The sequence below is a fragment of the Saccostrea cucullata genome, unplaced genomic scaffold, assembly GCF_032062105.1.
Source record: "Saccostrea cucullata isolate Sc308-1 unplaced genomic scaffold, CSIRO_AGI_Scuc_v1 ctg1443, whole genome shotgun sequence".
Taxonomy (NCBI): Eukaryota; Metazoa; Mollusca; class Bivalvia; order Ostreida; family Ostreidae; genus Saccostrea; species Saccostrea cuccullata.
Window position 1 is genome coordinate 115,453 of NW_026930741.1, and position 72,089 is coordinate 187,541.

A 72,089-nucleotide genomic window follows, 5' to 3' on the forward strand; every position below is an offset into this window, starting at 1 on the left:
TTTTTAAAGAAAATACGAGAAAATGCACAAGTTCATGACGTCACAATCAGCATTAAGGGGTCATATAAGACAAATGATTCGTAGATTTTTACTGCATGGAATTTAAGAAATTGGGAAAGATGAATTTTAATTTCTTACTTCACTTTCATATTTTATAAAAATAAAGGACAAAATTTGTATTGAATCTTTACTTTGTCCTTTTCTTTTAAATCATTTCCACATCTACCTCTAGGTATTTAGCAGATAAACTAGATGCATGGTTAAGATGAGCAAGGATGCCTCTCTCAGAATTGTAGAATTCATGGTTTATGTTCAGGGTTCCTAGGTGCTATTTAACATAAAGTGGTGATGCAGTATGTATCATTAAACATATAAAGATAACGAACAGTATTCAAAATCAAAAGTTCATAAATTAATACAAACAGGAGCGAAGCAAACACAGTGTATTAATAATGGACTAACAATTAGTATGAAAAATGTCATTCAGCATTTAACTCATATTTTGAAATATACTCTTCTTTATTATGGTGTATGGTAAAGATGAGCGAGAATCTCTTTCCAAAAAAAAATTATAAACCGGGGTCAGAGATTTTGGTAACACTAAGCTGAATATATGGTGGAAATGACTTTTTAAAAGATATATTCTTTAATGTGCATTTTTATTAAGGAAACACAAATACGTACATTGTTATGATGAGCAACAGTTCCTCTTCCAAAATTGTGAATATTTTTGTCTCTTGGTAGGACCTTTTGAATTAAGGTGGTGTTATATTGAATCTATAGTGAAAATCGATAATTTGTAGGTGTCAAACAGGATTCTTATAAAAAGTGCAGAGTTTCGACCAGATTTTGTAATTTAATTGATTTTGATCAATTTATTAGTTTCCAGTGAAAGAAGTTATTACCTTTGCTATATGATGGTAAATCACAGTACACCGCAGATGAATTTAACAGAATTAAACAAACGTTATGGTCAGGTAATATTTTTAATGATAGATAAATGAAAATGAAATAAGATTACCGTATCTTTGTACATTAAATAATCTTCACAGAGTAAGAAAAGCCAATGTGATGAACGACAAATTGTGGTAATGAATTATTTTAGGATTAAACTTTCTTTTTTCAGAATTTATCAATGTGTAAACTCTGCCTTTTTACTCACAAACTGAATAAAAGTGCTTCGCACTTTTATGTAAAGTTTGTGAGTAAAAAGGCAGAGTTTACACATCGATAAATTCTGGAAAAAAAGAACGTTTAATTCTTATAATTCAAATTACGAATTTTTTAAATTATTAGAATTATTTCTCATTGAGGCTGCCATACAATCCGTTATTTTGTACGGCGTAGGAATACCTTATGCCGCAAAGAAACGTATACAAGATGAATATCGATAAAATCCAACTTAAATTGTCAAAACAATCAATAAATAAATGTATAAAAACTCCTTGAATGTTGTTTAAGTCAACAAATATCGCAAATACGCGTATTCTCCAGAATAATTCGTCCTTGACCATGGTCATGTTGACATTAGCCTAATGACAACGTCATAGGGAAAGTTGCAGACCGACGTCGTCCTCGATTTGCTCTGTTTCGTTCAAAGATTTAGGGAGAAATGGGATATGTAGGATGTATATATGAATTTGATGCTGATAAGGCAAGTGTCTGAAGTACGTTTCTTTTCCCTATCAGCAAGATACCAACTGAGCTGTTATGGAACGTCGAGAAAAAATGACAGCATGATCAGCGATTTTTTAAAATTCACATTCGTGATCCGACAGTGACATAAACATAATATTCCCGTCTGTCAGTCCTGTTTATCTCCTTTTAATTCATTCATTCAATTTTTGATTTGAAGTTTCTTGTAATCATAGTTTAGCTAAAACGGACTAGAAGTATCTATTAAGTGTTTTCACAGTTTTTACAGCAGTGAAAAATTCATCGATGTGTAAACTTTTTCTTGAATTTGTTCTCGTCCAATCAAAATACAGGGAATCAATGAATAAAATTAAGATTGGAATTATATGGAGATAACGACCAGTATTCAAGCTCAAATTAACCTATGAAATATTAAACACACACTTAATAAAGCAAAAAGGATAATTTTCTCAAACTATAACACTATTTCTCGATATGATTGGGTCTTTGCTCTATTTTTTAAAAACTCAATCCTCATTTAGATAAATCGTCGAAGGATTGTCAATTAATAATGGTAATTTCCATTCCTACGTAGATACAATATATCCTGGTGAGCTTGAGATCAAAGATACCACAGAGTCTGACACTTCTGTTTCAAACTTGGATATTTTACTTGAAAGAGACACTAATGGTAATCTAACAACCAAGCTATATGGTAAACGTGATGACTAACTTTTCTATCGTCAACTTCCCTTACTTATGCAGCAATAAAATTTCATCACCTGCATACGGAGTATATATGTACCATTTGATTCGATACGCAAGAGCATGCTCTACGTATGAACAATTCTAAAACGAGGTAAATTATTGACAAGCAAGTTGATGAAACAAGAATATCAGCAGTCTCGTTTAAAGTCATCAAGTTCTATGGTCGATACAATGACCTTGTCAGCAAATACAATTTATCATTGAGTCAAATGCTGACTGACTTTTTTCATACCTATTGTTAGTGCATTATTTATACACTGAATTGACGACGGATTTTCCTATTATTTCATGATCCTGACAAGGAGCAAACGGCGGGTGTGACCGGTCGGCAGGGGATGCTCACTCCTCCATGGCACCTGATCCCACCTCTGATGTTTCGGGGTCCGTGTTTGCTCTGCTCTTATTTTGTATTGTTTTAAGGACTTTGAGATTGAATACTGTTCGTTATCTCCATATCCTTCCTCAATGTTTTCATGAAAATATATCTTTTTTTTTTACCAAAATTATAGAGCATAGACCAACTATAACTTTAAAAATATTTTAATGACATATCTTTTCAAGAAAAAGTTAAGTCAATTAAATTCAAATTCATTTCATAAGCAGGATTTAAATGCTGCTATTCAGCAGGGCTTTGTTATATCTCATGTTAAAACAATAACAAACAAGCATTCTGAGTCCCCTACAATGTACCTTCTTTTCTCTTTAAGATGTCATTTCATGGAATCCGGTATATGAAAAGTGCCCCCAAAATGTAGTCATTTCGGCAATTACTTTTTTATGAATGAAATGGAATTATGTCTGCCCTACAAAGAAAGACGTGTTTGAATGCAATTAGACATACATGCATGCTTTGTTCACCACAGCCCATTTTACATGGTCAAAACAATTTTACATATATATAAAATGCGATAATTCCGTCAAAATCAACGAATCTTGATTTTAAAAACTACACCTTGTATTTCCTACAAATATGCATCGACTTTTGCTCCTTACTTTTTAATTAACAGAAAAGTTTACAGGGCCTGGATATCGAATATATTAAAGCTATATATGGTTTGCGCACCCGAGCTAAAAAAAAAGAACACAAGATTAATTGTAGATTTAAATGATATTTGTTATTTATGTTCAAATTCATTTTTTCACCGATTTTTAAACTTAAATATTCCCACGTTTCTTCAGTTAAATTGACTTTAAACTGTGTCTGTTATTTAATTCCGAGTTGGAAATCGATTACTGTTATAAATCTGTGATATCTATGAAATGCAATTGATTTAAATTGTGAAATTTATGGAAATGTCCTATCTTTATATAAAGTAACAAAAATCAGATTAAATTTAGTAAGTGTGAACTTATCAAAAATACGCCACATACGACTTTACTAAAGGTTCTAAATATAAGGAACCTCGATCCTTCAAAAGGCCAAAGTATGGACCATAGTACTAACGAAATGATAGTCGTAAGGGCGGACGTTTATCCTTCCCCCTAACAACGGGGTCTATTGTGTTAGAGGACAATGTGGAGAACAATAGAATAAGCAATGTAGTGACCCTGAACTAGTTATGGTTATTGTGAATGAGCACGGATATTTAAATGTTGATGAAAATGTCACTAGGTCAGGGTCACTGCATTGTCTTTCTTATTGCTCTCTCCATTGTTCTCCAACACAATATACCACCGTTGTTGGGGTGGGAGGGGGGAAGATCAACGTCCGCTCTTACTACTAATGATGACTTACTCTTACAAAATTTATTATAGTAAATTATAGTTCACTTTAGTTTACTATAGTAAATCAAAGTTCCAAGGTTTTCACCATAGTAAATCAAAGGTTCCAAAGTTTTCACTATAGTACATCAAAGTTCCAAAGTTTTTACTTTAGTAAATCAAATTTCCAAAGTTAATCAAAGTAAATCAAAGTTTCAAAGTTTTAACTATAGTTAATCAAATTCCAAAATTTTCACTGTAGTAAATCAAAGTTCCAAAGTTTTAACGTTGGTACTATAGTTAACTGAAGTAAACTTTACTAAACTATTGTTTAATATAGTATTTTTGTTAGGGTTTAAAAGGGACTGCTGATATCCTTTTTTCAGGCAATTGCTTGTCAATCATTAACCTCGTTTTAAAAATTGTTCATACGTAGAGCATGCTTTTTTCGAACCAACTGAGAGATTTTAACACTGCACGTGTAAGGGAAGTCGACAATTTAAAAGTTAGAGACATCACTTTTATCATAGAGTTGGGCTGTTAGATAGCTATTGACGTCTTTTTCAATGTGAAACAGAAGTGTCAGATTTTGTGCTTCTTTTATTGGAAATAACCATTGTTAATTTACAATACGTCTTCGATATATATATGAATGTTGAGTTCAAGGCCACAACAAGTGGGTTTTTTCACGTTTAAGATTTTGAACAAATTTCGCTTCATATGAATACAAAAATACGTCTGCTTATAGCAGGGTGCAATTGGTACCCACAGGAATTCTAATAGAGTTAGAAGATCTGGTCCGGGGATAATGAAACATCTTAAGCTTAAGGATAAATAACACAAACAAACTTTTTTTCAGAAATCAGTATTATTTCTCACAGATTTACATTTAAATTGACAACCTGAATAATGTTTACCAAGTAGAGTGGGAGAATTATAAAAGATTTTGTCATAAAGTTCAAAAATTGTGCAAAATTTTGTATGGAATTATATAGAAGGCAAACGAAAATATCATATCTAAGCACCACGGAAAACCTACGATTTCTTTATATTTCAGGGATTTATTATTTATGTCATTTCAAATCAAAATCAGTCAAAAAATATATATCAACCCGCGCATCCATTTTTTGTTTGTGGTAAGTACCCTTAAGTCAAAATCTCTATTTGATAATGAAATGTTGTAAAAGTCAAGCAGACCAAAATAAAAATATTTTTTTTAAATTGTTTCCCAGAAGTGTTGTTATCTGCAAATTTCAAAATAAATTCCACAATTCATGAAAGTTTTATAGACAATGGAAGATTTGACTTAAGTCTAAGTTTGTTTCATGATCCTGAGGCTGCTCTCCAAAAAAATACATAGATATTGCCAATCAGAACTCAAGCATGTTTATAGTTTTATGTGCACAATCAGAAGCTTTTAAACAAAATAATTTTGCCAATGACCAATGACTATGTGAGTAAAGAATGGGTGGACTTAACTGGCCAGAAAAAATGCCGTAAATTTAAGTTTCACAAAATGTTTAATTTTTTCCATCATATAAACCCCCGATATTTTATCCGTGTATTCATGGTACGGATGTGAATTCAAAACGTTTTTTTTTTAGGTAAACTAAATAAATATCGAAGGCATTGTGCCTGGAGATATCTTGAATATCAATAGATAATCAAAGTCACGCGTTTTTCATCGTCCGAATACATAGTCAGCACATGTTTGTCGACTGTTCTTAAGAAAACTGTAGTTGTATATTGAACAAAATAATGTTATATTAAAAGGAAAAGAGCCGAGGAACATGTGCTCACACTTAATTTAACAAAAAACATGTTCGAAAGAAACTTCTCGCTTCCATTGCTATGTGTTCGATTGACCTGTTTAATATTACAATTCATCACGTGATGTCCACCTGCGAGTGTACTCGTGAAAACAGTTATATTGTATTCTTCACCCTGACCTTGATCTAAATCATGTCTTTGAGTGTGTTTGGTTGCCATTTTCAGAATTTAGCAAATTAAAAGTTGTTTTAATTTTGCGTGTCATCACTTTTTTAAATAATGACATCGCTGTAATATTCTAAACACGCATCTGAATTTCTGGAGAGAGAGAGAGAGGGAGAGAGAGAGAGATGTCAACAATGACGCCGATCGATAGCCCCGCCTCCTATAAATATTGATTGTGTGACATAAAAACCACTCCGGGTACATGTCAAATTCCGGAAGACGATACTTATGTGTCGTTGCTTCAATTTTGATACATGACAACAGGACATTGTTTTTGCACAAATGTTCCACCTAATATAACCAAGTATATGTAGCTCTTTCCATTTCTCTTAATATATTTTGGAATCACAACATTTACAGCTTGGTAGAGAAGTCGCAAAAAGATTCAAAATAGGGCGTTAAGTCCGCCTATTCTTTACAAGTTCCGTTTTGATTGAAAGGGCAGCTGTCATTGATATCAAAAAGCCGGGACTTTTATTTGTCGTTGGGAATTGTTGTATATCAACTTTGTTCATTTATAAAATATACAATCTGATGAAAACATTTTTCAGACTGTCGAGATTTTTGTTCCCTTCATTTTAAAATTTTGCAAGTCCAGGAGAGAAATGTAGGGTGATATGTTCTTTTCATTGATAAAAGATATGAAGATAATGAACAGTATTCAATATCAAAGTCCATAAAACAATACAAAATCGGAGCAGAGCAAACACAGACCTCCAAAACATCAGAAGTGGGATCAGGTGCCATGGAGAAATGAGCATCCCCCTGCCGACGGGTCACAGCAGTCGTGTGTTCCTTGTCATGATCATGAAATAACGGAAAAATCCGTCCTCAATTCAGTGTATAAGTACTAGCAAGTAGCATGAAGAACGTCAGTCAGCATTTGACTCAATGATGAATTGTATCTGCTGACAAAGTCATTGTATCGACCGTAGAACTTACAAAACGATGACTTTAAACGAGATTGATGATATTCTTGTTTCATCAACTTATTTGTCAATAATTTACCTCGTTTTAGAAATTGTTCATACGTAGAGCATGCTCTTGCGTATCATACTGGGATATGTTAACTCCGTATGCAGGTGATAAATGTATATTGCTGCATAAGTAAGAACAGTTTACAATAGAAAGGTTAAAGTCATCATGTTTATCATAGAGCTTGGTTGTTTATTACCATTAGGGTCTTTTTCAAGTAAAATATTCAAGTATGAAACAGATGTGTAAGACTCTGTGGTATCTTTTATCTCAAGCTCACCATTCCTATATCGTATCGACATAGGAATAGAAATGATCATTGTTAATTGACAATGTGTCGTCGATATATCTAAATGTTGAGATGAAGGGTACTGCAAGTGTTTCTTCTTTTCACGCAAAGAAAGTACTAAATGACGACTTTAAACGGGTTTATTGAAATACCTGTAACACCACCTTATCAGTGAGAAGCCAGCCTCGTTTTAAAATTTCCCATACTAAGAGGAATTGTGCTGAGGTTTCCCCTTTGCAGCAGTTAAGATTTTCTACAAAGTAAAGATAAGGGCTTTTTACGTGATTTGGTGGACCCAGCATGATAATCATTAATAAAATTGAACCTATTTTTGGCTTTATCTGCTAAGAATGTACGCTTTTTTATGCCTAATTGCTCCGATAAATTTGGAGGTTCGACTTTGATCTGCTCCTATTTTGTATTGCTTGAAGGACTTTTGATCTTATGTACTGTTCATTATCTCCATATCTTTCACTGCAGTAGTAAAAATACATTGCTGAATTAAACATAAGCGCTTTGCGCTGCGCTTAGCGCTTAAACAGAAGGCTGGCGCTGATGTACAAAAGTTATCACGTTCATCATAAAGTTTATTGTTTAGAAACCAGAAGGTCTCATTAAAGATCCAAACATGAAATACTGTAGCTGACTCTATCTGACATATCTTTTATATCAGCTTCAAAGAGAAATATTTAATCATCGAAGTAATGAAAATAAATGTTGTTTATTAATAAATCGACCTTGATCTATCTTAATTTTGAAATTCATGTCACAACAAGAGACTTCTTAAAATTTAGAAAGTGATGTTTAATCAATTCTAATCCATATGATTATAAAAATGTCTGTTTAAATGGCGCACCAATAAAGTGTTTGAAGACTTGATCTCAAAGAAAAACAACCTACAAAATTATTTTGCTTATGACCAATGACAAGGTAAATAAATCAATAAGTTTCATTTTTACTGAAAAAGCAGATGTTAATGATGTACATGTACAAAACGCTGAACGTGAATTTATTCGAGGTACGTATGTAAAATCGCACGTTCTGATGTAATTTTGTAAAGTTTGTGATTTAAAATTTTCTTAGAGTCTTTTTGAGTTTTGAAGTGAATTACTGTTGCTCCGTCTCATTTACCTCATCTCTTAAATATATGTTTGTACAGTATTCCTGAAGTTTCTCTTTCTGTTGATATTTTAGTGTGGAGAAAAGAAAGAAGCAAGGTAGAACATTTACTGAAATAGCAAACTTCCTCAAAATCATATTTCAAGTATTCAAATTACATGTATGAACAGGGTAAATACAAAAGTGGGTCAAGAATAAGGACTTTCTTCCAAGAAGTCAGACAGATGTTTGATTTTTCTCTTGATTGGGAAAAAAAGAAAATTCGGTCAACTTCTTGCAATATTACAGCTTAATAATTTGTATAAAAGACGTCAGTAATCAATTGAAGCAACAACAGAAAGTATTTTAGAAATTAACATATCGAGCATAATTTTTAAAAAATGATAACTTTTAACTAGATTCCTGACACATTGATCAATACATGTATCATTTAATCATTTATATTTTGCAAATGGCACTGATTGTTTGGAAAATATTTAAATATAGATCGTTTCCATGAATATAAAGTTTATTTGGAGACATATTATACTCAGTTTTTTTGGACTTTTGATCATGAATATTGTTTGTTATCTCCATATTATGTTTCATTCAGCATTCAGGTGAATTGCTACTTACGGACGGACTTAGTCGATAGAATATGAAGTTGTCATGTTTTTACAAGGATTTGTTTTCAGTTTGCTATCAATATCTTTCAATATATCGTATGTGTCTAAAGTTAAACATCTAAATGTTGAAGAAACACATGGTTTTAAAAAGCTTCCGTTATTAGGATGGGTATTAGGTATTTTTAATCCTACCATGCAATTTTCTTGGAAAAGAAAGCAAAATTTGGATCATTTTAGTATTGCCTGAAAAGAAAATTTATCTTGTAATATTACTTTTGGTTATTCATAAATTGTATTCAAAGAGGTATGTGAAAGTAAGCAGTCCATTTTCTATAAACAATTTTATTTTGTCAAGAAATTTTTATGATATTGACGTAAATGTAAACTCAAAGTGGAAATGCATTTTCTTTGTGTTTGTCTAGTTTACCTCTGGGCATTAAAGGTAAATGTAAATATTTAAGAAAAGTTAAAACATGGTGCATTCTGTATTATTTTATAATTAGTTTGCTCTGGGTTTGGTTAAATCAATTCTTAGAGTTAGTAAAAGAGTATATAATAATAACATTATTATGGTTGTTTGTTATGAATAAATGCATGATTAGTTTCCTTTTCATTATAGAAAAATATTTTTGAATATTTTTTTCTTATTTCCGGGAGGTAACATATAACACAAATCAAATTATTTTCATATCAGAAAAAGGATTATTCGAAGTCTACATATATTAATCACTACATTTAATTTCACAACGTGTGGTGTTTTTTATCTCTTTTATCTACAGATAAACACAAGAATTTTTTACCAGAAACAAATAATATATGTGTATTTAAATCAAATAAATGTGCTTTTCTGTGGCCATCATTCTTTGAAGTCCTGACAAAATGACAAGTTTTATCTGATTTGATCTTTGTCATTACCCAATACAAATATATGACCAGATGTAAACACCGCGGGTTCTTTTATACATGTACCACTTCAATTAATCAGTTGACGTTTTTATGATGTGGCATTCATTAAAAAAGAGATAACCAATTTTCTCTTCCTGATATTTAAATCAATATGTGACAAAATGCACGCGGTGGTCTTTGTAAGAAATATATAAATGTATCTACATACATCAAGAAATTGAAATGTTGTTTAATCTTATCTTAAAATGGACAACAAAAGATTAAAGGGTGGGAACCACCTGGATGGAGAAAAAAATTGCTTGAACCTGCTACCCTCGTACCCAAACTTACAAAGTAATATAAATTTAATATAATACAAATATAATGGGAAATGAAAACAATTTACAATATTTCATCATAAAGCATAAATGTTCTAGGTATAGTCTGTACATGAAGCTCATATTAATTTTGTTAAATTGTTTTGAACAGGGCTACTTGGAAGGTTTTTAATTCATTAGATGTTTCTCTGTCTGTTGGTCGATCTATCTGCCTAGCTGTTTGTCTGTCCAAATTGATTCTTTTTGTAATTTTATACTATATCTTTACAGATATTGCGCTGATTTTTGGTATGTGCCTGTACCATAATGAGTTACTGATCCAGTTTGCAATTCGTTACGCTTCAATGATTTTTGACGGAATTATATTATTTCAAAAATATATAATTCGGTTCACTATTGGGTTCGTACTTTTTTAAATATAAGTTCAAAAGGAGATTGTAATGTTAAAAGTTATTAATATGAAACTTGTTGAGTAGCTTTATATAACAAACCATCGATTGTTTAATTTTTATTAAAAAGTTTTACCGAAATTTCCACATTTTGGGAGCACTTTTTCATATACAGAGTGTCTTGAAATACCACCCTAAAGAGTAAAAAGAATGTATTGCTTTTACAATACTCTCAGAATGCTTGTTTAAAAATAATTTCCTGGGGATGATCTTTTTAAATGTGAATGAGGCACAGATAAGAAATGCGAAGTTGGTTAGGATTATTTAGTTATTTGTGAATTATAATTTGTATATCCACTATGCCATCTTAATAATATAACTAGACTTAAGATTTTCCTTATTTCAAGAATCAGTTGTTTAATTACAACGTCCTTTCATATAATTTTTAATGACAATGTAACATGGCAAGGTAAAATAAAATTTATGATAATCAATTGAAATAATCACCTTTATTTCTCTTTAATGAATATTTATATCATATTACTACTATTTTATAATATTGTAAGAGACGCTTATTAAGTCTTCAAACGTTCGAAATAATACATTGAACACTGTTAACAAGATTTGGATGTCTATGTCATGAGTGAGACTATATATTTTAAGTGCATATTTTTAGAGCTGGGCTTCAAGGATCTTATATCTGTTTGAATAAGTATTCCGAATAAAGGCTTCTTAAATTTTAGATAAAATTTATCCAATCCTATTTTACTTCCCTGTACATTCACGTAAGTAGTCGAAAGATAACCATTAAACATATCTGTCGTATGAACATTTAGGTGAAAATGCTTCAAGATATTGATAATACCCGCCCAAACAAGTATAAACCTGCCCTGTAGACATAAAGTATATATTTCACACATATATAGTAGTATATTAACACTATATAAACTCTCAAGAAAAGGAGAGAAAAACATATTAGTATATGTTGCTCTATGAACACCTGAGCAATACACTAGATTAAATAAAAAAGAAAAGTACATTTCATACATTACAATCTCTTTTACGCTTAAAGAGAGATAACTCTTTTGTTACTCAGAAGATAAGGTAAACAATGCTTTTTTGAGATGATGATAAAACAAATTCTAAATGATTCAATACAAAAATAAAGAAAAATGAAGGTAGCAAGGAAAGATAGAATTATATTTAATTTATTGTTATCTCAATTATAAAAATGAAAAAAAGTACATAAGATATTGCCTAAACGACTTGAAGATAGGAGATAATCAAATTATAAAAATGAAATATAATTTATTTTCCAAACATTCATAAAACTATAGAATGAAATAAAATGCTGAAGTTATTCTTCGGCAGAAAAATATACACATTGATAGAACCGAGTCAATCAAGTTTTCATTCACATAAGTGTCAAATTTCTATCAAATCAGGAGCAGATTGGAACTGGTCTCCAAAAAATTACATAGAAATTGCCAGTCAGAACTTAAGCATTTTTCTAATATCAGCTGCAGAGTTTAATATCCACAATCAGAATGTTTTAAACAAAATAATTTTGCCAATGACCAATGACTAGATGAGTAAATTTACAAGTTCCGTTTTGATTGAAAGGGCAGCTATCATTGAAATCAAAAAGCCGGGACTTCAATTTGTCGCGGGGAATTGTTGTATATAAACTTTGTTCTTTATAAAATATACAATCTGATGAAAACATTTTTCAGACTGTAGAGATTTGCTTTCATTTCCTGCATTTTAAAATATTGCAAGTCATCTTTCCTTGCACTCCTATTCCCTTCCTTCCTTATCTCTCTGCACCCTGTTCTTCTTTTTTGCATTGTTAATTTGTTTGTTGATCATCACGTGTATATAAATTTGTTTTTTTTTTGTCTGTGTTGGAGAGGACATTCTTAGTTGGAATAACTTGTGTCCAATCCCATTAATTATGTTTCAATAAAAAATGTTTAAATAAAAAAAAAGTGAAGTAAAATTTTCTTTTCATCGATAAACGATATGAAGATAACGAACAGTATTTAGTACCAATTTCCATAAAACAATACAAGAGAGGAGGAGAGCAAACACGGACCTCCAAAAATCAGTGGTGGTGGGATCAGGTGCCGTGGAGGAGTAAGCTTCCCCTGCCGACCGGTCACACTTGTCGTGAGTTCTTTGTTATGATCAGAAAATAACGGAAAATCCGTCGTCAATTCAGTGTATAAATACCAACAAGTAGTAGGAGAAACGTCAGTCAGCATTTGACTCAATGATAAATTGTATTTGCTGACAAAGTCATTGTATCGACCATAGAACTTCGAAACGATGACTTTAAAGATAGACCACGGTACTTTTACTCATCAACGTAATTCACTAAACCTGCTTCATAAAACATTTTGGCGAAAATCCGACTAAAATCAGTCCCGCCGTTTCAAAGATAATCAGTGTTGAACGTCTGCATTTGCACCTGTGAAAACGATCGATAATCCGTGACTATGTCACTTCCGGTTTAAATGCAATCAAGTTAAATGACGTCACAAGTGTGTCTCGCTTCCCTCAAGTGATAGACAGAAAACGCTAATTCTGATAGTCCATTAGAGGAAGAATCGTTAGAACTTTCTTGTGGATCGTCAAGTTTTGATGAGGATTCATTGCTGTGCAATAATACAGAAAATGTGGGAGTAGAACCTTCTCGTTTTGAGCCCTACGCTAGTGAACCGTCAGACGAAGAAGAATCGACCACAAACGATGCGGAACCTGAGGAAGCAAATTGTTTGCATACTATTGATTGGTATGTGAGTTAAACGATAGAAAATATTCACAAGTAGCATTTTAAATCATTATTTTAAAAAATATATTTAATAAAAACATAATTCGACACATTTCCTATTTACCCCCCCCCCCCTTTAAACTTTAACATATAAATGCCTAAACAGCTGATAGCATGAATAATGTTAGTCCCTACTGATTTTAATTTTGCCTTCGCTGCGTTCATTTTTTTCATTTGTTGTGGGAACCCACTCTTTTTTCTACACGTTTTCAGTTTTAGAATATTTTTTCATAGTTATTTTTTTATGTTTTGCAATGATTTTTTTTAACAAATGACCCCACCTCCGGATCCTCCAGTAAAACTGGATGCATGACTTTTTAAAATTAATTTAGAACAAAGGCACGTTATTTCGGTGCTTGCAGTTGTATAAATTAATTTTAAAAGATAAAATTTGTATGTTTTACAATTTTGTGAAAAGAAAAAAAACCGTTTTAATTCTCATGGTAAAATATTGAGGAATTTAATTTGTTCAACTATATAAAAAAATAAATAAATAAATTTAAAAAAAGAAAAAGGGTTAGGTATATATCTATGCTTGATGCAACACAATCAACTAAAAGTCAGATGTTAAATTCGAATTTTAGAGTTTAATGAGTTTACTAAAATTATTAGAATATAATTGATATTTATTTCTGTTTTTTATGTGTCACATTATTCACGTGTTTGTACGAAAGCCCATTGAGCTCATTTTGGTAGGTAAAAAAAAATAAGTTTTCGTTGAGAGTTCCGGTCTGTTTTCTTGTTCTTATCTGTCAATCATGATCAAGGTTCCTGGGTATCATTATTATATATGCATATTATTTTGCAAAATAACGCGAAAGTTTCGCGTTATAACGCGAAAGTTACGCGTTTATTCGCGAAAGTTTTGCGTTATAACATATCTTCAGAAGATGTACTGGAGAATTGATGCGAGAATAGAATAGATTAGTCATCAGAATATTTTCTTCTATTTTTAAACCTTACCAATTGATAAAATGATTTTTTCTTTTACATGTTTTTCAATTTTTAAATTCAAGAAATTCTTTAGACTGATTATTTTTTAAGAAAAATCTCCACTTGAAACTTTTTTCAGGCTGTTTTTTAATCAGTTACACCTTCTGCATGCACAACTGTACCACTAGTAAATTAAGCAATCAATCATTTTGGACTAAAAGTTTTACCCGAAAGAATCATAACTTAAAAGTTAATGAACAGTGTATCACTTCATGAGCTTGACGGTCCATATGATGCTATTTGAATAACAATTATAATTGTATGTTGTTTATTACAAATTTATCCGGAGGGGTTATAGAGAAATTCGTGGACTAGGGCCAAAAATTAAAACTATTAAGGTATATACAGCATAGTTTGTACACTTTGAATTAATTGTCGATATTTTTCCGATATCGTATTTCTATAAAGAATCTAACGGAGACAAATGAAAATCTACTATCCAATTTTCACAATTCTGAGATCTTGTTCTTTATAAAATAAGATTATTTCAAATTTCCTAGAGAGTGCATAAATAAAGACGCCGGAAAGGGTGATTTTCCCCCAAATTCATAATCTTTATATTTATAATAATAGGTATTGAAGTTTAACTCTTGGAAAACTCGCATAATCTTTGAATTCTTTGAACAGCGCTGAGAAAGACCACCCATGACGGTAAAGATGGATTCAATAGGAAGAAAACTTAAACTTGTAGCCTGAGAAAGTCCAAGTTTAAAATAGCTTTTAATTGCTTATCATTGTAATAAAAAAACTTGATCACAAAATCAAAAGAAAGTTGAGACTTAAGCAAATGTCTTGGTTTAACAGCAGAAGTTTCGCGTTATATCGCGAAAGTTTCGCGTTATAACGCGAAAGTTACGCGTTTATTTGCGAAAGTTTCGCGTTATAACGCGAAAGTTACGCGTTTATTCGCGAAAGTTTCGCGTTATATCGCGAAAGTTACGCGTGTATTCGCGAAAGTTTCGCATTATAACACGAAAAATTTTATTTTTTTTACCTACCAAAATGAGCTCAATGGGCTTTCGTATGTTTGTACGTTGTTTTATGCAATATGTATTAAATTCAATTTTGAACAAGTCAAGGGTACCGGATGATCGTTATTCTACCTTGTAGATGTCCAATCTAAACATTACTGTAATATAGAAGATGATACACAGTTACATTAATGTAAATTAAATAATCAATGAAATTCGTATTCAGTGTCAATGAGAACAAGAAAATTGATGTATAGAACTATATATGGTGTGAAATGGGCCTCATCCCTGAAAATCCAATCAATTTTCAATGTACAAGCCACACTGTTCTCGGTAGAAATTTCAAAGCGTGACTGTAAGCAAAAACTTCAATTATTTGTGATAGAAAGATCATTTTGGCATAATGTGCACAACCGGCAATCCTCGGCTTACTCCGCTACACTCCATTCAAACAGGTATACGAGCCATTCAAGGAGCTCCGAGTGATGTGCATACGCCATACCCCCCCCCCCCCCCATAGAATTAATAAAGCCACCAATTAATGATGATAGTAGGATTTTATTTTAAAAAAAACGTAGTTAAAATTAAAACAACATTCCTATTTAACATTTCATTCTTATAGTCAGGTTATGACAGGGTGGGTAAATCTTAAAATAAAAATGTCGAAATTTCTTTTATTCCTGATTGAAAAAATTGAAGAAAAAAAATTATAATTATATGCTTTTATGAAATGACTTTAAAAAGGTTATTTTACAGAGATAAAATATTTAACAGAGATAAAAAAAAGAAAGTCAACAGACAATACATGTATTATTAAGAGTTCACAAGCGTAAATAAGCAGTGATTAAATACAATCGCAGAGTAAATTGAGATAGGTATACGGCAACACTAAGAAAGGGATGAACAGCTTCCAAATGTCAAATCATTATGATCCTCTGAAAATGACATCTTTAGTTGAAAAAGAATACGGAAATGAGGTTTGAAAAGAAAATTCTACAACATGCACTTTACCGATGATGTTAACTTCAAAACAATGATCCGGCACTTCATTACAATTTAATTGATCAAATATATAAGCGATTTTTTTAAGAAGGGGGGATGCGGTGCTTGTACCAGCGTTTTCAAGGTTATGGTCGAACTTAAAAGGAAAATTTTAGTAAATTAAATGTGTAAAAACAAAAATGGAGAAGCAAAACTGATCGAAACGAAAAAAAAAATTACTTAAAAAAAAAAGGGAGAATAAAGAAAAAAAAAATCGGAATTATTCTTTGAAAGGCTTCCCTTTCCGTACTGATTAAAAAAACTTTCGCATCCAAAAAAAAAATGGTGTTGGGGTGGGGTGAGGGGGGTAATCAAACCATTTAATAACAATATTTTTACATGTAGTCCGAAAGTATATTGTTTTTGCCAGAAGTAAAATTAGTAATCCAAAAGAAAAAAAATGTTCTGCCTGCATGCGTTTGATTTTTAACAACACCTCGTTTCGTTTTAATGTAGACAATGAAAACAGGACATCAAATTAGTTTTGAAAATGACCACTGCTTATTATCTTCACATTTTATTGCGTCTGTCACAGAGCAATCACCCGATTTTTGTTAATTAATTGTGAATGAGAGAGTTTCTGATAGGTTGCAGGTGCGCAGCGCAGGCGTTGTAGCCCTGTATCCCAAGAGTGTGGTTTTAGCTTGTTAGAGAGAAAGAGAGTGAGTAAGGAAGGAAGAATTATAATTTGTTTATTTGTCATTTCTGTTATCGTTGTTTATTGTGCATGATAGAGTTCTGAGAGATGAAAGTAAGCATTAAGTTGATTTGTGTGAGAAAGTGGGGAAAAAGAGATTCGGTATGGCCATGCCCTGGGAACACGAGTGGGAGAGGGGAGAACAAGTCTGAAAGTCAATGAGTGTGGACGTGTCTTTTTATTGTGAACATTGTGATTTCTTATAAATATATCTTGTGTTGTAAATATGTAAATAAACGATGTAAATAAAAACAATCGTCATTATTAACCAGTGCCAATGACGGAGAGGAACCCCGTCACATATTATGGTGGCAGCGGTGGGATTGACTTACTATGTCAACAGATATTTCGGAAAATTAACTCTTTTTGAAATCCGTGAAGAAAATGACTCGGAAAAACAGGAGACATAAACTGTAAAGGACTATGCTGCACATATAACGAAACTCCATGGACATGCCTGGACGGCAAAAAGAAACCCTCACTAAGGAGCGTTTCGATCAAGGATTAAAACCTGAAATCAAGAGGTATGTTTTACTTTCCAATCCTAAAACATTCGAAGAAGGTTTCAGGCACGCAAGGAGGAATGAGTGCAACAATTTTCTAGTGGATGTCACTATGGTCAGGATAACAGTGGCAACTAGATGTACGTCGTGCGGCTCTATGAGAACAGGAGAGCTAGAAAAGTCCCTTGCACTTGCAGAACACACAGCAAAGGTGTCCGTGATGGCTACTAAGATCGGACGTTTAATCTCTAAGCAACAATACATTCCGCAAAACCTTCGAGGACGAGGCCATGGATTCCGCCAAAGACCGGACCGAAATCCCAGGATCATCGACAGGAAACCGATCTGTAACAACTGTCAGAAAGTAGGGCACCTCGCACTTCAGTGTACCGATGAGAAATACGCCGATTCCGAAAACTAAAGTTCGCATCCAGTACTCCTGAGGACAGCCGGTGACAGAAGATGGACGTTGAAGTTTCGTCGGTCTGTGAAAAATGTGTTGAAAATTTACCCTCAAGTTTTGTTCCGCCAAAACTGGAGGAGGTGATTGTCATTTAAATCCGCAATTTTGTTTCGCCAAAATTAAAGGAAGTGTAGAGAGTCAAACGGTATATCGAGTTGGTTGATAATGGATCCAGTGGGACGATATTGTCAGTAAAGAATTCGTGCGTCGAGACGCAACGAAAACGTCCTAGGGAGTGACCTTGTTTTTGATGGCAACGGGCGACCGTGTCGACAAAATTGGGAAAATGCGATTTTAGAATAAGAATTGGTAAGGAAAAAAAAACGGATATTGTGTATGGCAACGGGCGACCGTGTCGATATAAGTGGAAAAATGCGACTTTAGAATAAGAATTGGTGAAAAAAATCTGATGTTGTGTGTAATGCTTTTATTGCCCCGTATTTCCAGTATAATTGTATTTCTAACTTCTAACTTGATATTTTGAAAGACTTTGCATGATATATTGATTATACAAATAATTCTTTTAATATAAATGGTGAGTGTAATTCATTTAGTCCTGATGGAAAGAAGTTAGTGAGAGTGCGCAAGATGCATATGTAATTATGAGAAGATTTTATTCAGTCAAAGAAATAACTACTTGAAGTGTATATATTTTACATAGGTTGTGTTCATAATGTATATCAAATTCTAAAATTTGTTTTAAAAATGTAAAGATAAAATGCAAAAATCTAAGCCAAAAAAAGTAAAACATGAAATGTGTATGCATGTTAAACTATGTTGTTATTTCTATGTGTAGTAAGGTCTCTTTATCTATATAGGTGTGATTCTTGTATAGACAGCTAATTATGTAAACGATATCAAATTGTCATTATCAGTCTACTACATGTAATTATATTAGTGTGTCGGGACGCCACACTTAAGAGGGGAGGTATGTCACAGAGCAATCACCCGATTTTTGTTAATTAATTGTGAATGAGATAGTTACTGATAGGTTGCAGGTGCGCAGCGCAGGCGTTGTAGCCCTGTATCCCAAGAGTGTGGTTTTAGCTTGTTAGAGAGAAAGAGAGTGAGTAAGGAAGGAAGAATTATAATTTGTTTATTTGTCATTTCTGTTATCGTTGTTTATTGTGCATGATAGAGTTCTGAGAGATGAAAGTAAGCATTAAGTTGATTTGTGTGAGAAAGTGGGGAAAAAGAGATTCGGTATGGCCATGCCCTGGGAACACGAGTGAGAGAGGGGAGAACAAGTCTGAAAGTCAATGAGTGTGGACGTGTCTTTTTATTGTGAACATTGTGATTTCTTATAAATATATCTTGTGTTGTAAATATGTAAATAAACGATGTAAATAAAAACAATCGTCATTATTAACCAGTGCCAATGACGTGAGTGTTGCGCCAAAGGTGAGGGTGTTGATGATTAACTAATATATAATAATTCTGTAAGTCACACTTGTGACGTCACACACGTCACTTCCGGTATACAGCCAATTTCAGTGCGAGCTCTCAGGTGTAAACTAAGCTATTTTTAGTAATATCTCTAATCAGCCAGAGAGATAGTTGTTGATTTGTATATCATTTTACTCGTAATTATCATGACTATCGAACTATGTTTAAATGTAAAACCTACCAAGCCTTTCTTTAAACGAGATTGCTGATATTCTTGTTTCAACAATATGTTTGTCAATAATTTACCTCGTTTTAGAACTTGTTCATACGTAGAGCATGCTCTTGCGTATCGAATTAACTGAGATATATATGTATATGTATGCAGGTGATGAAGGTTTATTGCTGCGCAAGTAAGGAAAGTTTACAATAGAAAAGTTAAAGTCTTATTCAAGTAAAATATCCAAGTATGAAACAGATGTGTTATACTTGGTGGTATCTTTTATGAATGTAAATTATCATGTTTAATTGACAAATTTTCTTCGATATATCTAAAAGTTGAGTTGAAGGGCACTGCAAGAGTTTTTTTTTCTCTTTTCACGCAAGGGTAGTGTATAAAGTTGAAAAGCCGTTAGTTTTTAAGCTGTTGATTTTGATAAAATCTTGTGATTTCAAATTGGTCAAAAGTTCTTGGGAATTTTTGAGTATCCACATCTGATTCACACCACTTGTAGAATGTATAGTTGCGCAGTACTCTTAAACTTTTTCCTTCACTACTGTCAATATCGTATTGAGGAGTAAATAAATAGGCTTTGTTGAACATTTACTGGAACCCGTAATAAATCATTGTTTGTAAGGATTCTTATGAAGTTTCGGAATCTAATAAATATATGCTAGTTCAAATTCATGTTTGTTCTTCGTCAGTACTAGAAGAATTGTGCTATCAATAAATTCTGATTTCGACATTAACTTCGGTTCGTAAGTATTGAAAATCAACTCCAGTTGGCAACGGTGAAAAAGTAAGTATTTCCTGTTGACCATATATTGATCAGGTAGATAGAACATCCTGTAGTCGAAAGCAAATTTCTAACATTTAAATATGATACAAGTCAGCCTTAGTAAGATCAAATGTAAGGTCATATCTACCTTCAAGGTCATGATAATGACCATAGAATTTACGAAATGACGACTGTAAACGGGTTTATTGAAATCCCCGTAGCACCGACTTATCAGTGAGAAACCAGCCTCGTTTAAAACTGATCATACTCAAAGGAATTGGACCTAGCTTAAAAATCATTAAGAAAATCGAACATATTTTGGCTTTATCTGTTAAGAATGTATGTGTTTTTATGCCTAGGTGCTCCCACCTCTCATATTTTGAAGGTCAGAGTATGCTCTGCTCCTATTTTGTATTGCTTGATGGACTTTTGATCTTTTAGACTGTCGTTATCTCCATTCATTATACCTCTACTGCAGTTACTCTATATAAAATTAATGCCATAAAACTATTTCCCCAAGAAAACACTTTGCCCTCTTCTGATGATTACTCCCTGGAAAATCAGAGCTACTGCCCGGGACTACTCCCTCATGAATATCTATAAGCAATTTCAACCAATCAAAGTGTTCAGTGGGCGGAGCGTTCAAGGAAACTCGAGTCTGTGACGTTATGTTATTAGCAATGTAACTATGACGTCAAAATATTTCGACATGCGATGTCAAAATCATAATTGAATTCTAGCAAAATGAAGAAAATGATCATTCTTCGAAATGTCAGTGAAAATACTTTTTGAAAATAATTGAATTGTTTTAGGACGCGATGCATTACTTATCATACAATGTGTTAAACCGCATGCATTTGTAATTATGCCTCTACAGTGTTTTTTTTTTTTTTTTAATGTCGGAATATCTGGTAAAAAAAATTCAATCGTTTATGATTGTTTAGGTATAATAAAACAGTTATGGAAAGTGTACGAGGGAAATAGCAAATGTATGGTTCCCCTCGGAGGAAACTATTTCCCTCGGCGGCTTCCGCCTCGGGAAATAGTTTTCTACCTCGCGAAACCATAAATTTGCTATTTCCCTCGTACCTATTCCATAACTGTATAATGTTTCATTGCAGTGATAAAGACACAATGCTGAGTAAAAATAAGGAAAGCTGATGTAAAAAAGTTTTCACATTCATCCTAAAGTTTATAGTTAGGAATCCATAAGGTCTAATAAAAGACCCAAATATGAAACAGCTGCTCTATCTGACTTATATTTTATCTCAGCTTCAAAGAGAAATATTTAATCATCGCAGTAATGAAAATAAATGTTGTTTATTAAGAAATCGACCTCGATCTATCTTAATTTTGAAATTCAAAGCCACAACAATAGACTTCTTATATTGTTGTCATTAATGTTTAATCAATTCTACTTCATATGAATATAAAAATTTCTGTTTAATGAAATGGTGCACCAGTGACTCTAATGGGAATTCGAATAACGTGTTTGAAGACTTGATCTCCAAGAAAACATTCTAAAAATTAATTTTTCTTATGACCAATGAAAACGTAAATAAATCAGTAAGTTTCATTTTTACTAACAAAGCAGATGTCAATGGTGTACGTGTCCAAAACGATGGACTTGAATTTATTCGAGGTATGATGGTAAAATAGAATGCTTTGATGTAATTTTGTAAAGTTTGTGATTTTGAATTTTCCAAGAGTCTTTTTGTGTTTTGGAGTTAACTACTGTAGCTAAGTCTCATTTACATCACTTCATAAATATATATTTGTACAGTATACCTGAAGTTTCTCTCTACTACTGTTGATATTTTAGTGTGTAGAAAAGAAAGAAGCAGGATAGGTAGAACATTTACTAAAACAGTTAACTTCCTCAAACCTCCTCAAAATTATATTTCAAGTATTCAAATTATGAAGATATTAAAAAAAGACGGTCAGGAATTAGTATTTTCTTCCAAGCATATGTTTGCCTTTTGTCATGATCGGGAAAAAAAAAGAAATTTCGGTCATTTTTTTTTCTTTCTTTTTTTTTTCAAAATTAGAGCTTAATAATTTGTATAAAAGACGTCATTAATCATTTTAAGCAACAACAGAATGTGTTGTAAAAATTATTATATCGGCCATAATTTTGCAAAATGTTGACTTTTAACTACGAGATTACTGACACATTGATCAATTCATGTATCTTTTAATCATCTAAATTTTGCAAATTGCCCTCATGGATATCAAATCAATAAGGAGACATTATATTCAGTTTTATGGACTTTTGATCTTGAATACTGTTCGTTATTTCCATATTATTTTTCACTCAGCATTCAGGTGAATTGCTACTTACAGAAGTAGTCGATAGAATATGAAGTCGTCATTTTTTCATTAGGATTTGTTGTCAGTTTGCTATCAATATCTTTCAATATATAAATGTCTTAAGTTAAACATCTAAATGTTGAAGAAACACATTGAATGTTAAAAGCTTTAGTTATTAGGATGGGTGTTATGTTTTTTCATTGTTACCATGCAATTTTCTTGAAAAAGGAAAGAAAATCATTTTTTGTTCAGATTATAAAGTAATATTGCTTGTAAAGAAAATATATTTTGTAATATAACTTATTTATGCTTATTAATAAATTTTATTTAAAGAGAAATGTCAACGTAAGCAGTCCAATTTCAGTACCCAATTTTATTTTGTCAAGAAATAGTTATGATATTGACTAAAATGTTAACTCGATTTTAAAGGTGAATGAAAATATTAATGTGCAGTGTGTATTATTTTATCATTAGTTTCCTCTGGGTTTGGTTTGATAAATTCTTACTTAAAGTAAGTAATTAAGTATGTTATAATAACATTATTATGGTTGTTTCCTATGTATAGATGCATTATTAGTTTCTTTTTCACTATTCTGAAATAGTTTTAATATATATTTTTTTCTATTTTCCGGGAAGTATCTGTAACACAAATCAAATTATTTTCATATTAGAATAAGGATTATTCGACTTTTACATATGTAAATCTTTACATTCAATTTTACAACGTGTGGTCTTTTTAAAACTCTTTTATCTACAGGTATACAAAAGAATTTTTACCAGAAACAAATAATATATGTGTATTTAGATTAAATATATGCGTTTTTTCTGTGGACATCATTCTTTGAAGTCCTAATAAAATGGCAAGTTTTATCTGATATGTTCTTTGTCATTACCAAATGCAAATATATAACCACATGTAAATACCGCGAGTCCTGTAACGCATACACCATTTCAATTAATCAGTTGACGTTTTTATGAAATGGCATTCATAAAAAAATGACCATATTTCTCTTCCTGATATTTAAATCAATATGTGACAAAATGCAAGTGGTGGTCTTTTAAAGAAATATATAAATATATCTTCTTATGTCAAGAAACTGAAATGTTGTTTAATCTTATCTTAAAATGGACAACAAAAGATTAAAAGTAGGGAACCTCCTGGATGGAGAAAAAACTTGCATCAACCTGCTACCCTCGTACCTGACTCTTACAAAGTGATATAAGTTTAATATGATACAAATATAACTGATAATGAAAATAATTTACAATATTTCATCACAAAGCATAAAGAGGAAATCATGTCATATGAATGTTCTAGGTGGTCTGTAGCTCATTTTTGTTAAATTGTTTTAAACAGGGCTACTTGAAAGGTTTTCACTTCATCAGATGCGTGCATGTACGTGTGTGTGAGGGTGTTTTTGATTGTCAAAGGGGTTGTGAGTATGGAAGTAAAATATATGGAGATTACGAACAGTATTCAAGCTCAAACGTTAATTAAACAATACAAATATGGAGAAAAGCAAACACGGACATCTGAAACATTGAGGTGGGATCAGGTGGGATCATGTGCCATAGAGGTGTGTGCATCCCCTGACGATTGGTCACACCCGCCGTATGCTCCTTGTCATGATCGGGGTAAACCCTGTTAAAATACTGCTTACAAGTTTTATTTTTCGTTAAAAAAAACACAAACATTACTTGCAGTTCTTATTATTCTCCTATCGGTAAAATCGGAGATGACTTATGGTTTCCTATGAGTCTGTCCGTCCATATGTCTCTCCGTCCGTCTCTCTATCTGTCTTGCTATCTTGTTTCTTTTGGCAATTTTATTCTATATGTTTGCAGACAGATTGAGCTGATTTTTGGTATGTGCGTGTATCATGATGAGTTACAGATCCAGTTTGCAATTCGTTACGCTTCAATGATTTTTGACGGAATTATGGTATTCCAAAAATATATAATTCGGTTCACTACAAGGGTTGACAGCGTCCTTTCATATCATTTCTTATGACAATGTAACATGACAAGGTCAAATAAAAATTATGATTATCAATTGAAATAATCACCTTTATTTCTCTTTAATGAATGTTTATATCATATAACTACTATTCTATAATATTGTAAGAGATGCTTAAGTCCTCAATCGTTTGAAATATTACAATAACCAATAAAAAGATTTGGATGTCTATGTCATGAGTGATACAACCTATTTGGTTAAATTGCATATTTTTAGAGCTGGGCAACCAGGATCTTATATCTGTTTAAATAAGTATTCTGAATAAAGACTTTCTTCTTAAAGTTAAGATAAAACTTATCCAATCATATTTTACTTCCCCGTACATTCATGTTAATAGTCGAAAGATTACCATTAAACATACCTGTCTAATGAACATTGAGGTGAAAATGCTTCAACTTATTGATAATTCCAGCCCAAACAAGTAAAAACCTGTCCTGTGGGCATGAAGTACATATTTTACACATATATAGTAGTACATAAGCACTATATTTACTCTTCTCAAGATAAGCGATGAAAAACATTGTATATGTTGCTCTATGAACACTTGATTTAATAATAATAATAATCTAATAAATTTCTATATCGCCCTGTATAATAAAAGTATCACCCTAAGGCGCTTAACATAGAATGTACATAAAACACCACTGCATACATTACTTTAAAAAATCAGTACACTGAATTAAAAAAAAAAAATGAACGGTACATTTCGTACATTACAATCTTTTTACGCTTAACGAGAGATGACTCATTTGTTATTCAGAAGATAAGGTATATAATTTTTTTTTTCGGGATGATGATAAAACAAGTTTTAAATGTTTCAATACAAAAATAAAAAAAAATAAAGGTAGGAAAGATAAAATTATACTGAGTATTTAGTTTATTGTTAGCTCAATTATACAAATGAAAAAAGTACATAAGATATTGCCTAAACGACTTGAAGATTGGAGATAATCAAATTATAAAAATAAAATACCCTAACACCTTGAAAATAAGCCGCGGCTTGTTTTAAGTTTTGGTAAGAAAGTGGGGGCTTATTTTCAAAACCGTCTTATTTTCAAATCGCGGCTTATTATCAATACAACTTTTTATCAATAAAATAAATGGTAATCGATAGATTGAGAACTATTTTCTCGTTCTAAAAAAATATCCAGATAAACTTCCGTGAGAGTTAAATTAATAGTGTTCAAGTGTTGTAATTCTGTGCACCCGTTTTAAAAACGGTGAGCTTTTAGCAACGAAGACAGCTAAACGTACATTGTGAATTTATAGAAAATTTATGACCGGCTTATTTTCAAGTAATTTTCAGTGCAAGAAATAGATGGCTTATTTTTAAAACCTGTTTATTATCAAATCCGTCTTATTTTCAAGGTTTTAGGGTAATATTTTTTTCCAAATCAAATTTATTTAACTTACGTAAACTTTCATGAAATAATAGAATTAAATAAAATACTGAACTTATTCTTCGACAGAAAAACATAAACCTTGATAAAACGGAGTAAATCAAGTTTTAACAGAAATAAGTGTCAAATTTTTATCAAATCAGGAACAGTTTGGAACTGAAAGCAATCGATATATAACTTTATAAACGATTCCCCTTTACAGAATTAAATACCTTGGAAACATTACCGTGAGTGAAGCAGGTAAGTTGTCTATCCTACTTCTATGTTCATATGAAAGCTCAATTGTTTAAATCTTCTAAAACAAAGAATATGTAATAAAATTTGCTATTAATAAGATATACATACTTTATATTTCAGTGCGGATCATGTACGCATGCTTTTCATTTTGGGCTTTGTTTGCAGGTATCTACACTATTTCTCCCTTTATATTCGTTTTTTTTTCATTCAGTTTTTTTTTAAAAATGCATATACAATTAAACTTAAAACTTTGCCTTCTACAGTTTATCTATATCATGAAACTTTTATATACTCTACATTTGTATATAGAAATATTTATGGTCCTGAACTTTAAGTCTTAAATTTACCAAATATATTGTAGCTATTTGAAAAAGAAAGGATGTATTTTTATTTATTTTATTTGTTTCATTTTGATTTTGTGTTTTTCTCTTGATAACCGAATTCTACCTAGTCTATTTTCAAAGTGTTAAAGTCGCCGGCATGGCGCAGTGGTTAGAGCGCCTTCTCCAGAGTTGCAGTTCGAATCCCACTGTGGGACGTGTATACCGTATAAACCGAGGTCCCATGTCACATAACGTGCTGGCACGATGGCCCTGAGTGCCAAGTATAGAACAAAATTTGCAGCTCTCCACCGGCAGGTCGTGGCGTCTCCATATGAGTGAAAAATACTCGAGAGGGACGTTAAACAATATATAATCAATCAATCAATCAAAGTGTAAAAACTCTTTGATAATAATACACCATTTTTAAAAAAATTATTCTGGAAGAACTTTAAAGAAACCGAGAACAATGAAGCAATTTTCTTTCATGATATAATTGTTTTTTTTAATAAAAGAACTGCCGAAAAATTAATATCAGATAGTCACCAAATTAAACTTGTATGTATCTCACATTTACCGGTAATAATGTTTTTGTTATATTCAGACATGAAAAGTAAGTTTGAGTAGAATTTTTATCATTTTTAAATAGTTTTCTTTAAAAAAAAAATGCCCTCGAAAGAATGAAGTCGAATTTATTACTTTTTTTTCAATCATATTTTACAAAGTTGTTATTGATCAGTTTTCCATTTCTTTCAACTAGGATTTTGTTTCGGTTTAAATAAAGGACAGACTTTGAAGGTAGGTGTCTGTGATTTTATCTCAAGTAATGTCCAAACTCTTACAAATAAATTGTAGCTACGAAAACACTATTTTCTAACAATAAACACTTAATCGCAGAAGGTCCCTATATCTTCTTTTATTATAAAAAAGTTTTAAACAAAAATATCATAAATGTGAAATTATGCATACTGTTAAGCAATGAATGTGCAAATTTACGATAAGCGGATTTTGCTACTTTTTTCTCTGTCATTGACATTTTTTCTCGTAAACTATCCAAATCTCAAATTCTGTTGTATATCTTATCTTTAATTCATTAAATGAAATATATGGAGACAACAAACACCACCCAAGACCCAAAGTCCATAAAACAATACAAAATAGGAGCAGAGCAAACACGGACCTCCCAAAAATCAGAGGTGGGATCGGGTGCCGTGGAGAATTGAGCATCCCCAGTCGACTGCTCACACCCGCCCTGCTTGTCCTCTATATCATGATTGAGAAATAACAGAAGAATCCACAGGCAATTCATTGTGTAAATAATAGTCTAACAATGAGTTTGAGGAAACTGGCTGTGGTCTTCAACTCGACATTAAGATATATCGACGACGTACTTTCCATTAACAATAGTATTTTTCATTCCTATGTCGATACGATATGTCCTGGTGCGCTTGAAATAAAGATACCACAAAGTCTGAAACATCTGTATCATATTTGGATATTTTAACTTGAAAAAAGACGTTAGTGATAATCTAACAACCAAGCTCTATGATAAATGTGATGACTTTTCTATAGTCAATTCCCTTACTTGTGCAGTAATATACCTTCATCCCCTGCACGTGGAGTTTATATATCTCAGATGTTTCGATACGCAAGAGCATGCTCTACGTATGAACAATTCCTAAAACGAGGTAAATTACCGACAAACACTTTGATGAAACAAGAATACCTATAGTCTCGTTTAAAGTAATTATTTCGTTAATTCTATAGATGATACAATGACTTTGTCAGCAAATACAATTTATTATTGAGTTAAATGCTGACTGACGTTTTTAGTACTTATTGTTAGTCCATTATTTATACACTGAATTGACGACGGATTTTTCCGTTATTTCCCAATCATGACAAGGTGCACAAGGCGGATGTGACCGATCTGCAGTGGATGCCCACTGACCTCCATGGCACCTGATCCAAGTTCCGATGTTTGGATTTTCGTGTTTGCTCTGCTCCTATTTTGTACTGTTTTAAGGACTTTGAAATTGAATACTGTTCGTTATCTCCATATGTTTGATTTGAAAAATGCCAGTCAGTATTTGGCTCAATGATTAATTGTATTTACTGATAAGGTAATTGTATCGACCATAGAACTCACGAAATTCAACGAGGCTGTTAATATTCCTTTTCCATCAACTTGTTTGTCAATAATTTACCTCGTTTTAAAAACTGTACATACGTAGAGCCTTCACTTTTGTAGCAAAGCAGCTTAAAGATATTAACCCCGAATACGGCTGGTGAAAGTATAATGCTGTATACGTAAGGGGAATTTGGTGTTTTAGAAGTCCGTGTTTTCTTCTAATTTGATTAGTATTGTTTGAATGGGCTTTTAATTTTAGAGCTTGAATACTGTTCGTTTTTTCCATATATTCCTTTACGTAAACATTAAAGATATTATATTTTAAATCGTTTTTTCTGCCATCCACACTACTTGAATCAACCAACATATACCTTAGAAAAAGCTCTTTAAACATGATTTTGTAATTTTTAAATAACTTTATAAGATGAATAAACGCTTCTATGAACCTATTTAATCTTCATGGGACAGAATATACCATTGGTCACCTTTTTAAAACAGGTTAATTCATTAGAAGATGTTAGTATCTATAACAAGGTTAAAGAAGTTTGCGATCTGGAGGGTCTCCGACACTTCCCGTACATTCACTGTTTTGACAACGACCACGCTCCTATATACATCGTGTTGATGAATGGATCCAGCCTCAGTGACGGAACTAAATGTCTTGTGTCCTGCAATCATAAGAGGGCTTTATCTACGTGGAAGGCTTGTATAGACGGAGAATGGGTTGGGTCGGATTTAAAATGTGACAGTAAGAGGGATGATGTTTTGTTTAAATAAATGTTGTTGTATACTGAAATCGTTGAATTGTTAAAACAAATAAACATTTTGATGTTATATGCATGATTAACTTATTTTTCGCATTTTCAATTTTAAATTAACTTCTCCTTTAACTGATATTTTTGATATTATTGTTTTTGGTATTACATATTCTACTGATTTAATCAAAGATTTGACATTAATTTTACATGTATATGTCCATATGATTAGAGACACAAAAGAAAGGGCGTGGCCACAGTAGACAGAAGCGATGGTGGTGGGGAGGTGGTGAGTACTAACATATTTTTATGATGGTAACAATATATTACCGTATAGCGGGTTTCTTGGCATTTTGGCTGCTCAAAGTTAAGGTATGCTAATAATTTTGGCGTATTATATTTTAGCGGACACTGTCTTTCAGCTCTCTTGAAGATGAACACTAAGAAGAGTACTGACTATTTTAGCGATTAATTTTTTAGCGGAGAAAACGCCAAGATAAGCCAAAGATAGCTCTCCGCTAAAATAACCCGCTATACTGTATTATCATTATTTTACAATTAAAGTATATAATTGATGGGGTCAGCAAAATTCCAGTTCAAGAATTATTATTAAAGGAACTGGAATAAGGCTATCCTCATTAATTATATACTTTTTAACTGTTTTTAGTATTTATACAGCAATATACCCCTATCACCAGCGCAAGGGTTTTTATTTCTCTATGTTAATTCGATACGCAAGATCATGTTCTACGTATTAATAATTTCTAAAGCGAAGTAAGTTATTGACAAACTAGTAAATGAAATAAGAATACATGTATCAGAAATCTCGTTTAAAGCGTTCATTTCATTAGTTATATGATCGTCACAACGATTTTGCCAGCGAATACAATCTATCATGTAGTTAAATGCTAAGTTTTTTTTTCAGACTAATTCTTATGTCATTATTTACACACTCAATTGTCAACGGATTTTTCTGTTGTGTCTTGATCCTGACAAGAAGCATACGGCTAATGAGACTGGTCGACAGGGGATGCTCACTCCTTATGGCACCTGACACAATATCTGATGTTTTTGTCGTTCGTGTTTGCTTTTGATTTTTATTATTTAATGAACTTTTAAAGCTTGAATATTGTTTGTTATCTGCTTATATTTCACCAATACAAAAGTACAAAAAAGAGGATTACGGAAAACTGGTAGTAAGCTTTCGTTGCGTAAATTCGCTCACAGGCTCACAGGGATATACACTATACAAAATTCTTATTTGTGAATTAAATATTTGATTTATCGGTATAAGTGTATATAATATGCCATTATTTCCTAAACAGTGGGATTGACAAAAATTCTTTGTATCATGAAAACCCTTGAATTACCTTCTTGTCCGAAAAAAAATTTCCAGCTGTGTACTGCGCACTATTTAGGCCCAGATTCTTGATCACTAAAGTTGATCTCTGATGTTGCCACAGGGGTAGTCCCCTAACTATAAATCAAATAACAAATAGTCATTGACTCTCACATGGCCTAGTAATCATACGGTGCCTTGGTGTCCATACCAAATCCACTCAACTTCCGGTTGACCTAGTTTTGTGGAACAATATCAACGTATTGTATGCTGCTATCCTAATGCCGTGGCTAATCTATAGTAAACAGTTTATTGTTTACTGTTTGCAATAATTTTTCATGAGTGGAATTGATAAGATTTTTGTTGTTTTCATTTTTTACAAATCTAGAGGAACCCCCTGCAGACGTCATACTGTCTGTTTTAGCGCGCTCTTCTACCGATAACTGCCGTATTCGGTGTAACTTTTCTTTAATTATAAGTTTTTAATTTGTACAAATGTAAAGAACACAAATATAAAGAAAAAGATTGAAATAGACACGATTTTAAATTTTCTATGAATGTCACACTTTAGTAAACATTGTAGTTATCTATAAGATTTTGCATTAATATGCCTTATTATTATTTTTTTATTAAAGTAACGTATTTGCAAATCAAATATTTCATAAACAGGTTTTTAAAAAGTAAAATATAAATTGTCTTATGTGGGGCGTTCGCAATCTTGTCTACCGTTTATTTCAAGCTCACCAGGATACATCGTTTTGGCGTAAGAATGGAAAATAACATTAATAATACAGTACGTCGTCGATATATTTTTAAGTGTCGAGTTGAAAGTCTCAGCAAGAGTTTTCTGCACAAATTCCGCTTCATATGAATGCAAAACAAGGTTTTCTTATAACAATCTAACTTTAATAATTATAGGAAAATCTCAGTAAAGGTGAAATTAAATAATAATAATGTTTTGAGATAAGGTTTATTTTTGGAACGCCGTAACTGCCTTATGTGGAGAACTTTCATTACATGCTGGTACTTTGTCATTATATGCTGGTATTTTGTCATTATATGATGGTACTTTGTCATAATATGCTACTACATTACATTTTATGCTACTACTTTGTCAATATATGCTACTACTTTGTCATTATATGCTAATACTTTGTCAATATATGCTACTACTTTGTCATTATATGCTACTACTCTGTCAATATATGCTACAACTTTGTCATTATATGATGGTATTTTGTCATTATATGATGATACTTCAACATTATATGAAGATAATTTTTAGATAGGTACAACATCGAGATCGGGATACCGTTAACTATAGTAAACTAGTTTAAGGGAAAAATGGCGCAAAATTGTGAAAACGCGATCACAGTGAAAAGCATCCTCAAGGAACTAAAGATGGGTCCACAGGTGATTGATAGATTTTTAGAAGAAAGAATAAATGTTGATAATATTTTGGCTTTGTCCTGGACCTTCTGGGGGCTTTAATGCAGTCTTCTACTGCGCCCCCGCCCACGTTTTGAAATTCCTGGATCCGCTGCTGAATGAATATTTAGACAGTTTAACTGCTAGTACATATTTTTTCACTTCCTATTTAGATTTGAACGACCAATATAGGGTTATTATTTTTTATGTCAGGTTTCTTATATCGGCACCCTAGATGGGAACTTGCATCTATTGTTAAATTGTTTGTTAAATCTACGTATTGTTTTCAGTTCTTGCAAAGCGTCAATTGATAATTGTTACAACTATAAGTATGGCACACCAAATTCACGAAAACGAGCTAAACATAGTTTCACACTTGATAAACTAGATTTATTAACTGTAAACTATTGTTTAAAAACCGTAAACTATAGTTAACAATTCATCAACTATATTTTTCATCTGTAAAACTATTATTAACAATATGATGACTATAGTTTGCATCTTTAAAACTATATTTAACTGTTGTTAACTATAGTTTACGAATGCTAATCTCAGTTTATCTGTCTGTAAGAAAACATTAACAATATATATATATATATATTATACATATATCACATGACTTTGAGGGCAACATACCAGAATATTTGCCCCGAGGTGACAGGAAAGCCCTGGAGTGTTATGTCACCCGATACCGATATATATATAGAATGATGATATATATATATATATATATATATAGAATGATGATATATATATATATATATTCAAAAAATTATTTTTCCTTGGTATAGGGATAAAATAAAATCCAAATTCAAATGATAAACTCAAACTTTTATCTAAAGCGCTTTCGCCCCATGCGGGCTCATCAGTAGATTTGAAATTGTAAACAAGTTACATTATGACGTCATTCTCGTGACGTTATGTAGGCAACGTTAAACATAATGATTGTGACGTAATAATAATCACAGTTAAAAGAGGCGCACAGATAAAGTTTTACAGCTCATCTGATCAAAGTTAAGCGCCTATTATAAATGTACAATAATGGAGACATTTTATATAAAATGTACATAATAAAATAATTTGATATAAATTCCTTTTAGCAGTTCAATTTTGGTTTAAACAGATTTATAAAATATTGCTCTTTGGCTTTCCGTAATTGTTCATTTTCCTCTTATATATATATATATAGCTTTTGTTGATAAACATAGATTCACGTCTGTAAACTATAATTTACAAACAATCTCGAACTATAGTTAAGAGTTGTTAATCATAGTTTCACAACTCGTGAAACTACATTTATTAGATCTTGAACTATATCTAAGAGTTGTAAACCATAGTTTACAAATCGTGAAACTGTATTTATCAGATAATCCATGTTTTGCAACCGCAAATGATTTTTTCAGTGTTAAGTATAGTTTACGGTTCTGAAACATAGATTATCGCGTTAACTATGGTTTACAGATATAAAATATAGATTAACGTTCAACTTGTTAACTAAAGTTTAGAATCTCTAAACTATAGTTTACAACCGATAAACCTAGTTTATCGACTGTGAAACTATGTTTGGCTCATTTTTGTGAATTTGGCGTGCAATATATAATACATTATTGTAATAAACAAAGGTCATCCTTTAACATGGGTGGATCCAGCAATTTTTGAAAAAGGGGGGGGGGGGTTCCGGTGTACCAAGCATTCATGCATAGAATCACACCATGGCCACGTCATGTCCGTAGCTTCATTTATAAGAAGGGGATCCAAAAACATTTGACAATAAAAAAAAAAACATAAACAAAAAACTATACACCACTTTTTGAAATTGGGAGGGGGTAGAGGGGGGCTTCGTGTCACTTTTCTGTTCGTTACATTACTTTCAATCTTAAATCTGCGTATTTTCCAGCAACAAAATATGTGGAGGGAGCTTTCAAAACAAAATATTATTTAAAACTGCAGCAAAAGATAATTCTCAGAAAAAGTGAGCCCCCTCCCTCTTCATACTACAGGAATATTTTAACATTTTTCTGTATTGATTAAAAATATTCAATATGCATACTTCTAAAAGTTAGTTACTTCTGAAGATGGTCCAGAAATGGTATAGCTAGAGTTCGCTGGAATCTTCCTTGCATGTTACTTGTGGATATTAGGAGCCCTTTGGCGGGGTTGTGAAGGTACACGGAGGAAAGCAAATACGCAAAAATCTACAGATCTAGCGAGCAGAAAGGACAGCGATTTTTTTTTATTTTTCAAATGATTAGACATATAAATATCTATCACAGGAAAACTTTTCTCTCTCTCTGTGTGTACAAAAATAAGTGGGGGTTCAAACCCCCAGAACCTCCCTCTGGTCTGCCAATGCATTAATATAATTTGGATTAATTTTCATTTATTGTAAGTTAATTAAAAGGAATCAATAAAACACACTTGAACACATTCATATATTTATATCATATTGGTATACCAAATGGAACACCAAAGCGATTATACTTCTCAAATTGACAAATAATTTTAATTTTTTCTATACGTGTGATTCGTCCGTACGTTTCGTCAGTTACACAGGTAATCACAAAGTAAACAAGTTTACCGTTCGTAAAACAGATATTCGTTCGTTACGTGTTTGGTGTTCTCTATTACCCTGTGGTGAGCCTCCGTTTTTCATTATGTACATATTTAACCCTTTTTCAGCCTCAGATCACTGGACCTTGAAAGTAAGTTTGAGTCCCTTCGGCAGTTGGACACGGCAATCCTGATAGAGAAGGACGTTTCTCTACTTCTCTAGATTTTGGTACATTTTGTGCTATAAAATAGTCATGGCAGACTTAACCATAGTTTTGCTGTAATTGTCAATATTTAGTGTCCCACTTTTCTGAGGTAAGTCTTGCTTTTATTGTTAACTAAAATGTAATACTATAAATATCTTAAAACAACCAGATTCGGAATTTCTCAACATAATCAGTCTTAACTGTTTTACTATTTGAGATTTATTATCTTTTATATTTCTTTATACGTTATTTATAAGTACAGTTAGTCAAAAGTGTTCGAGTAATGATTGTACGGTGTCTCGTTCGTGTCTTTTAGTATGTCATTCGTTCTGTAATATTTGTTACAAAGTGTAAAGTAAAGGTATAATATTGTAGTAAAGCATCTTTATGCTATTTGTACGCCATATGTACATGTGTATGCACAGTTTTAACTTACAATGTGTAAAGTATATGTCTACCTTGACATTATATTGTGCATGCGTAATTAACAGGTCCTCATCCTGTTTGTGTAAATGTCCCTGTACCAGACAAGGCCACATCTAGAGTCTTGGGCTCAAGACGTATACCTTTTCATTGTGTGTGTGTTTGTGTGTGTGTAGGCCTCCATGCAGTAGAACAGAAGGAATGATTTCCAAACCAGTCCAGAGACCAATTGTATCCGTGTTAATCATCGCCCAGCTGAATATTTACAGTTATCCAGTTTATTTTGTATATTTTGATTTATTAAATGTAATGTTTAAAATTTAAAGGAAATTTTGTTGTAAATTAATCAATTAGAAAGGCGGTTTGGATCAACATTCCATAAGCTTGGTCATTAACATGACAGTCTCCGAGAAATGGTCAAATGCAAGACCGAAAGAAGTTCAAAATACCAGTGGAGGATTTAAGGGTAAGAGGTAAAGCTACTCTTACCGATTCCCGAAGATCCCAGAATTTGATATTTGATGATTTGATAATTTGTATGCACAAAAACACCCACATATTTTCTTTCTTTTCCTTGTAATATATATATATACTTATAGAGCTCTTTGTCACATCATGTTCACAGCCTGACTCTCTACGACGTTGACATGGTTCTACGTCAGAGCAGCCCTTTTATTATTTTTTTAATTTGATTGTACTTTTGTAAATTAATTATGTCAATAGATTTGATCTAGTAGCAGTTTACTACACAGAATTTATTTTTTATTATTTGAGACTGACAGAGTATCTCTTCACTTTCACTGTATCAGGTGATTAGAAAATTAATTATTTTACCTAAGCTAACACTGTTTCAATAAAGCTTTTAATCATAATTATCGTCTGCATTGACATGTTAAAAAAAAACTTTATATGATTGAAATTCTTAGGGCAACTGACTTTAAAAGTCATTTTCATGTTAAGGATTTTATAAAAATATGTTCATATTTTTTTAACGTCGCAATTTAACTGAAATACTAATTCCATCTTTTTTTAAAGAAGAAATATCTTCCCAAATAATATTGATATTAAAATCCACGAAACCTCACGTCTCCGCTCATTGCTATGTATCGATAATTAATGAGCATAACTTTAAGTAAAATAAAGAAAATTATATAAGAGTTGTGTGCATACAAATTATCTGGTATGTAAATGGGGTTTTCCTTTTATTTTATTTAGGAGTTATCAAAACGTTCGTGGACTGAGGCTATAAAATTAATACTATGCAGTCTGTGCTTTCAAAAATTTATATGGAACATAAAACAACAAAAAATAAAGACATGTTGAAAAATTTAGCCCGATACGTTCATTATTTGCCAAATTATTATAAAATGAAAACGACATTATATGATCACCCGGCGCCGTCGTCGTTTATTTTCATGACGTCCGATAACGTCATTTTTTTTCAATGTCCGCTTCTTCTATACTGCATACACTTTTTTGATGAGATTCCCTGGAGCTAAGTAAGGACTTAAACCTGCCTTGTTTATATGACTCTACAATGTCATGAACAGTGGCATTCAATGAATATAATATTCCAAATGGATTAGTACACTGGGAAAGGTCCGAGCTTGATTTTGCCGGCATATTTTGCTTTTGGGAGTTCAATATCTACAACACATGATTAACGTCATTTTTTGACATGATTGATTTTTCACACCTTAACTGCAAATCGACATTAGCTGTGTATCCCTTTTCTCTCTGAATCTATTTTGACATTAAAGACAAGTACTCTGGATGCATATTATTTCTCTGTAGCAAGTTTCAACATATTTTAGGTCTATACCAGTTTTTTTCAGGGGCAAAACTTTATAGAATGTTGGAAACGGAAACCCCTCCCCCTTTGACTTCCTTTTCAAGTCCTCATTTGTTTGGACATTCCATGTAAAATTTACCATAACATTTCATAGAACCTTCAGAATGAAGTGAAAATTTTATATTTTATGGAACAAATGTATCCCGACACAAACCTATATTAACGGGAATTTTGGATGTCAAATGATCATATCAAAAGATTTTTCTTAGTTACACATAGATCGCAAAAGTGTCGTGTACGAGGTTGCGCCGCCTGGACATACCATTGCTTTCAAAAACTTTACTTATTTATTAAAAATTATAATTTATGATTCATGGTTTATTCTATAGATATAAAAGATGATGTTAACTAAATATTTTAAAATTATAATGTGCCTAAAGCTGTTTTAATTTTATGACGCTAGTCCACGAACTTTTTGATAACCCCTCGTATATACTTCATTTTGTTGTTTTTAATCGCGATTCTACGAAAACATCGGTGTCTGTTTTTGGTTTTTAATATTAGAGTACTAGATTTACAGCTCTTTGGCAAGTGATACTCATACTGCTGATTCAGTAATAAATACAAATATCTCCTAAAGTTTTTCTACATCTGTGAATTCATTTAAACCTAGAAAATGTTATGTAAAATTATGAATAAATTCTGTGCACCAATAAAAAGAAATCGCTAAAAATCCTAAATCCGGGACCGTTGGAACTCGGGAAAACTAGATTTACCGCTTGCCCTTAAATTCGCCACTGGTATTTGAACTTCTCCTGGTCTTGCATTTGACCAATTCTCGGAGACGGATTCGATCGCCAATAGTAGTAATTCCAGAACTGCTGCAGTTGTTGATCGCTCTTACAAGCTTAAAATATTATCAACATCTATTCTCTCTTCTACAAATCTATCAATCACCTGTGGACCCATCAGTTCCTCGAGGATGCTTTTCAATGTGATTACAAAAACTATCTTCATATAATGTTGAAGTATCATCATAAAATGACAAAGTACCAGCATATAATGACAAAGTAGTAGCATATAATGACAAAGTAGTAGCATATACATGTAATGACAAAATACCATGATATAATTATAAATACCAGTATATAATGACAAAGTACCATTATATAATGACAAATACCATCATATAATGACAAAGTACCAACGTATAATGACAAAGTACAAGCATATAACGAAAGTTCTCCACATAAGGCAGTTACGGCGTTCCATATTTATTTGAAACAGTCGTTTATCAATGATAGAAAGAACCATCAACCAATGATATATTATATCATAACATAAAACTACATTGTTATAGATGATGGTGATCACACGCCGCCAGATATAAGTTGTCCTTCGAATAAATATGTCTATGCTGGCTACACTGGAAGAGCACAGGTGTGGTACAACCTTCCGACAGCAACCGATGGTGGCTCCCACGATGGCATTACGTACGTTTGTACTCCTACTTTGTGAAATTTACATTTTTCGCAATTTAAAATTCACCTTTTTTACAGAACTTTATCAAAATCAATTTAAAAAAAGTGTCATGTGTATCTGTTGAGGAAGGTTACAACTCGATTTTCTTAATGGATTTGCTGTTTTGTAGCAACTTTTAAAATTTAATTAATATGTTTTCCCTTTACTTTTAATTTTTATTTTTTTTAATTCTGCACAAATTAAACCTTGATTTCACTCGACATCTTGTCTTATTATCTGTCTGATTTTGTTATCACTGCTGGTCGATAATATATTATTGGACTGGTATGAATTATTATTAAAGAACGACTGTTTTTATTAAACTTTTAGCATGCAAGAACAAGAGCCTTACGTCACAACAATGTTTTAAATTTATATAGTTTACAAAGCCATGCGGCAACTGGTTGACAAGTTTGACTGTAAATACTGAGAAATCATCAATGCTCGTGGGGAATCGATGTTCGTGGATTTTGAGGTTCAACCTTATCCTGGAATCTACATCCCCAAGAATATAAAAATTTGTGTTGACATACCGTAAATCTGGAAATTTTTGCTGTAGATAAATATTTAGCAAATTTGCGGGTTCATTGCATTCGCAAAAATATTTTCTTAAAAATAAATTACCAATAACTAAACGTAAACAAAGCAATGGTCATTCGCAAAATTTTGAAACGTAAATATTAATCAACAGTATTTTGACCCGAATTTGCAAAATAAAACGACGCAAAAATTTCCAGATTTACGGTATATATTTATTGAATATTAAGTATGTATGAGTTACCCACGAAATTATGCCCCACGAACCAACAATATTTTGCTTACCCACAAACATTGACCCCCACGATTTAAAATGATTCCACAGTATAAAGAAATTAGGTGATTGTAACAGAAAGATTAAGGAGTAATTCGCTATGACAAAAGAATTGACCTATAGGAGAGAACAATTTACCGGAAAAAGTGACATTTAAAAATGAATCTTCGTTTGTTGTTTTCTACCGTATATATATGTCTAAATTTTTCAAATTTGTATTTTATACCTAATATTTATTATTAACAACTTTACAATAAACCTCCAAAGTTGGCCAAAACACTATTTTGTCCGTTAAAGCGTTAATTTTTGCGTGTATTTTGGCCTAGAAGTCCTTCAGCGCAGGCCTGCCCCTAAATAAAACTGTGATATTTTGATAGGTTGGGATATAAAGAATAATTTAAGATAGGAATTTTTTAGGGGCACTCCTGCCCTAGGGTCAAATTCACAAAAAACCCACAAAAAATAAGGAAACCTGATTTTGATCATCTGCTTCAAATTTATACCTCTTATTATTAAAGTCAGACAAGCTCAGTTGATATGTGCGCTGATTTTTACAACGTGGAAACTTTCTTTTTACAGTCGGGGTTCGAATCCACCTGGTACCACACTTTTAAAGTTTTTATTTTTCGCCTTTTCAAAGACTATTTTTATTTTTTTTATAGACTTATGTATTTTCTTTCAATTATCTATCCATGTATATTGCATCGCTCATACATTGGTGAACATCGTTCGTACATCGGTCGACTACGGGCCAATGTTTGGTAGAATATCGACTGATGATCGGCCGATGTCTGTTGTCCACCACTAAACTCCCCGATAACCTCAGATTAAACGGATATTGGACGATCCTCGGCCATACATCGGCCGATCCTTGAAAGATGTGTTAATGATGGGTTGCCGATGAGGAGCGATGTAAGGCATCGTTGGAGACATCGCTGAATTTTAACTACGAATTATTTCCTACCGTGGTTGCCCGGCCGGCAACCACGCCATTTTCATCAAAAAGCGCATCGGTTTCTCATCGTATACCCCATCGTTGGATAATGTGACTTAAAACATTTTTGTGACGTCATCTTTTGTTAAACCTGGTTCAATAAATTTGTTATTGTCCTGCACCCAGTCCAATAAGTTACCTGTAGGTGTCAAATAAGATTCAACTTATTGGACAGGTACAGGTAACGTTAAAATGAGAACAAAGGGCGAGGCAAATAAGTAAGCACCACGTAAAAGACAATGACAAATCAAACAATTTAATATGAACAATGTAGGAAATTAGTAGCGTTAAATGTTATTATTATCCTTCAGAATTATACAGTCAATCTGATTGGTTTAGAGCAGGTCACGTGCAGGGAGACAACTCGTGATGTCTCCCTCACGCGCAGGGTGACAACTGTTATCTCCCTTCAGATGACAATGAAATAGCGTAAGCGAGCATGCACGGTTACAACTGTGTTGTCGCCCTTTGATAAAGACTACAGTGGTTTAAGCGAGATAACTCCTATTTATAAGTACAATGGCTAAATATGCGGGATCGGTAAACAATAAATTCTAACGATGACGTCAAAGTTGTCTGTTGACATATTTTGAAAGGATGGAATCGCAGAGTAGAAGAAAACAAGAGGTTTGATTAATATTTTCTACTCCATCTAATTGATAATTAAGTTCCTTCAGCATAATAAAATTATCAGGGACTGTTTAGAAGGGAGACATCACCAATCTTCAGGTCTGAGTAGGGTTGCCACCCTCGGGCGCAAGCGCCCTCGGGTGACAACCCTACTCAGACCTGATAACTGGTGATGTCTCCCTTCTAAACAGTCCATAATTGTATAATATCTCACAAAAAATCCTATTGAAAATGGCACAAATAATCCAGTGAATTGAATGTCTCAGATTCATTATTGTAAACGCATCCGTGGCTCCGATTATAAATTTCCTGAATTCACCGTTCATTATACAGTTATTGACTGGGTATGAGGGCAACATATGATTTGTTGGACCTGAAGGTGAAAATGTTGCCCGAGGCCGCAGGCCAAGGGCAACATTTTCACCTTCAGGTCCAACAAATCATATGTTGCCCGAATTCCAGTCTATAACTGTTTTGTTATACCCTTCACTGCTCACTTACGATTGATCAATTTAATCAATACACGCTATATTATCAATTATTTTATATGGAAAATTATGGCTTCTTCAGTAAATATATAACATCAAGCCGAGAAAGAACAAAATCAATTATATATCTGTTGTATCACAAAAATTATTTATCACAAAACATACTTTTCCCTTCTTCCTTACCGTGCTGTTAGCAACAACTCTTGTAGCTCTTAACTTCGGCTATTTTCACGTCGCAGATATTGAACGATGATTAAGTGTGACGTAACAGACGAGTGACGTTGCGGTCTAACAATTCTTATGTAAGACCGGTCAATAGTGAAATTGTTAGACCGATGTAATTAACAGTTCTTTTGTTGGACTTTTTATAAGTAATAAATATATAGAATGATATTTATAAGGGTATAACAATGCTATTTAATACATTCATTTCACAATGATTGATCCACGGAACATATATAGAATCCAATGGACACAAAAGATGAATGAGAAGCATGTGTTTTCTTGCACACAACCTTGGGCTTTTTGTTTATTGAAATATTTAGGTTTATCTCATATGGATAAGCCAGTTTATTTCGAGCACAACATTTGCGTATTATAAGAAGGATAACTCTAATTTTGGGTGCAACCAATTTAGCGTCGTTGAGCATGCTCAACTTCAGCTTCCTTTTCCGTCATTCTCCGAAGGTGTAGGCCGGGAAAATTTTGGAGTGTTTTCCTGCACACAACCTGGGGCTTTTTTTTTTTTATTGAAATATCCATTTTTCCGCATTTAGCACAAAATTTAGCTCACGAAATTCCAACGGAATCTGTAATTTCGTCCGGTGATTTCTGACCATTTGTCCAACTAGTCCTACGTCGTTTAATCGAGTATCTGTCGTTTTAAGGAGTGGCTGGTGTAAAATCCTTCCGAGTTGGAAGCCTGCTCACAAAAGAGAATTGCATTTTTAAAAAATACATCAGGAATAATCTCCCAATTTCATAGAAAATGCTTTAATAAACAGTCGTCTGAGTAAAATCCTTCAAATCCTATTGCTTTACAAAAATTACCTTTTAACGGGAATTGTTTCTTGCAAATTCCGAAACATAAGAATGTATATCCGGATTTCACAGTAAAGACCTGAACTCAGGCATCTTGGTGTAATCAATGAATGGCATCGTCAAAACACCCGATTCTGAAGGTCTTTTTTTTCAAAATTAAAATGTACGTCTTCATCCGTGGCCATTGCGTTGTAAAATGAATAAATTGTAAAGAATTTAGTAGAACTGACTTTTACGCATGCGTAGTATATATAAAAAATGTCGCAATGCGGATAAATAAGACTAAACAAAGTTAATTTTCATATTCATCGATATAAAACACCTTTCGATGATTCCTACTATTGATAAAGACAGAAGAAAAACCAAAACTGCGTTTTCTTTGGCCTAACTTGATGAACAGTGCCAGGTAGTCATCCAAGCAGATCGAGACCTTACCTGTGACTGTCCAATAAGTTAACAATGGAAGTGTTCGACAATGGTGAAATGTTTTAAGTAAGTTATAAGCCTCAAACTGACCATTATGTCAGATATTAGACGACCCGAGGCGCGTTAGCGCCGAGGATCGTCTAATACCTGACATAATGGACAGTTTGAGGCTTATGGAGTTTTATGAAGAGACTTACTTTTACATTCGACAGCTGACTTTTACATTTTAAGTAATGGGAGTTGGTCTATGTATAAATTGTAAAAGTCAGTCGTCGATTGTAAAAGTAAGTCTCTTCATAAAACTCCTATAACCATTACTTATACTTTAATAGAGATCAGATCGTAACAATCCAATGTAAAGTTGTCAGTCAGGCGGAACAATATAAGCGCACTTTCTCCGAGGACACGAATAGCACACTTTGTGTTACTCGATACAGGTATTCTTGGCAGCATTGAGCTGCAATGAATTTCATTAGTTTATATTCCTTAGAATTTAATCATTTTGTCTTTGGCTACATATATCAGTAACTGATTTCTTTGGATTTCATTTAGGCCTGTATAATTTGCACACATTAATGGCATGTTTTATTATATCCACGGATAAATAGCCTAGACATAAAGAATAGAATTTCAGAGACAGTAGACGTTACCATTATGCACAATGAGAAGTAAAGAAAAATATTAATTATTACATTTGGATATAACAAACTCAGAAAATCAATGAAAGGGTTCCTCCTATCTCTACTCACTGAAATAAAGATTTAGGGAAAACAAATTGTAATATGTATTCAGCCTAATGTCATTAATCAGAACGGAAATGAAATCGACAAGCTTTTTGTAGAGAATAAAACCAAGCCCGGTCCTATAGGTCAGATCCCTATTTAAAATGAAGTGATCCTTTAATTCATATACAAAAATATAAAGATCATCATTGCTACTGCCTACAGCAAATGATAAGCATAACTTTCAGTCATATATGGGCATTTTTAATAGCATGCTCAGCAGTTTGTAATAAATAATAGCGAGCGCAGCGAGCGTCGCGAAGCGACGCTCGCGAAGCGAGCTCAATAGACTAACGTGTAAGAACAGAGGAAATTCGGATTGAAATCTGTACATACGTCAGCCAAATTTCTCTGTGCAACATTCCCAGAATTCCTGTACTACCCAATGTCCTTTGCGCGAATATTGCCGAATAAATAAATAAATAATAACGTAAAGCATATATCAGGCTTTCAGTTTGTAGAAATCTTTCAAAGAAACAAAAAATAACTCTGCAATGTTTTTCGACAAAAATTGCACTAGTTCTATAGTTTCAAACAGACGCTCGGCTGTCTCCGTAAGCTCCGACGAGCTTTGTGACGTCGTATGACGTCACAGCTAGTCGAAAAGTCTCGTGCGGCTTGACGTTCGAAGTGGCTGATCTCAAGTGTTTTTGATGGTACAACTGCGCTCGCCCCAACGGTCACACCGTAAAACATATTATTGTTCAATGAGAAATAAAAAGTATTCCTTTTCAAACACTAAGTGGGTCTTGTATTCCAATAAAGTTTACTTTGTATCTTTTGTTTTCTTTTTTAGATTTTACTTACATTTTTTTTAAATATAATGATTTTTTTTATGATCAGGCTTTCATAGCACAAACTGAATTGGGTTTTGTTTTTGTTTATATTTCAAATCTCTAAATAATGCTAAAATACGATTTTTTAGTAAAAAAAATCACTTCAAAATTTCATAATTAATAAACTAATGAAAACATGCATTATAGACAGAACAAAAAGGCGAGTATCTGACATCTGGATTGCACAAAGAAACCTTATTATGTTGACATGAAGACCTTTTTATGTTAAAATTAATGCAAGACAACTATGTTAACATGCGACTTATTCTTGTCAACATGCAAGATAATAATTTCTTATCAACATACATTTCTTGCATGTTGACATAATTAACTTGCATGTTAGCATAATTATTATGCATGTTAACATAAATAAGTTGTATGTTGACATAAATTTGTTGCATGTTAACACAATTACCTTGCATATTAATAGTAATGAGTCGCATAATAACAAAATATTACTTTTGCATCTTGCCTATGATATTATATAAATATTACATGTAGCTGAGTGTAACACTGAAAATTTTCACCCCCAAAAAACCATTGTCAACCGAGGCGCAGCCAAGGTTGACAATGTTATTCGAGGGGTGAAAATTTTCAATGTTACACTCAACTACATGCTATATTTATTATATTATACTGAATCTTTTTTACAAATGCATATAACAGTGAACCGTGCGCGCATAAATTCTGCGCAATCGCTGTTTTTTTTTTTTTTTTTTTTGAGTACCACCCGTCGTCAAGCAATATTGACTTTTGCTACGCTGGAGGACGTGGCTTCTTTATTCAGCGGGTAATAGTGTTTTTTAAAAAATATTTCTCGACCAATCAGATTCAACTAATTTACATGAAAGTATAATATCATATAATGGCGTTAGAATGCAAACATTCAAATTAAAGTTGATTGGTCAATTTTATGTCAAAATAATTATTTTGCATGTTGACATAAATAAGCTGCATGCTTACATAATCATGTAGCATTTTTTCATAATTATTTTGCATGTTAACATTATTTATCTTCGATAAACAGAAACCTTGAAAATTCTTTAGAAATTGTTGACTGGTCACATAAATAGAAAGCCCAATATATCTATCAAGCTTTTAATAACTAAAGACTCAAAAATTAAATACTGATCAATGTAAAATAAATAGTATAGTTGTAATTTTAATGGTAATTACAAGTATATCTATTTTATTTGTTTATGGTATATTTTAACATAATTTTTTGAAATAGTATAAATTTTACAGAATGGTAAGGACATCTGGTATAACATCTGGAGACTTTGTAGAACTGGGTTCTCATTCGGTATGTTATATAGCCAAAGATAAGTCTGGCAATACATCCAAACAGTGCTGCTTTACCGTGTATGTTTTGAGTAAGTAATCAATAATAATTCAGCAGTGTTCTTGAACTAAAAGAAAATTTCTTTTTAAGCTTCAAAGTCAAAGATAAAAAAAAAACAGTATTTGTTTTAAAGGTTGCAAATCAATACAAAAATGTAGGCAGGTCACCTGTACAACTGCATCCAATCAAAGCTGTCGTCTATGTAACCCTGGTTATCACCCCGAAGGTCAAGAATGCGCACGTAAGAAATTCCCTTTAACATTACCTTTAAAATGTGAAGTAAATACAAAGAATCGTTATCTTTAGTAAATCTAATTTGATACAGAATTCAAAAACAATGTTGCCAAAAAGGTATATTATATACTTACAGCTACCTGCAGAATACCTAATTGCCAAGATAACAGCTTTACGTGTTTAAGTGACACTGAGGGCATCTGTACCAAATGTGTGGATGAAAATATAATCTGGAAACCTATAAAAAACAAAAGGATCTGCGCAGGTTTAGCCTATATATTGATTTAAAATGAGTAATTAACATTGTTGAAAAAGTCTTTTATCATAATATCATTAGATTAAAATCGGTAAAAATAAATATCGCAATAAATTCATATATTCAAAGATTATTCTTTTATAGGCATTAAATAAACGAATTAGAAATTGAATATAAACCACGTTTAATGTATTTGAAACATCTGACATCAAGGTATTTATTATAATGTGTAAATTCTTACAGCTATGTGCTCAATGGTAGAAAACCGAGAATGTTGGCCCGGGACTTGTTCCACAAGTCAGTTAGGCACAGACTGTCACTGCGATGCTGGTTTCCATACTGTGAAAAACTCACGTGGAAGTGTCGCCTATTGCCAGTGTATGTTAATGAAATTTCTAAAAAAAAAATATATAAGTGTATAAATAAAATGGTTCACGTAACTTTGTGCATTAGGGCAGATTATTTTCAAATTCCTTTAGATTTATGAAATGTCTATATTGTAGTGGAGAAGAAGCCTGAGATTTTAACATGTAGGTCTAGCCTTATTTTTACTGGAGGTGAAATTGTTATGTCCGACACTGAAGGAAAATCAACGTCATGTGACAATCAGAAAGATGGCTTTATAAACAAAGTTCCTCTGCAGGCCAATTTCACAAGCGAGGAATCATTCTCTATCAAGGTAACCTCACCAAGAACTGACTTTCTACAACATGGAAGCTGGAATTACGGAATATCTGGTGGAGAATTGGTCACCATACACAAAAAATTTAATGGCAAGAGTTATATTTCTTATTATTGGAATAAATATTTAAATGGACATTCTTCCCAATTTATATCTATCTATTTTTATTAATTGTCTTTACAAAGTTAATCGTCTTTGGTTGGAAGAAATTTTAACTTTAGTTCTAAGCGAACAGTTATAATTTCTCTTCTATTCATACTGTGAGGTTCTTTCTTATAATTATTTAAATACAAGTACTCTGTTTTAAATATTTTTAAATGATCTACCATTATATATTTTTTTAAATATCCAGGAGTGTTTTATTGGTGTTTTAAGAAATGTTAAAACTATATATTTTTAACGATAAAATTTATTGAAACATAACATTTTTCAGGAATGGAACATCAGATTCAAATGTCTTTGTTTGACAACGTCAACACCTCTCATTTGAAAAGTCTGGATCATCAAAGCAAATTAATGAATCTAGGTGGACACTTAAAACTAATTGATGGGGATGCGTGAGTAAAATATAAAAGCTTCAAATTTTCTTTAAAGACACAGGTTTCCAGAATCAAACAGACCTTTTTTTACATGGAAATTTTTGTATAATAATATACGACTGGCCTTGGAGATTCCTCTTTATATTATAATAAAAAATTTAATCCACCAGTTTGGTCAACCAGAGCCATCTAATGTGTTAATTTTTATTTCAATTCCATTTTGTTGAAAATACTTTTTGACAGGTAGTTGGCAGGTTGAAAAAAAGGCAACTGACCTGTAGAAAAATTAAAACCAGATTGGAACAATAACAGAGAGCAACCCGCCACAGATCAAACATTTATTTTCATGAAATTTATCACAAAAGCGAATGGTATGACCGCTTAGAAAATGATGAAAACTCGAGTCTCTTTCCTCTAAAAATATTTTAATCAGTTACTATTTACATTGACAGAATTTGCCTCAGATTCAAAGCAACGGCGACCGGATTTTTCAGAACGATTGACAAACGTTCTTCCTCTCACGTCATTTCTGAACAAATCTTCAACGGTGAAACAAAAACCCAGAGAGATGTGTGCTTTTGGTACGATTCTCTGCCGCCAGATCATTGCTACAACACCAGAACGTGTTACAACGAGCCGATTCAGATACAAGACAGAATAACAAAGAACAACATGCTTAACATTTCACTCTCCGGGTGGTTTGATCCCCAGAAGATTGAAAATAGAGACTACAATTCTTCTGGTATAAAGATGTTTGATGTCAGCATCTATATGGTTCCCCATACGAAGGGCGTATTGAAACCAGACACAACAGCTATCTGGAAGAATACATCAAAAACGAGTTCATGCCAGGAGGTTATGCTAAATCAAACAGGTCTTTATGAAATACACCTAGAGGTTGTTGATAAAGCTGGTGCAGGCGGTAATGTGAGATCTGCCAGACGATTTGTTCTGTTTGATAACACATCAAAAATACAGATCAATGAAAACAAACCATTATTGGTGACCTCAGCACATGATGTAAATGGCAAGTACTGGCAAACCGAAAAGAAAGCTATCTGCATAGACTGGACGGACAGATTTTATAATACACATCATAGGACTAACAATCTTCTGCTACCAATAAAGCCGTCAAGTGCGTTCACAGGTGTTTTTGAGCAGCTTACAGGTCCCCTTCCTATTAACGGTACATTAAACGTGCACGGAATAGTAAAATTTGAGTATTCATACAGTATAAATAATTTATCAACAGAAAGAAAAACAGTCAGTCAGCTGAATCAATTTATATGTTCCAACGTTAGTATTAGCGATGGAGATGAAGTAAAGTTTAGTATCCATTCACTGGACATAATGAACAATACCATAACAGACTCTGTGCTGATTCTGATTGATACGTCTGTTCCTGATATTGAAAATATCTGGTTGAGAAGAAATTCCCATGGTGATGTCTACGTTCATAATTCAAAAGAACTCTCAAAGATGAAACTGAAATTTGAAGCTTTTGATTCGGAAAGTGGAATAAAATCTATTCAATGGTACTTGGGTTCAAATGATGGAGCTTCGGATCTGGGAAATGGATCATTTGGTGTAAACGTTCTTTCAAGAAATGTAAACATCTTTAATTTTGTTCAGGAATAATCATTTAAATAAGATCATAATTGATGAAATTTAAAAATAAATTAATTCAGTTTTAGTTTTCCATCAGGTAATTTTAAAAAGAATTTCATGTTGGGAATACTTATGCATTCATTTTTCAGATAAGTTGTAACAAAATCGAGAATTGTTATTGTCCAAAGCATGGAAGCTGTGAACTTTACAACTATACCCTAGACCTATCGAAAATTATTACAGAGGCACAGCACAATAGAGAGTATTATTTCACAGTTTTGGTGACGAACAACGCCGGTCTGCGTTCCTTGCAGCATCTCGATGTTCTTGTAGACGAATCTCCTCCTGTCAATGGTTCTGTAAAGGAAGGAATCCCTGGAAGCCAAGATCTCGATTTTACTGCCACTGAAAAAATAACTGTGAATTGGAACGGGTTTATAGACCACGAAAGCGGAATATCCCATTACGAAATATTTCTTGGAAAACAATGCATACCCGATGTATTAGATCTAATGAGTAATATTTCAAGTGTAACTTCTGTGATAGAAAGGAAGATAACAAGAACGACATATCAATCATTTAATCTTCCCGGGAAAGGTCATTTTATTTTTACTGTCATTGCATTTAATAATGCCTTAGAACCTTCAAAAGCAAGTTGTTCTGATGGGATACACTATGCCGAGGCTTTTGAAGTGATTGATAATATCACATCAAAAAGCTTTAACGTTGACGAAGGGGTTGCATGTATTAATGATGTACCTTTTTTGATCACTACAAAGATGAAACGCATAAAGTTGCGATCAGTTTCAAATTGCTTTAGCATATGCCAAAACCTGTCCTTTCCGGACTTTCTTCAAAATTTGCCCGAAGAAGCAACACAAATATATAATGATTCAACCTACGCGCAGGGAATATGTTCACGAGTGAAACCGTATAAAGATAATATAATATTTATCTCATCAGAATTCTGGAAATTAGCATGGGGTGTCAAGGACCGACATGCAGTAAGAGAATTTGAAATAGGCATTGGAAATCACCCATCTTCAATGTCACATCCAGATCTCAAACCTTACACTTCAACTATCTCACAGACGCAGTACCAGTTTGGCAGAGACGGTGTCGGAAGTCAAGAACGGCATTACGTCTTTCTGAAGACAATTTTCAAGTCTGGTGAAGAAAAGATTTTAACGGTCGGACCTATGTTAGTCGATTCAAGTCCACCTACATTCAACGGGGATATTCTCGTTTATACTGAGGCTCCGTACTTGTTCATTGGATGGGAAAATGAAACCTTTATCGAACCAGAGCAAGGAAACGTCATCGAAGAAATATTTTTTCGGATAGGTACGTTTCGAGCTAAGGTGTTGATATTTTTTAAAATTATAAACATCATATGCATTTCTTTACCTTATTTGTGTTTTAAATTTGAGTGAATTACTTAGCAACCTTGACAGAAAACATTTTATCACGATTCGAGGTCATTTTATCCAGTTGAAATATCCTTTCAAAATGACATTTTATGAACTAGTCAGTACTTTAATAAAAATAAATATTATTTTAAAGTTATAAATTAATATTTGTTAAGGTTATATATCCGTATTTCATATTCTAGGAACACTCGACATGTTTGCAACGCCTCTTGTACAGTACTACCATACCCATTATCTTGAGGACGACTGTCCATTTTCCAATGTGGTAGGATGTACGAAGTATCCCTTGAAGAAGATTCATTACAATAAGCAGGACAACGATTTCTTCGTGGAGTTGATAATCTACAATAGAGTGGGATTATCCTCAAGAAAACGATCCAAAAGTTTTCATCTTCCTTCCAAGGTTCCACCCGGTGATGGTATAGTCATAGACGTTGATCCTGATGCAGATTCATCCGATAGAGATGCTGATTTTCAGATAAACAATTCGACCATATGTCTATCGTGGAATGGCTTTGCACATAATCAGAATGTATCCATACATGCAGGACTTGGTTCAACTCCAAATTCAACAGACGTAGTTGCCTTTATAATAGTGGCTGGAAATCGATACTGCTTTAGAAACATGTCGCTTGCATCCAACACAAGGTATTACTCTGTCATACGTGCTAGCTGTTCCGGTGGGTCATCGTACGCAGTGTCCGATGGCGTGACTCTAGTCGACATCGAAGCTGTTGATAAAAGACTGCAGATCTTTAATGGACTGGGCTGCTCTGACCAAGATATTGTATATCCATCTTATATTAACCGAAACAAAACACATGCTGTATATTTTTATAAGAACTTGACAGTTTTAGAAACATATACTTTGTTCATCCAAAATATCAATATTACAGATAAATTATATACGCCTGTGTATTCAAAGGGTTTTATCGAAAGAGGAAAGGGTCATCTATTTGATGCATCAACATTTGAACTAATGAACCCAGATGCTCATGGAAGTATAACATTTGAAAGGTTTAACTTGTCGGACAAAGTAATCGTTCTGAAGAAGTGCCATTATAATAGAAAGACATTTAGTACCAAAAATACGCTGTCTCTGAACTGGATGTATAAAATGTTGAAAGATGACTACCCAACACATTTTGAAATATCTATCGCGAAGATAGCAAAACATGGGACGGAAATAGTGAAATCAGAGATGTCTAGAAGGAGAAGATTAACATTTGTAAATCTTACTTTGAATATAGACGATACATACTGTGGAATAGTCAAATCTTGTTTTTCAGTTTATTGTTCAGAACCAGTCCTTGGGTCGCCTGTCAGATTTGTTTCAACGCAATCCAAAATGAATATTATTGCAACAATGCATAGCAAAGATGAAGCCTATATAGTAGACATTAAAGTCACACCTGAAAGAAATACCCCCAGAAGATGGTCTTATAAGATGGATGCTTTCGGAGGATATTCATGGAAAAAGAAGGACGACCAAGTGGTATTTTTTCTCAAAAGAAAATTCTATGGAGGTAAAAACAAATTTTAAAGAAATTTAAAGAATATCACTTTTCATCTACAGTCATTATAAATTGCTGTTTTCTTTTCTTCTTGCAGTCATCCTTAGTCCTTTCCAGAGAAGAGATATATTCAAAACATCCTAGATTCGCATGCATTGAAGATACTCACAATACATTGCTATCGCCCGTCCATTGTGTTCTTATTCAGAACACATTTTCTTATGGTACTAATGGTGTGAACATTTACCTAATTGATGAGAAAAATCCAGATTTACAAAAGATGAAAACAATGTCACATAGCCGAAATATTGGGGCAAATGTTCTTTTATTTGAAAAAGCTCGCCTTCAATTCACAACAAGTGAAACAAAAGTAGCTGGAATAATAGTAGGAAACCAAGGGTATGATTTTGATGTATATCTAATGACTAAAAACTTTATTCCTGCAAGCGAGGAGAAATGTCATTCGGAGAAAAGCTGCTTAGAGTTCATCCATGCTAACGATGGATTTATCACTTTTCACGGTTTGCACCTTACGCATGGAGACGAAATCTTCGTATGCACTCGCTCAAGTAGAATTGATGCTAATGCAGAGGATACAGATAACGATATTGATGAGAAAATAGAGATCTGTAGTGAGGGATTGAAAATCAACGATTCTCCTCCTTCTGCTGTGGATATCAATATCAAAAATTTAGTTAACGGTTATACGTCAGATGTGTCTGAGCTAGATGTTGAATGGAATATACCGACTTTATTTGTTCCCTTACTAGAGTTTCAATACTGTGTCGGTGAGCAATTTTAGATAGTAGAATACATATGAGATTGATTATATTTATGGTCATATGAATTAATCTGTACCTCAGATATTTGTATTTGGTTCTAGGTACTGTACCGGGCTTGGATGATGTCTTGCCATTTACGTCCTCGTACGAAGAAAGCAAAGTTACTATCCGGAATTTTACTCTTACACATGGATCTTCATACTTCGTCTCAGTAAAAGGTTTGACCATATAGAAAAGCTTCTAAGCTTACAAAGAATTAAAATGTCTGCCATTGCATCTTTCAGGTAGTTGGACTACTTTATATAGGCTTTGAATACTTCTATTTATAGCAATTGACCGCTCGGGTCTAGAGTCGCTTTCGTCATCGGCTGTCTTCACGGTAGACTTATCTCCCCCTATTCCTGGAAGATTTATTATTGGTTACAAGGACAGTGAGGTGAAAATCAGTAGAAATACCCTGCCTGTCTTGATTGAAAACTTTGAGGACCCTGAAAGTGGAATAGATCGAATCACTATCCGTGTTGACGGAGTGAACAAAAACTACACTTCAGATTTCATCGTAAAGGATGGATATTCCCACATAAAATTCAACGAAAATGTGACAGATGGTTACATATATAAAGCGATTATTTCAGTACGTAAGGCCTACACACGTCATCTTAATGTAACTCTTCAACCTTCATTTTCTTATGATGTTTTATACGTTGTCATATATGTTAATTTTGCTATTGTAGGTAACAAATAGAGCAGGACTGACAACAGAAGTAGAATCGAACACGATTTTCATGGACAACTCTCCTCCAACAATTGGATCTGTATTTGATGGAGAAGAAATTGTGAGTTGAATATCATAAACATTAATATTCATGAACAACAATGCAAATAGTATCATATTCCTTGAGATGTATCCAATAAATACATACCAACTATTTCCAGGGAAGAGATACGGACTACCAAACAAACACTAGGAGTATATCTACCTCATGGGACTACTTTTCTGATCCACACTCTGATGTAGCGTTTTACAGGGTAGGATTAGGAACAACTAAAACAACAACAGACGTATTTGGAATGACTTATGTTGGAATGAAAACAAGTAAACAATTATTGGTGGATTATATATTTATTTGGAAAATGCATGTAATCACGTCAACAATTATATAATTTCTTATTTATGAGATTGTGCCTTTCTTTCAGATTTTACATGGGAAGAAGAGTTTGAAGTAGGAAGAAAGTATTTTGTATTTGTGGAATCCTGCAATGGAGTGCGATTATGTTCAATAGCGCATTCAGATGGCATTACTCTCGACAAAACACCACCGATCCCTGGAGTCATTAGTATTGGTCACTCATATCATGACTCCTTTATACCGGATAAGTATGTGTAAAAAAACACAATGACATTTTATGATCTTAACAAATACCTCTAAATACATATATTTAATTAGAAAAATATCAATATCAATTATAGTGTAATGTTAAGAATTTTTAATTTCATATGATTTTAAATTTTATTTTGTGTTATAGAAAAAATTTGACATCACATATCTTTTGTACCCCTCTGCAATTCTATACAGAAAAATCAAATTTTGCATACCATTTTCAGGAGATCAATCACCATACAATGGATCGGATTTGAAGATCCAGAAACAGATATTCATTACTTTGAATGGTGTCTTGGGCGTAGCAAATATGGCTGTGACGTCCGAGAGAAGGAAAATGTTTTACTTGCCAATAAAATATATAAATCTGGTCTGCGGTTGGCTCAGAATGTTTCTTTATTTGCCACAGTTTTTGCTTACAATAATGTAGGACTATATTCCAGTTCAACCTCCAAAATGTTTAAGGTTGACGACACTGCACCTGTGTTAACCGATACACCTATCTTTTTATCCCTCGACTCTCTTGAGGGGGCCTCAAGATACCAGTATGACAATTCAATATTAAAAATGAGATGGAAATTCGAAGAAAATGAATCAGCTATCATTGAGATTCACATCATTATTAAGGACACAAGGAATGGCGAAGACTTGTTTGACCAAGCAGTCCGAGGGAACATTGATGATACGATTATAACGATTTCAGAAGGAAAGAAACTTCGAAATGGCGACTCGGTTATTGGAATCGTTACTGCTTGTAACATAGCAAAACTGTGTACCACAGCATCTACGCGACCACTTATCATAGATTCTTCAAGACCAAATCAAGGAGGATTTTCTTATCCGATTAACTGGAGACTCATGAAAGAAAATTACTGGTTTTATATAAATTGGTATGGGTTTTCTGATGAAGAAAGTGATATTTCAAACTATTATATCACTGTCGACAAGACATACAGCGGATCAAATTTATCTCAAGGACCAATTAAATGTTTGGGCAATAGTACAAGCATTCATGTTCCAGTTAATAGGACCCTTTGGAGCTTAAACGACGACGTAATTCTCACAATTTGGGCTAAAAATGGAGCAGGATTGACAAGTTTTTTTTCGAAAGTAACAGTAAAAGCGAGGGTTACCGACAACTCATCCATGAATGGTCAATTTTACATACAACGTCATTCGTGTTCCGTGCATTACTGTAATAACGACTGCACCTGCTCAGTAGTGGGAAAGAAATGTACCACGTCAGCATCAGAAATGAAACACTGTAAATCTACACCAGCCAGTGTAGGCATTCAAGACAGTAATATCATTATACGCAATGCATTTCAGGATGGGAAAATTCTACCTTCGAGTTCCTGTGTGAGTGTAGATTTTGAAAAGTTGAATTTATCCGTAGCCGATACCGTTTTAAGATTTGAATGGTCTGTGGCGCTAGAAGGTGAGGATCCTGGTATTGGGTTTTATGATGAGAAAGAATATCCCTGGCGAGACATAGGCATGAGAATGAGTGATACGGAATGTTTACCTGGACACAAAGAACTTGAAAATGGAGCGTCATATGTTGTGTACATCAGAATCTGGATTTCATCAGAAGATTATTTTATCAGATTTTCAAAAGCATTTACTATTGATACCCTAGGGCCAATTGTTAGGATGGGGAAGTATATCAAAACGTACTTAAAAAATCACGCAAAACAAAACAATGTTCGCTTCATCACAGACATAAATGATCAAGTCTGCGTTGAATGGAATACCGTGTTTTCTGATGGAAAAGGAGATATAAAGGGCTATTATTTGATGCTTGGGAGTCAGTCCAAAGGTTTGTTCATTATTATGATCACCATTATAAGTCTGTGACAATATTAATATCTGATATTACTCGTCGTATTTTTATAACCTATAGAAATAAAAGTTTGACTCATTTAAAGTTATTCTACATACAGAGGTCAACTAAAAGATTTGAATGTACATTCCATTTTTCCAGCTGATGATATCATACGACGAAAATGGATGGGAAAACTAGAAGAACTGTGTTTAACAACAACAAACATGACAGCGGGAATCGAGTATGTATTTTCTATTACAGCCGAAGATGAAGTGGGGATGACCATGACAGCTGAATCAACACCATTTAAAATTGACAACACACCACCCATTGCTGGAAAAGTCTATAATACCAACAAATACAGAGACATACGATACTCAACTTCTACCACATCTCTTTCTGCATCTTGGCATGGCTTTAAAGATGACAGTTCTCATATATCTCACTTTCAGTTTCGAGTCAGAAACAAAAACAGTTTTCTTAACACGAGTCAAGATATCGGTAACACTACCTATAAAACATCTCTTTTTATAAATAATATTGATTTAAAACAGGGGGAGAGTTACGTAATTGATGTTCGCGCTTCGGATGGTGCAGGACTGTTTAGTCAATTTATTTCTAGCCGTCCCATCTTGATAGATTCCACGCCACCTCTGGGGTTTTCATGTGAACACAAAACAACGAAGAACGTGAACTTTGCTGTTCTGCCTGATTTTGCTGAGTTCACATTCAACGTAGAACCTAATATGGTCTACACGTTTACTTTTAAAGTCAAAGAGAGACAACTAAAAGAGTTAATTTTCGTCATCAACAATAAAACTGAAATTCTGTCCTTTGATTCAACTAATGGTGTTGATATGCTCTCTGAATATCGATTGATTTCATCAGAATCTCGAAGAGAACATTACAAGGTGATCTCAAATGATGTTGACATGCTTAACAATTTTGAAATTAATGTTTCTGAGTGTGACCTGAATGTCGATAGTGGACTGAATGCAGTCGAATTACAAGAAATTCATCCCTCTTTGTTGAAAGTGAGCACACATGTTTATGACCCGGAAAGTGGCATAAAAAGTATAAAAGTTTCAATTGGAACAACTGCTTTTGGAAAGCAAATAATTTCTGATTTTCTAATGGATCAGCATTATAAGTTTCTTTATGTTACGATTCCCCACAATACCACAGTTTATGCCTCAGCTAAAGTTTCCAATGGTGCTGGTGTAAGTCGATTGTTTTCTTCAAAATCACTAGTTATTGACGACACACCTCCTGTACTGGACCTTTTTGGTTCGAATTTGGAGATTGTTTATGGGGAAAATTCTACTTTTACGAAGTACAAAGGAACCTTTCAGGTGACGGACGAAGAAAGTGGAGTAAAAAGCTGCTATTTTGCAATCGGTAATAGTGATGCTCTTTAAGGAATAGGTCTTCATTTACTTATTCTTTAAGACCGTTCATGCACTGATGTTTAACTTCTTTCTCAAAAAAATAATCTTCGCTTGAAATTAAGCAAAAATGAATTGAAATATACGGTAATTTATTAAATGTCATTGAATTTAGGATCGATTACACTTTCCTTGCATTTATGGACAACATAAACTTATGAAAAACTCCATTTGCATATTTATTATTATTTAATTTCAATTTTAAAAAAGAGTATATCTCTGGCTTTTGATATTTTTTCGAAAGTTGACTAGTACTAGTATGATTAATACCATTTGTTGAAGATAGAATACACAAACTCAATTTTTAGACCTTTATTCTATTTTCTTAATGTCAGAAAAGTATTTTCTTATAATTTTTAGAAGATACTTTATTCAAAAATATATCTTGATTATTCTTTCTAATTAATATGGAAAAATTGTCATTCTAACATGAAGCAATAAGATAAAGAGGGTTCAATCATATTCATGTACTGTTACCTATCCGTTTATTTATAAATAAAACAAAACTTCCATACAAATCTTCAGTTTTGAAATGTGTAAATATATCTCAGACTTTTTCATTTAGGTTCGAGTCCAGCTTCAGAAAACATACAGCCTTGGAGTCCTGCAGATATTTTGAAAGAAGAATTTATTTCGATGGACTTCAAGATCTTCCATGGCATGAATGTTTTTGGGAAAGTAAAATGCAGTAATACCATAGGTTTAGTTAAACAGATGGTATTTGATCCAATCGTAGTTGCTCTGGCACCTCCAGATTCTAACAGAGCATCCATCAGAATAATCGAAAAATGCGCTGAAGACATTCCGGTCGTGTCAGACAAAAACGCACTTTTGCTGCATTGGAAAGGGTTTTTCGATTTCATTTCTCTGAAAAAGTTTGACTTTAGAGTATCATCTGAGCATAAAGCTTTGAGCCCTTGGAAAGCATTAAATGAACTTGATTATATAAATATTGACGGAATGCAGCTGGAGGACGGACACAGATACAAGGCTGAGGTTAAAGCATTCAACTCCTTCCAAAACGGATCAGAGGTAGTTCAGCAAACGTTTCTGGTGGAGACTAGGGCTCCAATCTTAACAGGTAAGATTGATTTTATAGTAATATAAAATAATTCAATGAACCAATATTTTTTATTTTCATAAGCTAATCAAATAGTTTTTTCTTTGAAAGTCACGTCCCAGGAAGTATATATTAAAAACTAAAATTATATATGTACACAAAAAATGAAATTTGACTTATAATTGCTATATCTTTTGTTAATTTTCTTATCAAAGGATTTTCGATTATTTAGGTAACCGTCCAAATGTTTCTATGCAAGAAAACTATGTCATGATTGAATGGACTGGTGTTTTCAGAACACATTCCGAACTTAATTTGACATTTGAAGTTAATGTTGGATCGCAGAAATATTTCAGTGATTTGCTGCAGTCAAAGAGAACCAAGGAGAGTAAACTAAAGTTGGATCTACCCAAGAACGAAAAAATTCTGGCCATTTTTCTGTCGATTAAAGCCGAGTTTTGTACAGGACTGTTTTCCATTTACTATGGCACTCATGCTCTCGAGTAGAAATTATTTGATGTGTACCATTGATGCATTCGTTTAAAATTCCTTGCTTGCTTTTACATTTTAGCCTTATCAATGTATATGTTATCTTGTGTTTGAATAAAATAAAATACATTTATTAGAGTTACTGTATTTTTTGTTTTATGTATAGTTCGTATGTGAAAGATAACCAACAGCAATAAAAATTATGAATGGAGCCAATTGCAACAGACAATTCTACCGTGAAAATCAGAGGTGGGATAAACTTAAGTTGTCAAAGAAGGAGTAACCATCTCCTGTCGACCGTTCAAGCCATGTGTGTGTTTTAAGTCATGATTGGTTAGGTGATAAAAGTCTTAGTCGATCCAGTATAAAAAAAAATCATATAATAGTTTGCATCGAAGACGTCACTTAAGTCATGATCGGTTAAGTGAAAAAATTCTTAATAATCAATTCAGTACAAAAAATAATAAAATCATAGTTTGCATCAGAGACGTCAGTTAAAATTTGCCCCAAAGGCAAATTGCTTTTTTAAACAAGACCATTATATTGACGATAAAATTTGCTAAACTTCATATCCCTGGATCAACAAAGTATTTTTAATACTTGCCCTCTGTAAGAAATTTACTGTACGTAGAACATGTCCATGATTTGGAGACATAAACTACTTTTACATATGATAGTGATTTATTGCTCCTTAAAAATGGCAAGTAGATGATAGAAAAGTTGAAGTCATCATGTTTATAATAAAACTTTGCCGTAAGATAAAAATGAATGTCTTTTAAGTGTAAAAGATCCAAATATTAAACAGATGTATCAGACTCTGTGGTATCTTTTATCTCAAACTCACCGAGATATATCGTGTCAACATGAGAATGGAAATTACCCTTGTTAATTGACAATACGTCGTCGATATATCCAAATGTCTAGTTCAAGGCAACAACAATTTATTTCTTCTTTTCAAGTGAAAGATTTTGAACAATGTCTGCGTGATATGACTATACAAATAGGTCTGCTAATAACGGGGCGTAATTGGTACCCATAGGAATTCCAATAAATTGTTGGAAGACCTGGTCTTCAAAAACCACATAGATATTATCAATCAGAAACTCAAGCAACGTTTTATGATAAAAATAGTTTTTTCCATTCTTTTGTCGACACAATAGATACCGGTGAAATAAAAGATACTAAACAGTCTGACAGTCTGACACATTTGTTTCAGATTTTGATCTTTCACTGGAAAAAAGACATTGATGGTTAACTCACAACAAAGCTTTATGATTAACCTGATTACTTTAACTTTTCGATCGTCAACTTCCCCTTAATTATGTAGCAATATACCTTAGTCACCTATATACGAACTTGGGCTATACAATGATCTTGTTATTATATAAATAAAATAAAATTATTGAGTCAGGTGCTGACTGAAGTTTCTCCTACCGATTGTTAGTCCACCATTTACACACTGAATTGACAACGGATATTTCCGTTATTTTCCGAGCATGACAATGAGCACACAGCGGGTGTGACCAGTCGGCAGGAGATGCTCACACCTCCATGACACTTGATCCCACTCTGATCTTTCGTAGGTCCGTTTTGCTTCGCTCCTATTGTATTATTTTAAATGGACTTTTGAGTTCGAATACTCTTCCTTATCTCCACATATTTCCTTGTAACTAAAACAACCAGTTAAACTTAATTGTGTTTTTAGATAAAACGTTTTTGTCATTGTGTTGAACACAAGTATTTCAGGCACGCAGCAAACATTTTCAAGGGGGATACAACCTCCAAAAGATGTTGACAGACAAACAAAAGTATTGATAAACTGTCAAAAGTCAAAAAATCCTTCTTGTTTCGGAGGAGGAGGGAGGTGAGGAGAGACATTTCTCTAAACTTTTTCAATACATTTTCACTAAATTACCTATTGGTTTTTGCTCAGCATCTGAACATACCGGGACTTTTGTTTGCCTACACTTTACCTCAGAAACAAACAAAAATGTGTATTTGTAATGTTATCCACAAATAAACCACAGCATTCCTTTTAAACGTATTTCAAAGATCGAAATATTGATTACTCCTTGATTTCTGTCAATAGTATTCGAACTGTAAATCTTTTAAGATTTTCTTTATTCATAAATTTATTCTTTGATTCTTATACAGAATCTAAAAAATATTAACATCAAAACGTACACGTATATGTGCAATTTGTTCAAAGACAACGTTGACAATGTAAAACTTCTTTTGTTCAAATCCTTCTTTATCCTGTAGTTTTTAATTTGATCTCATAGAAAAATTATCTTGCCAAGATCTATAATAGAACAGGATAAAGGATATTGATTTTGACAATTGTTACTTTGTTTATGTACAAATGGTCAAAATATAGGGCTAAATAAAGTAAGAAGGATTGGAATTTGTATTATGTTTTCTCTAAATTTGAACTTTTACAAGAATACAAAAGTTATTCCGATAAACGTGACGGCATAAGGATGTACGACAATACTTTTGAGGAATTAAACACACGATGATTTGATAACAAGTTAAATTTTATTTCGGTAAAAAAAATCACTTTCTGCATCACAATGAGAATATATAAAATGATATATTTTATGACGTGGCTTGTTTTTGCAATCTCCATGACAATGTGTCACATCAGTTTGACATCATGTGGCGCGACCGAGGACTGTGTTTATAAACAGTGGATGTCCTGGCGGCCGTGTGCTGGTCCGTGTGGAAAGCAAATCCAAAGCAGACAGCGTGTTTTCTGTTGCAGGTCATCTATCCCGATTAATCAAAGGAATCTAGATGTCTGTACATCGGCTTGCAACGTGTCTAAGGAATACATTAATGAAGGGAGGTATTGTCTTGCCTGCTTTAACAACGGTTCTCTTGACAATAGAAATGTATGTCGTTGTCCCACGACTCACAAAGGAGGCTGTTGTCAAGGTAGGATTTAGTTAATTACTATTCCAATTACTTGACAAGCGAATGTCCATGCATTTTTCAAAATAGTTCAAAGTTGAAATCTTCCAAGTGCACTTTTATAAGTTTAAGAAAATTTCTCACATTTTCTGAAATAGCATCCAGGTTTTTTCAACCACTGGAAAATAGAGAAGAATAACTCGTACGTCGTGATCTTTAAAATCAAAATATTTTAAATGCTTCTAAAAATAAATTATAGATAAGAAAAATTCATTTATGTATATTTCCATTAAAATAATGAAAAAAACTATATTAAATTTCAAGTTATCAAACTGAAAGGTGGGGTATTTCAAATCCTCTTAACTTGAATAATATGTATCCCATACAATCTAAATTCAAATGCAGTTAACGTTTGTCATATTAATTTTAGGCCATTGTTCACATAATGAATTGTCGACGGATTTTTTTCTGTTATTTGCCGATCAAAACAATAAGCACACGGTGGGTGTAATTGATTGACAGGGGATGCTCATTCCTCCAATGATACCTGATTCCACCTTCTGGTGTTTAAAAAGTCCTTGTTTTCTCTGGTCCTAATTTGAATTGTTTGGATTGACTTTTGAGCTTGAAAACCGTGCGTTATCTCCATATATTCATTAATAGGCAGCGCACCAGTTTGAAAGTGTAATTGTCACAAAGTCACAATTGCGTTATTGTCACAATGTTGTTTATGAAATAACAGTTTATTCATATTCTCAGTAATTTGTCTTTATCGATACAGCAATTTTCTTTAATACGAATATGCATGTTTATTTATTCAAATTGAAGGTAAAAGGTATAGATAAAACAGTTATAAATCTCATAAATTCAGTAAAGAATACGTATTGTATACGGGGTCAAAACCCAGATTTATAAAATGCAAAATTTTGAATTCTGTTAAGAGGGCTAAAAAGCAACTTCCGGTAGTGGAAAGAAATCCATTTAACCGTTAAATAACTGATTTGGCAAATTAAAAGATGTCTTAACTTTTTTGGTACATATTTATAACCCGTATATAATTTTCACCCTAAAATTAGGGTGAAGCATTTCTATTGACAGTGAGTATAGTATAAAGATAATCCAAAGGTGAAACATAATATGACATTAACAAAATAAAATCTGATAAGGGAAGGTAGGGTAAGGGCCAAATCTGTACCCCTATTTGGCGTAAAAATTAGAACACTGGTAAAATTGTGATAGTTAAAACCAGCACTAATTTGTATTCAAAGCTTACAAGGAAGCTAGTATAGGGTGCAGAAGTAGGACATTTTTCCGAATTTCCTCAATTTTGGTGAAATTTCATCATTTTGAGATACTTTTTTGTTCGGAAAACATAGAGAACAAGCTTGCCTGTCTGAGGTTTTTACACATAAACTGCATCCCATACTAGTGTATAATAAATATAAATTTGGTAGATAGGCAAGCTTGTGCTCCATGTTTTCCGAAACGAAATGTGCTGTAAAATCGATGAAAATATGCATAAAAATTTGAAAATTGACCTATTTTCTGACCTCTCTGTGACCTCTGTAAATTCCAAAACTTAGAACCAGTACTTTTTTGTGGAAGTGGTGACAAAAGGTTTTTATGGATAAACTGTTGCATCATTCTGAAAGACATTCAAAATCAGGGACCAAGAATAGGTCTTAAGGATATACAATCCTCAGCCAGGAAGGATAACTCTTTAATTTATAATTTAATTCAAAAAAAATTAAAATAAAGCTTGAAATTGAATTTTTTTCGAATTCATGCAACAATTTTCATTGTATGCTTCTACGTATGATTCAATGTTCTTTAAAGCTTTAACAAACGGTATTAAAAAAGTTGACATTTGTACCTCATAAAATTAAGTAAAACTTGCATATTTAAAAAAAATCAAATTTCTTTTAATTTAGCCTTAGTTACCAATGTTTATAAGCATGATTTGAAATTAGAAGTGATTTACGGTGTTTTCTTTGAAAGGAAACACTTCATACACTATGCATTATGAAACGATGGAAGTAAGTAGGAGAAACAAAAGTACCAAATAATTGTAAAATTCATGCAATTTTCTTTAATAGCCTGGATACCTATGATTTTTATTCCTAAAATGTATTTCTTGATCAATTATCAATTAAAAAATATGCAGTAGGTAGTTCAAATCGCATTTCCTGAAAAATTATTTGAGATTTACTAATTTTCCCTATATAATATGATTAAATTTAAAGATGAAGTTTAAAGAAACACCGTGGGTAAATACATTTTAATTTGAGAATTTAGAGACATCTTTGTGAGCATTTTCAATTACTCGATGCCTGATTTTCAGAACCTGAGGATCGGATAACCTTAAACTATTTTCTCCTTTGAACAGGAGCAGATAATGCTTGAATGATACAAAGTTTTATTGTAGCAAGACACCACGACGCCAAACCAATGACACTGAAAGTTACTGCAAATACTGAGTTTGTAAAAAAAAAAGACAAAGGAGGGGAAGTGTACATATCTAGGCTGAGGGTAATTCAGATGTGGGGTATATATTGGTGTATTATGGATGTTTTTCAAACGGCTTGTTGCGATAAATCATCACTATATGCTTTACTTACAATACTGATATATATCCTGTCTGTTTCCACACCGACGCATTTCAACTTAAGTATTAAAAGTTTTATATCTCACAGTGACTATGAATTTTGCTAGACTGTTCATTTTCAGCAGCGGATGCTCAGTCTTCCATGGCACCTGGACCCTCCTCTGATGTTTTGGAGGTCCGTGTTTGCTCTGTTAATATTTTGCATTGTTTAAAGGACTCTTATGAGGATTATTCGTTATCTCCATATATTTCATTTCATTTGTCGCAAAAAATAATCGCCGCGGATTGATTTCAAACTGACGAATCGCGAATAAAAGATGACGAATAATAGTTTGTTTACAGTAATCAAAAGTAAAATATCTTCCCAACTACAATTTGCCTTGGTGTGTTTTATCGTCTTTATCTACCCCTTTGTCTTTAATAAATGCACATTTAAAATTTATATTAAAATAATCTTTAAGTGCCCGTGTTTCAAATGGAAATAAATAGCCAAAACCTTCGCATAATATCATGGAATTTTATTATTCTAGGCAACGGGTTTAGGTACTTAATTAAGAAACAGAAAAAAGATAAATCTTGGGGAAATCGGCCCTCCATTCTTTACTCACAGACAGGTTGTCATTGACAGGGAATCCGATATCAAGCCATCAGACATCTTAACAGACGTCATCAAGATAAACAAATACTGACATGCTAATCTAAACTCCTTTATCCACACATGTACAATTTGTTTATCATTGATGTTTATTTTAATAGTGGATCACTGTTTCTCCGTGTCGAAGTCAAAGACATTAAACACGTTTACCAAGTTCGTTAAGATTAAATGAAATGTATACAGTAGTGTCCTTAAATGTCTTGGTACTCGGACTCCGTGTTGTGTATTGCCTACACTGTACTCCTAATGACACTTGTAGCTTCTTTCCTTGGGAAGCTTGGGATTCCTGGATCCGCCCATTTAAGTCGAATAGTCAGTTGCGGATCCGCTATATGTGCTGCCCTCCCTCTGTAATACCCAAAACTCCACTCAACTGCTTAACTAACTGTAGCTTAACTATACCTTGGAAGCAAACAAGACCGTGTTCAGCTTGCCCAAACGGTAATTTTCTGTATTTTTTTCTTTCTTTTGTCTGACGTTAGTTCAAAATATATATATATAAACGCTGTATTTGGTTGATATTGACTTGAAAAAAAATGAATCAATGTTTTGAATGTGATTTATTTTAGGAATAATTTGCATCGCCTGTATTTTGTATCTTAAAAAGAAAATGATCATTTATTTGTGTAAACGTTTGATTAAAAAATAGTGATTATTAAATACGCCGACTGAATAAAAAATTATATTATTATGTAAAAAATTTAAATCTGTCAAGTTTTGAGAATTTAAGCCTTTGAAAAGTAAGTAGGTCATCCAATTTTTTTCTATGTTTATCTACCGCGGATGTATTTGTCTTGCGGTTATAAAATTAAAATCAGTAAATGCAGTAGATGCAAATCTTTCAAACGCAAATGTCTTTATAAACAGAATCTTCTTTTAAGAAGTGAGGTAAACTTTTCTATTTAAGTATTCATGATGTTAAATTTGGTCACCATTAGGACAGAATTCTTCAAAGTTGATGATAAATTCTAGATTTGCATTTTTTTCAGTTTTGTGTTTTTCATTTTGGAGGCCAATTGTCAAATTTATCTCAGTCATTCCATTGTAAAGTACAAACTTTATAATACCGGCTTGAAAATGGAGCTTTGAAAAGCCCTAGGATTCTGAATACCATTTTTAAAGAATAAAAACCCTGTTGAGTCCATCTTATCTTATATAAGATACAAAGGTTAATTTAAAGAAGTCAATGAGTGAAGTGCCAAAGAAGTTAAAAGAGTTGTTACCTCACTGATCAATTTTTGAGTCTGGGGGATACAGGAATGCGTTGTGCAATCGTTAGATAAAAGATGCACTCTGAAATTCCATCATCTTTATCTCGATTTATTGGAATTAGCATTTTAAGAGTTTTATCATAAGATGTCAATGAAAATGTAAATACCATATAAAAATATAAATACTTAATATAATAGAGCATAATTAATACCCCAATTTCCTGTATGATTTAGAATGGATTCATAAATACCTAATATATAAATGTACATACTCATAAAATAGAGCACATCTTATACCCAAAATTCCTTTATCATTCATACTAAGAATGTAAATCATGCTGAGAGATCACTTTTTAATAAAGAAGAAAAAATTAAATGCCCCTGTTACCTTCCGTGTAAAGACCCCACCATAAGAGGGCTTATCTTTGAGTTACAAATGGGCCTTTTTCATGTCATCCGATTATAAATCCTGGATAAAAGTTCCAAAGAATCTCCTTGTGAATATCATTTATCAAGTTAATTACTTAACGATAAAGATGACAGTTATAATGAATTCTTCTGAAATATACATGAGAAAACATGCAACAAAGGTCTTGATTGAATTATGATTATCAAAAATGATAGCATACCATGAAAATAAATTTCAGTATATATGCATTTAACATATCCTTATCACGTCTCTATGGGGTTAGTTTAGACATTGATTTGATAGGCATAGCGAGTTCTAAGTGTGATTCATTTTTTAAAATGCGACAAGCTATTCACAAACAAGTTGAGCTAATAACGATATCAACATCCTCGTTTGGAGTCATCAATGCAAAAAATGCTACTGTTAACAAGATAGCTGACATCCTTCATTTGTCACTGTTCCCTTTCTTTTTTCATCAATGTGTTTGTCACTAAGTTGCCCTGTTTTGGAAATCGTCTGTTTGTACATCGTACTCTTGCCTATCGAATCAACTGAAAGAATAAACCCCGTATTCAGATAATAAAGGCATATTGCTTGATATTCAAGAAAAATTGAGGACAGAAAACTAAAGAAATTTTATGAAGTTAAAGAAACAAGTATAGGCATGGTAAATGTTGGATATTATCAAAATATTTAAAACTGATGATTTTATGAGTTTCATTGTTGGAAGGGATTACCAATTATGGTCTAGAATTAAATACGAGTTTCTCCAATTGCAATAAAAAGGAGCTTAACAAACAATGACATGTGATACATGGTTTGTCTTCCAGGAGCGATACATGCGTATCCTTTAATCCATTTTGACTTTTTTTCCTTTCTTTTGATTCACTGAAGTCAGAATGATTGGATGAGTTTCATTCTCTTCATGGATATTCAAAAAAAAAATCTTATCTAATTGTTTAAAAAATTGATGGCTAAAAATATATAGGTATTTTTATTAAGATTTTGACAAGAATGTGTAATATTTCCAGGCGATGAAATTAAATACAGCAAAGAAAATGGTAAAATGAGGGAAATATAAGACCAAACTAACAAAATAACGATCAGATCAGTCAATAAAATGTACAAACGATACAAATCTATGAACAGTGCTCAGAACTTATTCCCGATAATTCCAGATCTAGAGGTAGGAACAGGTGCCGAGGAGAATTAAGCATCACCTGTCGATTGGTCAGAGACGGAACACTTTGGTGTTAAATTCCCTACAAAAACAAAGGCCAAACAACTCATATGAAACACGTACAGGTAAGCATATATCCGACCCACAGATAGACTGTAATTGTTAACAATGTTAAAATATCGATTACTGGTATTTATTGCACGAATTGTCTATTTTAAACATGCTTTTGAAATCCCTGTTACATTATTTTATCTGTTAATAGTTTGATCAAAGAATGACCCTTAAGTTTCAAATAAATTAGGAAACTCAAACAGCATATGCAGGTGATGGCGAAACATGACTGCAACTAAGTGTACTGGAATAAGTACAATAATTGAATTAAAAACTGATATACTCAACCCCCAATACCCAAAGTTGTACATATATTAATCGCAGTTTAATTTGGTGATCAATACAGTTTGTAGCTTTTCTTTTCACATGTTGTTCGTGGTCTGTCCACCAAGAACCAACAGGCAAATTTTTACCGATGTTTGTACACAGCATTATCCGGTGGAAGGTAAAATCAACTATTTTAACTGAAGTGTCCAGCCCCCTATCAAGGGGGATAATTCGAAAAAGACAAAGATAGACCCGGGGTCATTAAAAAATCCTCCTCTCAAGAACCAATGAACCAGAAATGCTGAAACTTCAATAGAAGCATCCATAGGTAAAGATTCGTACTTGATCCCACCTCTGCTGTTTTAGAGATCAGTGTTGCTTGCTCCTGATTAGTATATTGCTTGAATTTACTTTTGAGCTTGAATGATTATTTTCATCATGAATCCCTCCCATGAAAGTAGGGTGAAACCACAATGAGTAATCAAACAGCAGGGCCAAAGTAACTCAGAAAATACACTATATTGTATGTGCATGATCGTCAATATCTCTAACCTATGACAGGCCATTAGGGTAATGTATGTACCTCATATTTTAATATCGACAATACATAACACGCTGAAAAAACTCTCGATTGTATACGTATTTGTTGCAAGATAAAATCTGCTGAGTTACTATTTAGCTTCGCAGGATTTTATGATGTATCCTATCAATTTATTTTCGATAATATGGAACCTCAAAGCAGAAGTGCCGAGCTACATGCAAGTTTTTTGTTCTGTAATTAAATATTTACAAGACACAGGTTGTGTTTCGATAAAATTGGCAGGTATCTTCCGAGCAAGCCATGAGTATCTCGCTTCTAATTTTCTTGTTTGTAATACATCTTAAGTTTGAGATGACATTGCAGTGTACCAACTGTACCTATCTCAGCTGGCGCAATTGGGAGAGCTGTAGTGTCTCAGGTCCTTGTGGAAATTCCATAAGAAAACGAGTTCGAGCACTCTGTTGTCCTCAAAGTACCCAAGGCAACATGTCTATAGAGCAATGTATGAATATATGTAAAACGTGGACAACAGTGTGCACCATGGAAGGATAAATATATGCATAAATAAGCAAATTATGAGATTTTATGCCATGTATTGTAATCGCATGGATTATAACGTCAAATGTGTCCTTAAATTTGAATTTATTGATACACCATCATAAACAGTAGAACCAATACATGCTGTAAAGGTATGCCATCATTCAACTGAAAGAAAATCTCATATCGGCGGTCTACTGTGACAGCGTCTTTTGCTATTACATGTTTTATATTTTGTACTTCCCAGGGACTCGATCAAAAAAAACTTCGCTAAGAAAACTCGTATTTCATTTGTATACTTAAGATATGGTGTTATTTTTATAATCTTTTTTCTTATATGGTCATTTCAAGTCTCTAAAGGTGTCATTACAACATCGAAATAAAACTGAACTGTTCTCCGGTCGTAACGTCATAACTTCCGTGTGTTGTGTTCTATAAACAAAAATTAAGCATGCCTTAAAATTTTTACAAAGCGCAAAAATTGTGGAATTGAATTAGGATAATTTTAATCCAAATCTTATGTATTTAAAACTTTAATTTTGAATTCAAACTTGTGTATTCTTTAATAAAACCTTGGAATGACCGTGCGCCGTAGGACAATACCTCGTGCACATTCAAGCATAATAAAATCTTTATTTTTGCCTATATTTTATCAAAAAAATTATCATGCACTTAAATATGATAAATATACATTTACTGAAATTTTCAGCTAAGTGCGCCCATTACTTTTCGAGAAAAACGCTTTGTCCACGATTTTACGGGACAACCCTCGTATGTAACGTAACAGCACCATGGAAGGCATTCCTAAATAGTAATCCCCAAATGTGTCCATGTAAGGAACCATCTCTAGATACATGCTGTAAAGGTATGTTACAAAATATCATAAATGTTTTATTTTTGTTTGACCATATTCTATGGAACCATTTCAATAGCTGCCTTTGTGTTCTGTAAACCACTAAACGAAGCGAAATGTCGATGATGATGTAAATTTGGCAAATTAAAAGAAAGTAAGTAGATCAAAAATATACCCGGTAAGTCTGAGACCAAAGTTGATGTCGATTCCGACATGTTCGTACAATTAGATAACTTGAAGAAGACTGCCTGCTTGGTCGATTTTGGTAGTATCATCACGATAAGAATCGACATCGACCCAGAGCCTTAAATTGGAGTAAAACAGTTATACACTGTTATCATTGTAAGGTTTTGTCTCATGGTGAGGGAAAGAATTTTAAAGGAAGGTTTATAAGGGTTTAAAAAATGATTAAAAATCGTTGATATCGTATACTGTACGTAAGCCAACTTTTATTTGCATGCGAGAAATTTTCGCGAGGTTCGTCATCGAGAATATTTTTCGCCTTGAACCGGTCCTTAAAGTCTCTGTATCTATTAACAACAGTTTTAGAAACAAACTTAATCGAGAAAATTGATGGTCGCAGACTACTTTACGCCCGGTAAACCGCGAAATAAAGTCGTCGCAAATAAAATTTGGTTAACAGTATTGTTTAATTGACCGTGTTTACATTACTTAATGAATACATGAATATCGAACAGTATCTGAAGCTCAAAAGTCCATTTATACTATACAAATCAGGAGCAGAGCAAACACGGATCTCTTAAACATCAAAAGTAGGATCAGGTGCCTTGGTGTAGTTGCGTAACAAAATTTAGTCAAAGTTCGGTTACGAACTGTAATGAGCCTTCATGGGTTTTATCAAATGACAATGGCTGCTGTTTTAAGGTCAAGATCTAGTAAATGAAAGGTGCCTACAGATTTATCAAATTTGAGAAATAAATAAATTCCTTTATTGATGCTTTACAACTTTAGCTTGGACAAATAAGGTGTTTCAGGGTATAATTTGTAGGTACACAAGATTAAAAACTGTATTTTTTAAACTGTCATTTTCAATGAAAAATTAAGAAAACCAGTCATGAATATGGGAGTTTTTTTCATATTCGACAGAGGAAATGTCTCCAGATTGCCTACAGTCTCTCAGAAAACGGTAATTAGTATGTTCGTGGCCTCTTCTTTAAATCAATATCAAATTTAATATAGA

At 32.9% G+C, this 72,089-nt stretch overlaps 1 protein-coding gene across 1 annotated transcript; it reads left to right on the forward strand.

Annotated features, from left to right (window-relative positions):
* Positions 1-26,493: 26,493 nt before the first annotated feature.
* LOC134229901 (uncharacterized) lies at positions 26,494-59,728 on the forward strand. The gene is given in 26 exon segments (XM_062711684.1): positions 26,494-26,548; positions 26,666-26,710; positions 27,626-27,663; positions 29,495-29,744; positions 29,984-30,040; positions 38,850-38,982; positions 46,264-46,391; positions 46,494-46,601; positions 46,731-46,859; positions 47,094-47,228; positions 47,354-47,623; positions 47,966-48,089; positions 48,524-49,679; positions 49,829-51,023; positions 51,292-52,526; positions 52,528-52,635; positions 52,721-53,411; positions 53,507-53,623; positions 53,735-54,039; positions 54,140-54,241; positions 54,342-54,501; positions 54,603-54,783; positions 55,012-56,606; positions 56,772-58,010; positions 58,623-59,138; positions 59,350-59,728. Coding segments are annotated over 25 exon segments (10,284 nt in total). The 5' UTR covers positions 26,494-26,548; positions 26,666-26,673; the 3' UTR covers positions 59,625-59,728.
* The last annotated feature ends 12,361 nt before the right edge of the window (positions 59,729-72,089 follow it).